We start from the raw sequence: 72089 nt of genomic DNA, 5'->3' as shown, positions 1-72089 counted from the left end.
AATTCATAGCCATACCGCACGGGTGATTACGTAGCCAAAAAACTAGCAAATCAAACTGGCAGAAGATAATTTTGGGAGTTTACAAACTTCCTGCGTCTTTTGTGGAAGACTTTTGTTGAACTTTTTCACCGAAATCCCATGGTCATTCATAATATTTTTCGATTCATCAAGTCAACCACAATGGTCTGCCCTAAGGGACTGTTCATCCTGAGGCTGACCACTTCATAGTGTTACCTGTAAAATGAATTGTAATCTGATGTTGAGAAAACTCAAAACTTAGTGTCCAATCCATTTGGTTATTGATACACTCGGTTAAGGGATATTTGGAGATTGTGTGGTGGTCAACGTTATTTGACAAATTTTTCTCCAGTAGTTGGAACTCTTTCGATGCATGACCTTGGAACAACCAAGCATTCCGAGAAGTTTTTCGATGGGCGTTATTGATTCAGCGGCTGACCATCGCTTTTATCACGTGCTTTGTTTCTCCGGGTCAAACCCAAAGGACAGGTTCATATTTGGTCAGTCTGACAGCCAACTACGCTCAAAGTCAAATCATGTGAAACACCACTTACTGAGATCAGTCTTTAAAAAGCACAGTGACATCCGCATAGTAAAATGGACATTTATCAGCCCAGAATGAAAATCAACGCACAATAATATTTTCACACTCTCCCCCAATCGTTTTGATTCTACATACATCTAGCGTCCATGACAGTACACCTGGACAATCCAAGTAGGCAAAGTAGACCAGAAGTGGACTATAAGTTCCGCTTAATTAGAAACCTCTTCCAATCAGTCTGTGTAGCCACTTGTTATTTGACGAGGCAATTAAGTTCCAACGTTCCCTGAATGCATGAGCTCGAATTGTGTGGACGAATGACAGTTGTCTCAGCTCTTACCAGATAATGCAATCGAACGGACCTCAGCGAGTAGATGACTGATTGATAGAATTACCCGGATAGAGTGAGGTGGGGATATCCCTAGGACACCACACGTATGAACAGGGATGATTTCGTCCTGTAAGTGAAGTCAATCTATGTTGAAAAGCCGAGAAGCACTGTACAGCTGTTTCATCCTTATTGGGAATCATCAGCAGTGCGCATCTCACGAAACTCCGGAGAGTCTCGAACCCGCAACCTCCCGACTTGTAGTTTGAACACTTAACCATTCGTCCAGGAGTGGCTGATCAGCAGTGTGATTAACTCGCACTTAGACAGAATATAGCGCCGCTCATCCTTCAATCACGGGATCCACATCACGCGGTCACGTGTTGACTGGCTCCTCGAGCAACGACTTCTCATATAGAAGTTTCACTCATCGGGGATGATTTTTTTCGAAAGGTATCCTCAATCCTGAATGAATAAATGAAAATTAAAAATCATACAGACAAGCGAAAAGAAGGCAGACAAGGACCATAACTTTGAGTATTCTGAAGTAAATTAATGATGCCAACACGTCTACAGGTTAGATCTTACAACAGTAAACTCTTAGGTCCCGAGAATTGCAGGCAACCTAAAACCCACAAACTAAACTGTCTCGTCGAACTCATTTTTGATAGTTTCAGACCCTTGTATCACAGCAAAGCCAGATAATTTCCGGAATTTCCTGAGACATTCTTTAGTGAGATTTGTCACTATCTTCGCAAACACTAAAAAGAGGAAGTCACTACTGGCGAAAAACACCTTTTTCGTTCGTCAGTGTCAGTGTCGTAGAATTCATTTGTGGTCAAGCACTATCTACATGAGCATCCCAACCAGCTCAGATATAAAACACTCAAGGTGCAGTTTCACTTGAGCGAAAGGTGTCATTCACAGTGTGTTGATGTTGTATCTGGCTATCAACCAGGTATGTTACTTACTGATGACTGTGGTAAACGCCTAGAAACCTAGCAGAACCATTCATATGGAAAAGGGGTTCATTTTTGCAGCGAATTCTAGATAATGCATCGGCCGGGTTGTCTAGTCGGACTGTTTTTAAAGCACACGCTGATTGCACCCTAAATAACCGAGCCAGCCATGATCGAAATTAGATCTTTTTTGTCACTCTTGTTTTTGAGTGAGATCTGGCTGTAAGCCATCTGGCTCAACAGCTGCATCACACATGCGTTAGACCCTTAATGCGCGGTTTATAACTGATCAGCAGATGCACCCACAAGTCAGTTCTGCAAGGTAATAAGGGGAGGTAAACCGTTCGGACCTTGTAAGCCGATCGAGGACATCTATTTCAGGGACAGTAGCCATTCACTGGACCAATACACTTCATGTTGCTACCAGGAGAGTTGCGTTCGGACTACGCTTCCAAGCCCTCAGCTACACAGTGAACCCCATTCTATTCTGGTGAGCGGCTACAGTCGGTGTGACTGTAATTTTCTCATACAAAAAATTCTAAGCACTAAAAAGCTTTCGTAGAGCACTGATACCTTACAATCTGTTTGCGCAACTATTGCAACTTTCAGTCCAAGGAGAGCCGGAAGAAGACGGAGAAAAACCCATGGGTTAAATCCGGTCGCTTATACTAAAACGGTCAGCGAAAAATGATAGTTTTGGTGGGAAAGATCACAAAAATACAGGATATTTCAAAATCAAGGTTCTTTTCAAAATACGCACTTGTCACTTGTAGTCAAATGTAGCCATATCAATCCATTGGAACTTTGGTAACTGGCGGCAGTACAACCTTATTGGCATTGCAGCACATAGTTGGAATACAGAAAGATAAAGTTTAAAGAATGCAGCCCGTTTTGCGCTTATTCCGGATTGTTACCGATTGTTCCTCACATACTACGGGGCTGAAATGCTTTTTAGGATCTCAGTCATAGCATAGTAAGTTCACAGTAATGGAGAGTCACTGGTGTTTTTTCCTTCACCATAAGTATGCCTTGTTTCAAAAATTAAGGTTATTTGAAGATCTGGGGCTGCTCACCTTCAAGTGTAGCAACGGACATCCTGCGAAGTACGGAATTCCACACGAGAACACTTGGAATCTCAAGTCTATTCAGCGAAAGAGGATTTTCCAATCAGCTGGAAAAAGTTTGGAACCGATTGAGAAGTCATCGTTTCAGAAGAGCTTGGAAAACAAAGCAACTCCCGGCTGTTTACCAAGCCCTTCTGAAAAGAGGATTTTTCTCCATTGTTTTGATATTGTTCACCTGCGCGGCATATATTGAGTCAGGCATCGACACATTTCGAGGTGAGCTCGGCGTTCAAATGCAGCCACAGTCGCATGACAGTGAGGGCTTCCTAGAGCTTGTCCTCCACTGGTTTTGGTATCGCACGGCTCACTTTTATCAACGTTCTTGGATTCCGTAGGTTTTAGTTGTGGACGACATCCAAAGTACAGTAAAAACCCTCAAGAAGAGTCCAATTTAGGGATATTTCTGGACAGTTCATGTGCATATGATGAGAATATCCACTAGAATGAATGAATCCCTAGTGATCCTAAGTGCCTACCTCCCAAAAAGGGCACTGTGTTGATAAGTGGTGGGTCTGTTTTGCTTTATATCCCCCGTCATTCATTTCGATACTTAAATATGCCGTTGAATGGCTTCGCGTTGCTAGCGCGCTTGTGCAAGGCGTCTTGACAAAAAATTTGAGAACGCGAGTCACTGGATGAATAACAATCACTCACTAAGCCAATACACTTTCTCTCTGGCATCTGCTGACAAGACGTCATGTCTGGAATTGTTTCTGCTTCCGGTCGTCAGTTGAACTAAAAAAGGACAGCTGTAGTTACGTGTCCGTGTGTCAACAGATTAGAAATGACCTACCGGATCATACCCTGGGATTCGTCTCAATGTGATTTCTGTAAGCGGAGGCATTCGTATAAGGCATAAACTAAACAGATTTCCTAGTTTCAAAGACCTATTGAGTAGAGCATCCACAGGGCGATAACGCTAGTCGAAGCACAACCACTCCTTAAAATCGGGAGCAACGACCGTATTGGTACGAAGGGGCACCATTCTCAGCCCGAAGAATTGTCACCCACGCAGAAATTAAACCTAGAAAAAGCTCTGTACTATCTCACGAGGGCAAGCTAATTGAATGAAAATAAATGTATGATCAACAAGGGATGGTGCGCAACCATTGCGGATTGATAAAATTCAGATTGATTGGGGTTAGGAAGTGTGGAATCAGTCACTTTCCGGGAAATAAACCTCCGTATGATACAAAGATATTTTCAACAAGTGAGTGTAAACTAGGAAACCTGAACACGGAGACCCACAGATGATTCCCCCGTACCTATGCTGGGAACCAGGGTAATTTGTGAGTCACTTTTGCGGATGAAGGCATCGGAGCAAGGACATGAAGGGCCCGATACGTTGATTTCACAGCTATTACTGACTTATTCGTAAAACCAATATTCCTTTATGGCAGTCACCGTCAACTGTCATGTGACAAACCCGGTGAAATGCTCGCCGACAGAATCGGCTACCCAGGATGGAGGCTGTCATCCATTTAACAAGTTGTTTCAACTGGCTGTCCGTACAAAACGAACGAAACCAATGTTTTTGAGGGGCTTTATGCACAGACAAGTCTTCCACTGAAAGAAACAGTGGACGTTCCGAAGAACACCTCTAACACGATTTTGAGCTACCAGGACATGGACAAAGCAACGGATGAGACGCACGTCTGTCTGTTGCTGTGTTACAATCTAATTTTAGTTGGCTGTGCAAGCCAAACTTTTCCTCCCAGTCAACAGCCAACCTAGAGGTCAAAGATTGACATATGTCAGTCGAGATCATTTTCCGACACTTCTTGAATTGTAGCACTCCTCCACACCTTGTTGAAGCGTCCCTGTTCAGCTGCCGGGACGACTTTATAGGATTAGAATTACAGAAACTATGCTTCGAAATTCGGATATTACTGGGTGTATATAGCAAGTCTTTCTTGAACGATGTAATCTTCCAACCTGGCGTCACAAACGCCACTCAGAGACAAAAGCCTGGTACGGATCACTACGTAGACAAATTTGATTATTTCATAGCTGTCTGGGTTGAAAAACTCTCCAACAAGGATCAAGATCATGACGAGTGAACAATGAACTGTGCACAGAAATTCACCAGAAAGTGTTAAAAAGTGAAGGAAACTAACGTCGTCAAACACCGAGCAAGTTTTGAACCCGCCTTATCAGGTTATCAACTATTCAGGCGCATGCATTTTGAATCCATACTGTTAGCAGTCAAATTCATCATACCCATCTTCTAATTGTTCAGTCAATTAGTGGTTGCTTTGCGAATTCCTGAATTAATTAACTTATGCATTCCTGGTCACCCTTCGGTCATGTAGGTTAAAAAGAACCATCAAGTTCGTAACCCCTCCAATCAGGCTAATTAGACTCCATAAGGATACAGAAATGACCGGAATAGACAGATGAAGAGCGTGTATGTAACGCGTGTCCCGACAGACTCTAGATTTGTGGAAATCCATGGCGACATAGACCATTAGTCTCCGGAGTGACATTCCTGTGGCATGTCGATTAGCCAATGGTAAAAGAGAATGCATCAGAAGATACCAACGGCGTTTTCATGCCTCGTTCTCGATGAGAAATTCTTTTATTTACAACAACCCGTCCACGGCTAACCATTTCTTCTTTCGCCAACATTTCCACTTGTATTACTTCCTCCTCTTCCACCCCAGGAGTCTCCTTCAGGGCCCCCGTGACCTACTAACTCCATTGTGTTTTTTTAATCAATATATGCATCATTATTGCCATAACCGCTATTCATGTTAATCGTGGTAGCTCCTTCAATCAAGGAAACGCTCTGTTGTTCTGCATTCGAATCCTATAGTAACATCCCACCCTAAATAAACTGCAAGCTATTTCGGTTGCATTGTCTCACTGCATTTTTCAAGCGTTCTAACAAGTATCTCAAGGGTTTCATTCCCAAATCCTTTCCTAACCCTCAATGTTTTTTCCAGTTTACACTGTCATTTGACCCCGGTCACAAGTTCCGGTCAAACCGCTGTAGGGATGAGAAAACTCATACTTCACCCTGGAAGTCAATTTAAGATCCAAAGCCGATAAACTCGGTGCAACAATCCTGATCCTCTAGTTCCCGATGCGCTTATAGTCGAACCCAAAACCTTCCGGAATGAGGGATTTACTGCACGTGGTTGTGGGGTTTGTAAAATTCACATTCACATCACTCTCATTTGAGAAGTACTCCTTTTGTCGTGGCGCAATTATTCTGTTGAATTCATACCACAAAGAGGGAGAGCATTGAAATCAAGTTGCACTCTAAGTTGAGCTTGTCAGCAGTGCATAGAATTGACCATGACGGGGGTTGAACTCCGGAAATCTGACATGCGGGGCGAACTTGTCACCACTACTCCATCAGCACACACTGGACTTGAGTTACCACGCTTGAACAGGCGATTGTATTCATACTTGAGCGATGACATGCAACAAACGCAGTCAATGGTAACTCGATTCGAACTAAAATGCGAGCTACGACAATAGTTCCGAACCTTTTGCGCAGCAGGTTAGTGAAAGTTATCATTTTGGTTTTCGTAGAGAAGTACTATTTCCCATCTTGGAATGCATCTATATTATTAGTTGCTTGTGCACCATTCAGATTAGATCGTGTCAACCTAAAAATTCAGTTGAAGGCAATCAAGGAGAAAAAAGCGTGGTCAAGTACCTAACACCTTTTACTGAATTGAGCGTGACCCCTTAACAGTGTGAAGATACAAACCAGTGTCCCGTTTTCTCTGGATAGCTACATAGTGACGCTCGGTATCACGTGTTTTTATTTCATGCCTCAGAAATATTGAGATGCCCCTGATGAATAAGCGCAAACGACCGTACATCATGATTGGTTATTTTTATGAACAGGATTGGCTCCACAAGTGGATGAATGCGAGCCAAAACTTTTCAACACAGTGAACACAGTGATATACAGTGTCTTCATACATTGGACAGTATTCTACAATCTTGCCAGGTCTCCTGGAAAAAAACATGGGTTGTACACACCAAACCCCCATCTGTAAAGAACTTCCCCTTCCAGTTAGCAAATGGGGCAAACTAGTCCACTCATTCCTCGAATCTTTGGGAGAAATATGGTTGGCCACCTCGGAGAAGCTAGCGCTTCTGTCTGATCCAAATGCTTACTCAGAAACTTTGGGAATCAAATGGCTCAGCTGATGCAGATGCTGCTGGAACCAGCGTTGATTGTCGACCATCTAACAGAGAGTCACTGCATGTGTTGGAAAGGATAAAGCAATACCGACCGACGTGCTATTTCTTGAGTTCAAGGTAGCTACGTGATTGAGGTGCGGACTTCCAGAGCGGGAAGTCCGTGGTTCGAACCCAAACCCAGCATCTCGACTGCTCCCGTCTAGGCTTGGGCAACCCACCGGTATCTCAGCCATCGTGCTTCATTCGTGCGGTACGGCAACTAGCCATGTGGTAAATGTCAAGCCTGATGAAGGATGTAGGCACTATCTTAATCAAAGTATAAAGTCTTCGATTGATTGGGCAAATTTTTCTCAACTTTTTACCCCAACTTCATCGTTGTATCACAGTCAAGCACTAACTATTACTTCAAGCGCACTATATGCAAACATAACTATGGGGAGTTACTGGTAGTGAAGTTTTGTCTGGTCACTACGGTTTGTGGGAGCCACAAGAAGGAACTGCCAGGTCACCAATGGCAACATAAATTGCAATTATCTGCTTATCTGACGAGTAATCGAAGGTGTCTGACTAGGTACGTCGTAGGTACTATACTCCCTGTCGACTGCAATTTTGAAAGAGAAACGAGTTCGGCCCTACTGGAAAGTTGATCGCATCAGGTAGGAGGAACATCTATATTTTGTGTGGGAAACAAACCCGATGGCTTAATGTCTAGGCTTGACCTAAGCTGAATGAGAAAGGCACCATCTTAACAATTACTTTCTAATACTACTCATTCGCACGTGAGTAGGCGGAAAAACGTCTGCTCTTGCACCTCACTTGTCAATCCGAGCACCGCTTCCATTGAGGCAGGACCCTCAGCGATCCGAAGATATAAAATGGGAAATATATCAACGTACGAATTCGGCCAGAAGATTACCGGCATGTACGCGTTTAGTGGAGTTCGTCTCACCTAATGTATCCAGTTGGAACCAACATCAATCGGAATAAACAAGCGACCGTGGAGGAAAAACGCTTTCGTGTACTGCTTGTTGGAAGACGAAATGGACTGGCTACATTCATACGTCATGTTGACTTGGCTTAGTGCAGCAGTCGACGATATCATGCCTGAAAAGCCCACTCAGTATCCGCCCGTCATTTTACAGCCTTGAATATGGATTGGGGCATCAGCGCGGTCCAAAGTAATCACTAATTTTTTGTCACACAGGAAAGTCACAAGCGGTTATACTGTTTGCCATTTGCTTATTACTCGTCTGCGTACTGAATCGGTGCGAACGGCAAGTACAAACGAGCTCGTGATGACTTTTCCACGGTGTACTCAGTCGACGACTGTCACAAGCGATCCGTTCGGTGCACTTTGAAGCTTTCTGTTCATACAAAGTGGAATTGTGAATCATTTATAAAGTTCAGGGAGGAATACAGTGGAGATCCGGACTGCGTCTTCATCCATCGTTCCGGCCACTCAGAAGGAAAAGTAGGAGTTAACGAAACCTAATTACTCCAGAAGTTAGCACATCCTTCAGGATATTCGGTTGCATCGAGGTAAAGGTTGCATGGATTATTACAAGAGGAAAATCACATCTGTGTTTGTATGTTCAGGGCTGATACAGAAAGTGTTCGTCCCTGTGTGGTTGGAAAACTTACGGTCTTTGTGGTGTTACTCTTATTCATCAGGTTACAATGTTCGCCAAAAGGGGCATTTCGTGGATAATAATGATTGAGGATTGGTACCATCGTTCTTGTCACACTCATTAAGCAATATTGTGCTAGATTCCGCTCACTACTTGAATGACACTCTCCTTTGTGATCGTCTATTCAGTTGTTGCCTTGAGCAACAAAGTTGCAAAAGAAATGTCGCAATTTACATCCTCTGGGCCCACCGACCAAAGTCAGCAGCTGCAAGAAGATGGTCCTGGAAACGCTCTCTTTGACTGGTGCCACCCGATGGGAATCACCAAACTTTGTACGTCGTCAAGATCACGCACGCCTACAACGTCTACAGCTTTGAAGAGATTGTAAACTCAACAATTTCAGCTGCCATGACGATCAAGATTGGAGGCAGCTTAGAGCACCTTCGCATACGGCTTGCAAAAGTTTCGTCACCATTCGAGGAGACATCGTCAGTACGCTGTTGGTACAAGTGCCAAAACCCCACAGAACGGGCTAAAAATTAACGAACCCTTCTGAGCTTCCAATAGTTCGCGATATTGCTTCCGACACCAGCTGATCGAAATCATAGCAGAGTGCATGTGCGTGCACACATCCCAGTAGACGGCTTGCAATTCGTCACCATTCGAGGAGACATCGTCAGTACGCTGTTGGTACAAGTGCCAAAACCCCACAGAACGGGCTAAAAATTAACGAACCCTTCTGAGCTTCCAATAGTTCGCGATATTGCTTCCGACACCAGCTGATCGAAATCATAGCAGAGTGCATGTGCGTGCACACATCCCAGTAGAATGTCAACGGAAGAGCACTTTTCAGCCGGAAATTTCAACCGTACAGGGAACCAAATTCGACATGGCCCTGTTATTAGCTACGAATCGAGGTGACTACACCAGGAAAACGGGATCGGAGTTCTTTCTTGGATGAGGAGTAACCAAATGGTGGCAAGAGATCTGACCGCAAATTACTCCATGAAAACGGTCCGAATAATGTACAGAAGGCCTCTGTCAGTGACTATTCACCAGAAAGCTGTGGCTGTGAGCTGTAGCTACACATTCCGCGTTCGAACGTCTTTCCGAACACTGTTCAGTCAGATACACAAACAGATGGATCAAACAGCTCTGTTGACTACCTCTGTAAAACATTTGATACGCATTGCTGTGAGAATAGCTTAAAAAAAGTACCCACATCAGGCAGTGAAATAGCGAACTGGTGCAAAAACAAAAATAACAGATCACAGTCGTAATCCGTTCAAGCCTAATCAGTTAGAAGAACTTTAATCAAGAGCAACAAAAGAAAAGCACCGAGATACAGCCGATGCTTTATTCTGCATCTGGTGATGGGCAGAAAAAAATAGATCAGAGATTCATTGTAAGTATAAGGGCTTTCGTAGCGAGAACATCTCACAGCAATACCCTTAGTGTAGAAGCACCAAGACTCGAATGCCACCAGGTTGTCATCCTAAATAAGTGAAACAGGGAAGTCACTGATGGATCTTATTCATTAAATCTTTGTTCAGAAGCGCGTGAATACATCTCGGCATATCCTTAAGTATTGGCCACCACTGGTCTCAGCATCCACCGGTTTTGTCAGTGTTTGGAATGATCAGACTTGGCATATGAATGCAACATGGATGAAGTACTACTGTGGAGATTTTTGTAGGCAGCAATCACAAACAATTACCTAGAACATGTGGAGAGTTTGGAACATTTACTTAAAAACCTGGAGGTTTTAGGTAGCGGGACCTCCAATGGAAATGGTAGTATTGGTGGTCGTTCACCTATAACACTGTAATGGTGCATGGCTGCCGCGCCGCCCGAAGGAAGCACGATGGCCGGGGTAGTGCCGAGTTGTTTAAGCCTAGACAGGAGCAGTCGAGACGCAGATATAGGGTTCGTACCGCGGACCTTCTAGTCAGCAAACCCCGGCTCAATTAAAGACCAAGTTGTTAGGTGCTAAATGATTCCTAAGAGATTCCAGGAAGAGATTTGTCACCCGCCATACGATCCATGGACTGCTCTACTTTCATGAAGAATATTCCCTGTGATTAACAATAAGGGCCCATAGTTAGCGAACTACACTCATCTGTATGCCAATTCGGTGGCGGTTGATCAGATGGCCGTTGATTCGTTCGCCTATTTAGGCTTTTCGCTCGCAAACGCTTCGTCCCCAGTCAGAGAGAAATCGACAGTCCTCAACTAGCTGAGTCTGCACACTTTTGAAGACTATCTAATAACCTTTCATGTGACTGGCTTATTAGTTTACACTTTCCCTGTAATATTACTGGCCCGTTTGCTAGGCCTTGTGGTCTGTATATCTCGTATGTTACTGGTTGGTTGGATAACTTCTTTGGGTGTTTTAGGTTCCCTTTCGATTGATCTGTTCTTGTATTGTTTTGCGTTGTGGTTTTTCTCCCCTGCATTTGGTTGGCACTGAGGACAGTTTCTATTTTATATAGTTTCTTTCCTTCAGTCTGATTGGTCCGTTTTTAGTTTGCATTGCGCTCTCATCTTCTTGGGTTTGATTGGCTGGTTGTGATTCCCCGTTTGGTTATTGTGTATCTCCTGTTGGCCGATTTAGTTGCGCTTTGGTGGCCAGTTTGTCACTCTCTCTCTCTCTCTCTCTCTCGCAAAACAATACAAGAACAGATCAATCGAAAGGGAACCTAAAACACCCAAAGAAGTTATCCAACCAACCAGTAACATACGAGATATACAGACCACAAGGCCTAGCAAACGGGCCAGTAATATTACAGGGAAAGTGTAAACTAATAAGCCAGTCACATGAAAGGTTATTAGATAGTCTTCAAAAGTGTGCAGACTCAGCTAGTTGAGGACTGTCGATTTCTCTCTGACTGGGGACGAAGCGTTTGCGAGCGAAAAGCCTAAATAGGCGAACGAATCAACGGCCATCTGATCAACCGCCACCGAATTGGCATACAGATGAGTGTAGTTCGCTAACTATGGGCCCTTATTGTTAATCACAGGGAATATTCTTCATGAAAGTAGAGCAGTCCATGGATAGGTAAGGAGGAAGGGCCCACTCAACTGCACATTGACGATGCCTGCTCGACTGCGGACGAAACATCTGCAAGCAAGCTGCCATTCTCGGCGAAAAAATCAAGGTCTATCTTATCAAATACCAGTAGGCGCCCCTCAGCTAACAATATTTCGACACATTGACAACAATTCGGTCTTAAGGGGACTCAGCTGAATCCCAACCGAATTTCTCGCTTACGGTATTCTTCTGTTGGATGTGCTGCGCAAAGGCCGTTTCATATTTAAGTTGGCACCGTATTTCAAACATCGTAGTGTGTTTTCTTGGACGTGTGCTACTCATAAGGCTGCTATCACCCCACAAGCGGTTTCACCCTACTTGGGGCTCCTCAGGTACGCGCAGTCCCCAATTTTCCGTCGTGGGCTGTCTAAAGGCGTTTAAGCAACCGCACTTGGAAGCCTTCCCCCTTAAGTAACAGAAGCTGCCGGTTTCATAGTTGTGGTTAATGGAGACGGAATTTCAAGCTGTTTGTGCTAGTGTACGTCTGATGAAGCTAGGTTCGGGCTATTGATCAAGTATGGATCCGATTCCTAAAATCATTTTAACTCACTTGACGGAGCTTAAAACCACCAAGAAACGCGTCATTTCGAGTTTAAGTACTTGTGCTCCATAACCGCTCTCGCTAACAGCCACAATATGGGCGTCATACAACACAGCGCCTTCTTGTTGATGGCTACATCTTAGTTTTCCAAGAGGATAGCAAATATTGCTCGATTTTGCCATTATGTAATCGTTAGTGATGATACAGATCGTATGGACAAACGCTACTGGTAACCTGCTTGACCAGGATTACACATTCTCGGAGGCACCAACGTGAGAGGCCGGTGAATTCAAAACAAACCCAATCGCCTCCATTCTTGGAATGCAGTATTGCACAGTCGACAATAAATTTCTTGCTTCAAAAGTTACTCTAAAATTCAGTCCATTTATGGCAAAACGTAAACCCCAAAAAAGCTAGGTAAACAGAGATAAAGTCGTGCAATGCAACTTGCATGAACACAGACGGACAGAGACGAATTCGACCGAAAGAAGTTCCGCAGTTGCTAATGAAGTAACACTGGTAATCTGAGCGATAAGTTTGTTCATTCAAGGCCGCCTCGATAAATAAACAATTCACGGGCGTATAATCACTGGCCACAATTCGCTACCAGTAATGATAAGACGTGCTCGCTGGTCAGTTTCACTGTGGCGCGGTTACCGCCACAAGTTACTTACATCACAGCCAACGATCAAAATTGAATTACCGTATGTTGATATAAGTATTGGTAACCCCGGGTGCAGTTATTGGCTGTTGCTCAGGCGGTAGCCAATGGGGTCGCGGAGCTTGGCAACTAGTTTCCTCGCTATCCAATCGCTCACCAACGAGTTCTAATCAAAACGTTTGCAAGCCCACTACTAAGTTTGGTGAACAGATCAACTGCTACCTGATCAACATTCAATCAATTTCCGTACCAATATAGGTGAATACTTCAGAAGCGCTGAAGTCACTTGCGATGTCTCGGTTGAAGCTAAGGAGATTCCGTGATGGAAGCTGGGCACTAAGTAGCTCTTAAAGGTCAAAATTTTGACGTATGCGTTACGGTTAAAATGGACTTAGTTTTATGATAATAATAATAATAATAGTTTTCTAAATAAGCCAGCTTCACGGGACCTAAAACAAAAGAGCGGCACTGTCAGTCATAGTTATCACGTTCGGTTGCAGATATGTATAATCTCAGCTGATTGGGTGTATCCACCATACCCTTAGCGACAGCCTGCAAGAAAACAATAATCCTCCTAATGCCTAAATCCATTTCTCTGCGAGCAGTCAGTTGCAGACCGCGACTGTCATGCTCTTTCAAAGAGGGAACGGTCTCTAACTCATTCAGTTCATAGCCGAAGTTCACTGGTCTTTCTTTAGATGTAATTCCGATACCAAGAGCTTTGAAGTGTGCATTCCATGATGATACCGATGGCAAAGTTGAACAGAAATGAAAAGTGGGCAGTTTTGTTAAAACCCAATCACTAGAGGAAAAATTCCGGAGGGCTTTTTGCAAACTGTTAAACGACCACAAGTGTGGAGTATATTTACAAGCTTCAGGAGGCACTTTTCTTCAGTCAACTATTCATACAAGAACTGGCCTAGCTACATAGAGGTAAGATTATTGATTCGTCCCAGTTGCCTGGAACTCGCTTACGTTTTCAAATAAGTTGGTCAGAACACAAGTAGACACCACCGTCCTTAAGTGGTGCTGGTGGAAACTCACTGGGCCCGGCAACCCGATACCACTTCGAAGCAAAACAACTTCTTAGTACTTCAACTGAGAGAGGATTTAAACGCATAGAGCACGGCTCGCAATGATGATCAACCAATGTTGTTTACACATTGTGACCAGCGATCTATACACTAACTCTTATTATATACTAAATTTCCAAAATTGTCTTTGACTAGCTCACCAACAAACGGTGCCCTGGATCCTGTTTGTGGACTAACTGGAGTAGCTTCTGCGCATCCTCGGTGCCCTAGTCTCCCCCATTTTTTGAGCTTGCTGGTCCCGCCACGCCTTCCTATCCATCAGCGAACTTCCTTTGAGCTTACGTAAAACAGACCGTCTAGACGAAGAGACTCAGTGTCTTGCATCAAATGACGACAACTGTTCTGGAGTCCAATCGTTACCATGTGTGCACTCGGAAGAATCACCTTCCAAGTCTCCAGCGACACGTATGGCAGCTGTTACGTCTACTCAGTTGGAATTTTGAAGGGGATGATTTCAAAGCATCACCAAGAAGTTTCAGCAACATTAAGCGTATTATTCCATCAAGCAACTGTAATAGAATATCTAGAATGTCATACCAACTGAAACAAGAAGCAAACCTACTCAAGAACATCTAGCTGACGAATATCACAGACGAAAGATTTCGATGGCATTCGATCTCCTATTAAAGCACAAGAGATTGCAAATGAGTGTATATCGCAAACCGCATCTGACCTGGGTTTAATTAGAACATAATGACGGTAGAAACTCGGGGACCGCTTCTATCTGATGAACACCTAAGGGCGAAACCGGCCGTGCGCTGTCGAGCAGCTGTGTTCCATCACGATATGGTCGATTTTGGAACGTTTGCTTAATTTTTGGCTCAAAAACATTTCAAACACTAAACTGGAAGTTTGCTTTTCAGGTTTACTTGGAATATTCAGTGAAATTCAACGTTCTCATTTCAACCAACGTGGGCGGCTCAGCAAGGAAATGTCACCTATCAGAAAGTAGAAGAATCTGGTAGATCGCCGGGTACAAGGTCTAAATACACACACGGCACAAATGAGGCAAGCCCGGGGGTAGACTCGAACCATCAGCCCTTTAATCACAAGATTTACATTTTCACAACAGAGATTCAAAGAGGGCTTAACCACCGGTGAATAATTATGTAAGGATGTTTATTTGGAAGGACAATCGAACAGTCAGGTGAACAAGGGAATTTAATTTTAAAAAAAGGAAATATGAAGATCTGGATTGGATTAAAGTTCAGTTTTTTGCTCACTGCGCATCTCGCTGGGTTCCATGAATTGGATAATAATGTTCAGTCGTTCCTTTAACTTTGCTTTCTGTTCATCGGACACTTCATTGTCAACCAGTCTCTTTAACCGGGCTGCCTCCGTTGAAAGATATGCCGTTCCCCGTGTTGCGAGATGTGTGGCCGCCTGAATATAGAACTGAGCTGACGAAGATGAGAGGTGAGGTTCCATTGAAAGTAACCGTCGTATTTCTGGTAGGATATGTTCGTTTAATTCACGGGTGTCTGCTTTTCTGGCACGATGTGCCAAAATATCCAAGGATCCAATGCAGCCAGGTAACGGAAGACGCAAACCGGTGACGCTGGCTACCCAACGAACAATATCTTCCGACTTCCAGCTGCCACGATAGACTATTGGATTGGGCTGTTCACGACAGAACAACAAGTAGTAGGGCAGATCGACGAAAGTTAAATTGAACTTGTGAAAAACATTCTCTACGGATGGAACGTTAAGATCTGCAACGGCGGTAAAGTGAGTAAAGGAGGACGAAAGCGGTCTTCAACTTACTATGTATCATATGATATACGCTGAGTTCGTTCACACTGTTTGTACGCTTCGCAAATTCCTGATATTCCAAAAACTTATCCCCGGGAAACAAACTATCAAATACTGCAACAAAGGTAAATGCGGAATCATTCAAATGCTGAATCAGTCACAAAAAACGAAATAATCGAGTCACTCACCAGAATAAGATTCGATAAATTGGTATGGATAGAGAAGTACGACGGTTCGTTGGATCCAAGAATCTTCGAAATTGATGACAAGAAAGCAACAGTCAAGATAAATGGGATACAAATAAACTTCATCCGTGCGTCTGCTTCAACCAGGAGCCTGAAGAGTAAAGAAAGACAATAGGATAAGATTGTGTTGCAGCCTAACCAGAACAAGCCCACAACAGCAAATGAGTTGCGAAATAAAGGAACCTCACAAAATCAACGAGTCAGATTTTCAGATGGCTGTCGGAAAGTGCGTAATGACTTCCAAACTCCGTTTATTACCTGTGGTGGTTCAAATGCAGCATCTGAATTCCGAACAAGTATCATTGAATCCTCATGAGCCACGTCAGTTTCCTGTCCTCATCGTCGTGCATGGGGAGGGGTGAGATGGCTCAAGTGGTTGGAGCGCGAATTTACTAACCGGAAAGTACGTGGTTGAAACCCGACTTCTGCATCTCCACTTCCCCTGTGTATGCTTGGGCAACCTGGCAGTATCTCAGACCTCGTGCTTCCTTCGGGTGGAATGGCAACAAGGCACCGAAAGGGTGTTACAGCTGAACTATTGTCGTGCATGACCTTACCTATCATAACAACTAGAACTGCGAGCGGTTGAATTACAGGGTATCTATCACACTTGTTCTTATGACTAATTAACTCGATGGACCTTGACTTAATTTATTGCTCCAGGTAAATACGATTACAGGAGCTACCGAACTTCTTGAATTCAAGTCCAAACACACCAGTACTAGACCAAGAAATGGCTACATAACAGTCCCAATCATGATAAAACAGCCGATTTCAAAGTTGCCGACTGTCACACGTCTGGGCTCAAGACAGCCCGAATATACGGGCCCAAGAGGTCCGCAGTTCAAACCCACACATAAATTTCCAAATTTGCCTGTTCAAGCTTACGGGGCTTGACGTGACAGCCATGCCATCGTAATTCAGATTCCCCAGAAGCTGATCTTTAACTTTCATTCGACAGCTGCCACGGTGAATCCAATATGCCCGAAGCCCACCAGTGATGTAGTTAGCGTTTGTGAGATTGGGGCGCTTTAGATATATGTGTTGGGATGGACAGACTGCCTTAGGAGGATGTCTGCGGCCTCCTCCAAAAAGTCAATGGTGCCGCCACAGGTAAAGAAATCGAAATCGTTCAGCTGTAGCACCCTTCCGATGCCTAGCTGCCATGCCACCCGAAGGAAGCACGAGGACTGGGATACCGCCCGGTTGCCCGAGCCTAGACAGGGGAAGTCGAGTGGCGGAGGTCGGATTCGAACCACGGACTTTCCGGTCAGTAAATTCGCGCTCTAACCACTTGGGCCATCTCTCCCACAGGTAGATGAACACCATTTCTGACTTCTCGCACCTAGTTACCATGTGTGTACATGCTTAGGGTCCATCATAAACTTTGTGGCCAGAGTAGCCCGTTGTCTCGAACAAGAGAAGTGCACTCGTTCCGCAGTACTGCGCGAGTTCCAGGGTGACTCGTAAGGAATGAAATTGCATGATTGCTAAGCTAGGTCCCTTTTCCCACCCACCTCTTGGCTGGACTTTGAAATTGACTTCTCGAGCTGGTCTAAGTACGAAATTCAGTGGTCTGAGAGGAGGCGTCGGTAAGGGCTGTAAGCCGCCGAATGAAGGCCCAACATGCTTCCTCTGGTGCCTGCATTTCCATGGACTTCTAGCTGTTTGCATGTACTAGACGCTTGAAAGTACGAAGACTGATACAAATTTTGGCGCGGGAATACGGCCCCCGTTTTCGGTTGAGAGAGTAAAGCAGCTATAAGTAGCACATGGTTGTCAAGGCCAGGTATTTTTTTGCTTGAAAGAAAATCGATCATCGACTCCTCTTCTGTAAACAAAAGGTTCAGTAACCATTGCTCGTTTGAACTGTTTTACTGCATGACGTCCTTAATGTTGTTAAACAGGCAAAGGAAGAGATTAGTTGTAGACGTTGCTTTTTCGAGCCAAGGACCATTAGGTTGATCACAAAAAGAAAGATTACTGGAGCCACCTACTGTTTTTGGGTGGAAGTGCTTAAGTGGGTGCGGAACGCATCTTCAGCTTGCAGTGGCCAGGTGTCTGACCCGCATAACAATGTAAAGCACATCGCAGCGTTGTAAACCCGGTAAATAAACACGCACAACCAAAAGGTTTATTTGTTACTACTACTACGTTTAGCTGTATCAACCTTTTGGTTCCTAACCGCCATCCACCCGAAAAAAGCACTGGGGATGGGATAGTCCCAGGTTGCCCAAGCCTAGACAGAGAAAGGCGAAATGCAAAGGTCGGGTTCGAACCACAGACCCTCCAGCCAGTAAATTTGCGCTCTAACCACTGAGCCATCCTGCCAAAAGTTCATTTAGTTACGCTTAGTCTTAAAGTGAGAACAAGATAAAAGAGCGGCGGAGGGAGAGACCTGATGCTGGTCTGGGATGCCTATACCTCCGAGTGCTCAATTAGAAAGTCTGGAAACAAACTGACAGTATGACATTCATTAATCACTATTAGTTCAGATCATTCACAGTTTCTCAACTCGCAAACAGGGCATCGAAATACAGTGGCTCCAGCTGCTACAGATTTGTTCACCGATAAAAAGGAGAACGAGGGAATGAGAGTCACTCATTGGATGTAATGGCCCACGCAGTTCACTGACATTAAACGGTTCTGTTCGTCCGGTGTGGCAGAGGTTGAGGGCTACACAGAGAAGGCGATACTTTTGATGAAAGAGCACCACCGCCTGTGACACAACCATATCTACCAGGGTCACAAACTATTCTTTGGTCTCGCCCCGCAGTCCCATCCGGGAAGACGGCAGTTACCAACGCGATTCAGAGGATTGGTAAGGGTTTTCATGCTTCTTAGCCAGATCATGGAGTGCCCACCCGTGGGTTGCCTCTGTTCGACTCAAGACTGGGCGAAAATGGCTCCAAGAGGCAAATGGTCCGGTGGTATACGAAGTACATGGCCTACCGGCGTAAATTGTGGAGTGTGACCAGCTGACCGGTCGAGGGAGGATGAATCATCCAGTAAACCACCTGACGTACTTCAGCACTACTTATCTAGTGTTCCTACCAGACTCACACAATGCTTTGGAGACACCTGTGGTGACACATACAGAATCCCCGAAGATCTTCGCGTGAAGTGACCACATTTCTGACCCATAAAGTAGGACAGATCGGACGCATCATTGTACACTCTGTTGTTGACAGTCCAGCTGATGTCACTTCAGTGCAACAAATGTCCGAGGTTATCAAACGCTGTCCGCGACTTACCGATTCGGGAAGTGCATTCAACTTTCGTCAATCTACCAGGACTTATGCAGCTGCCCAGGTTGACAAACCTATCCAACACATGGATCACCTGCAGTTATGAGGTTTGGGTTTGATCCCACCTAATCTTGCAGCAGCACTTTACACTTTACAGGTGCGAAGTGCGTACCGAACTATGAGGCAGAATTATTTAGCTTATTCAAAATCGTTTGAATTTATGAAGTGTCTGTTCCAAGAACAGCGATACCGTCGGCGCACTCAATGTCCGTGAGCAAACGTCCCAGAAATATTTCCATCACCAAGGTGTCAGAGGCAGGTGAACAAAATACAAGCAGCATGACGATTACGAATTCAAGACAAGTGGAGACAGAAGACACCCTTGCCTGACGCCAGTGGGTGTGGTGAGCTCAGGAGATGATTTGCAAGAGACATGTACGCGGAGGAGGTATATACAACATTTATAAGGCAGGGATTCAGAATGGACCCCCAGAAACTGCCAGTTTCTGACGATCAGGGAATTCAAAAGAAAATTTGAGATCGTTAAATACAACCAATGTTGGTCGTCGGAAGGAGTGCGCAGTGCCGCAAGGTGAAAATATGATCGACGCGACCTCACCATACCGAAACAAAGCTTGATTCTTGCGAACCCAAGTCCCCATGACGGACCAACCTGTGCAGGATAATGCCAAACACCTTGAGAGCTATGGTTACAAAGCGGATTCCTCGGTTTTTCATGACGTTTGAGAGACGTGAGCGCGCCATCATAATCCATATTACTATACGGATCAGAAACCTGGCCGCTGCGCGCCGAGGACGTCAAAATACTCAGTGTCTGGCCATCGATGCTTTCGGAGCATTGCCCAAGTCTGGTGGCAACACCGGATAAACAATACTGAAGTACGTCGAATGATATTAGGAATAAATAACTCACCCTCGACAGATGACTTAATCACACTGCATGGGTTGCACTGGCTTGGCCATGTGCTGCGTAAGCCAGTCGACCGACTTCCTGGAAGGTCTTTTCGAACAACCATGTGAAGGGTGGAAACGAGCCAGGTGAGGTCAACCAATGACTTAGCAGGGAAGTGTGAAAGCCACTACCAGCAAATTCAGTTGCGCTGGTCATTACCGTCCCCGTGCATGTGGGCTCCGAGACGTGATACATCAATTGTTGCAGACATTGTCAGACATGTCCCAGTTACGCCCTCAATGGCGCTATTGCATTCAAGCTGTTGCTTTCTATCCTAATAATAGTTCACCGACAACCCTGCATTTACCATGAATTATATCAGCTATCGCCTCCAACGCGCAGCTATCTACCCGATCAACCCAAACCATAAGTGGACGAAACTGTGACAGCTGGAAACACTGTACAGCAAGTACAACGTTCTAGCATCTAGTGATAATAATAATAATGGTGGCCTTACTACCTTCACACCCCTAAAGCAGAGGGCAATACGCTCTAACTCCCAACCACCCCGTAATGACTTCTCGCAGTACAATGACTCCGTTCCCCCATTGATCTTCCCGGCATGACTGAGTCTTCAGGAACTGTTAGAGTCAGCCCAGCCCACGGGATCATTGCAGCACAGAAGGCCAAAAACCATAAGGAGGCAGCTTCATGTTTGGATTTCTTGTAATATCTCCAACCAAGCGCGTGGGTTAGGAGACCCCATTCTGGGAGGACCGAATCAACAGCAGCCAAGCTCCTGGTAGTCTTTTTTACACCCTTCTTGCGAATTATGCATTGTTTACATCGCAGGTTATGCTCTTCTGAAGAAATAAAGAACAAAACCCGTCTTGATAAACGATGTTTTGGTACGCATAACACACAGCCACCACCGCAGTTGAAAACTGTCTACCGAGAAGAGTGTTGTTCTCCGTGCCTCCTTCAGAATGGTGCGAACCACAATATGGAAAACGTATGACTTCGGAGAAGGATGTGAAAGGGATCACGAAGAGTTTGGGTGTTGTTGGCGTTGTATGTCCTCTAGAATGGAGACCCTGTGACCCCGCATTTGCTTGGCTGGAGACATTGGAAGAAATGGCGGCTAATCGATATCAGTGGCACCCGTGCTGTGAGTATCCTTCCATATTGTCTGATTGAGTGCTTGGAGATGTAGGCTTGACATATGCCAGCACTAGGTCTCCTCCCTCAACCACTCTTTCTCCTCTTTTCACTCTAGGTCTTTAAATATAATTAGACGAACCTTATGGTTGTACGGCAGTGAGGCATCAGTATCAGCAGTGATGGTGCTGTGTGTAGTGATGATGCCTACCGCGCAACTAAATATCCGATTCCTAACTAGTTACGAATTCGTTGACACCAGCAATGCTTCTTAGGCATTAGTGGTCAAGAACCTGAAGACGCCTTGAATGATCCGTCCGCAGAGGCCAGACCTTAACCATGCAACAACACGGCCCTTGCAGTGGCCTGGTACACGCGACCCCTGAGACCCTGTGGGGGCGAGATGGACCAAGTGGTTAGAGCGCAAATTTACTGATCCGAATGTCCGTGGTTCGAACCTGACCTCTGCCTCTCGACTTCTTCTGTCTAGGCTTTGGCGACCTGGCAGTATCCCAGCCCTCGTGCCTCCTTCGTGTGGCATGGCAGCTAGGCACCGAAAGGGTGCTACAGCTGAACGATTTATACGATTTATGAGGCCCTGTGCTATGCCGTTTTGATGCGATAAGTGATGCAAAACAGCAAACGTGATTCTGGCCTTCCAGATTCATGCGCCGACTTTAACAATCACTTCCATCAAAGCTAACATAACTACGGAGGTATAAGTTTCCACAAACCAGTGATTCTCGCTGAATAGCAATCGGCATTTACATAAACTGCATGTCATGAGGCACGATTCTGGACTTTTTTCGTGTAAAGCGTCCATTTAGAACTACGGTATGCGATGGCTTGGAAGGGCGTCAGGTTCGATTGGACGAAGGTACGCCAACAGGTGTTTCAAGCTTTGAAAACAGCCTTTATAAGCAGCAGATCGTCCAATGATCCCATTACAAAAGGGTTGAGTCTCACCAGTAAGGGGCATATCAGCAAGTGTCGTGGAAGAGATACTGTGCAAACGTGATTCCACTACAACAGGTCAGTGCACAGATATTTAAGATGCAAGCAACGTTCACCATTTCACGTTATCTTTGGGACCAGAAAACCGTCTGCAGAAACTACACGGTCACATATACAAAACGAGTACAACAGCAGGGCGTGGCTACAAAAACCTGACACTTCAATCCGATGGAGGAAAAAATTTCTGGACGTGTGGAGACTAGCGTCCCCGTAGTATTGTCTGGGGTGTAGTATGCACGCTATGGAAGCATCAGGGGAGTGATTCTCCGAGGGAAATTTTCGTGGATGGAAAACAGAGACAACGCTAATGAGCCGAAGCCCAGTAAGCAAGGTTGTACATCACTAATGCTTACATATAAATCAATTAAACTGACAGACACCGTATACTACAGGGGTGATACCTATTTTCAACTGGACGGACGGATGGACGGATGGACGGACGGATGGATGGACGGATGGACGGATGGACGGATGGACGGATGGACGGATGGACGGATGGACGGATGGACGGATGGACGGATGGACGGATGGACGGATGGACGGATGGACGGATGGACGGATGGACGGATGGACGGATGGACGGATGGACGGATGGACGGATGGACGGATGGACGGATGGACGGATGGACGGATGGACGGATGGACGGATGGACGGATGGACGGATGGACGGATGGACGGATGGACGGATGGACGGATGGACGGATGGACGGATGGACGGATGGACGGATGGACGGATGGACGGATGGACGGATGGACGGATGGACGGATGGACGGATGGACGGATGGACGGATGGACGGATGGACGGATGGACGGATGGACGGATGGACGGATGGACGGATGGACGGATGGACGGATGGACGGATGGACGGATGGACGGATGGACGGATGGACGGATGGACGGATGGACGGATGGACGGATGGACGGATGGACGGATGGACGGATGGACGGATGGACGGATGGACGGATGGACGGATGGACGGATGGACGGATGGACGGATGGACGGATGGACGGATGGACGGATGGACGGATGGACGGATGGACGGATGGACGGATGGACGGATGGACGGATGGACGGATGGACGGATGGACGGATGGACGGATGGACGGATGGACGGATGGACGGATGGACGGATGGACGGATGGACGGATGGACGGATGGACGGATGGACGGATGGACGGATGGACGGATGGATGGCAAACTGCCAACGGCCCGGAAAACCGCATGCCCTGATTGGCCAGAATATTCAACTTGCATGAAAGAAAGGACCAATCACATGGATCCAGGGATTCACAGACTTATACACAGAATCGAAGTTTCCGGGATCGGGTTTGCTCTTGTCGTTCCGCGACATCCGGTCACCCGAAAAGAAGAGGGGCGTAGCACTGTCCTTTAAGTTCTCAATGCGGGGCAGTAATCTTGCCAGCGCAAAGATTTAACTAAGAAAGCATCTAAAAGTGTTTTGAACTGGGCACTAGATACATCTTGAACAACCGTCGGAGGAAGGTTGTTCCACGACAGGCTACCAGAAAACAGAACAACTGTTGCCCAATAGAGGTGTACACTCTGGGCTTGAAAACATACTTCCCATGTCCCCACCGAGTGTTAATTGTCTGAACAGACCAAACATTGATCAAACAAAGCATAAGGAAGAACTAGGTCTCCTCGGAGGCGTTGACACTCCAGAGGAAAGAGTTCAAGCGCCACTAGACGCGTTTCAGCATTTAAGGCCGTCGGCCATTCTCGTGGCAGCTTGTTGGTCAACTCCCAACTTGCAAGACAAAGACGGACGATCCTAACGACTAGACAGGGGTTCCTTGGAAGGACATCTGTGAAAGGTGTGCTGATACCCACAAAAACTGTGGCCGCGTTTTTCCTTACAATATGGTGCCGAAAAACCGAATCACATATGGGAAGTTTCGGGCTTTGTTCACATACAGGGAAGAGTAATTTTTCTTAGTTTGTTGCATCACATTTCGGTATCTGACAGCAGGTATTTTATTCGCTCCAAACTAAGTTTCCAGCTGACTTTGTTGGGGAAAAGTGTTTTTTCCGCCTTCCGTTGAAACCTATCATCTATGGAGAGCTTCTGGTTTTATTCAGAGGCTGAGATTTATCGTGACTTTGGTTCAGATGGAGCAGCCAGGGACTAATCCTGGCATTTGACCTTCTGGTGAATGTAGCTCGCATGTCGCTAACAGTTTATATATAGACAACTTCTAATGTCAGTACGACGCAGCCAAGACCTGCAGAAAGCATATCATTGGACTTTGTTGAAAAGCCTGTTGCACTGGCGTGTGTTCCCTACTAATCAGTTATCTACACAAGTAAATGGTGAGCATTCCAGTCCGCCTTTTTGTTGGCCGCCGCCAATATTCGCATCCGCTCTTATTCCCTCATAGCCCACTGATCCTAAACTACCTAGGCATATACCACTCTTAAATAACTCAGGGAGCTCTCCGCCTGCTCAAAAGACGTCGCCAAGTGAGAGACCATTTATGGCCTTTTTCTGTAAAGCACCCTGAGTGCCCTTAACCTTCGCGATATCTACCAGTAAAATTGTTCCAAATAGTCTTCACACAGGCATCTGAAATAAATATGGCCGAGTAATGGAACAAAACCGAACCTATCGTTTTGACTCTTAAGCAACATGGGGTGTTATGCGTCTCTTCGCTACCGACCCTCTACCTTCCCCACTATTCATGCAGTTGCCTGTCGCCCTGGCTTTGTGGAGGCTTCCCGAGCCTAAGCTGAAGATCTCGGTTACGTGCCAGCCCTGGTTACCGTCCATTAACTCCGTGACAATGTGAAAGATGCCCCCTTCTCCTATTTCTTTCAATACGTACCCAAATCAAACCACTCTCACCTCTTTAAATTATGGGATTTTCACCGTCCGCAAATTAACCGAGGCAGGCCACTGTATCCAATCTCCGACTTTACCCTCATCCTCCCACCTACGCCCACACCTTCGGGGTGGGATCAGAACTCTCTTAACTCCGTGAAACACCTGGCAAGCAAACAACGTTCAAAGTTAGTCTTTTCCTTCATCAAGTAACACGACATCGTAAGCAAGGTTAATCTCTGCTTCTCCCTAAACGACAGCAACCACACTGTTCTACATATAAAAAGTCCGTAGTGATTTTACTGGCTTTTAGTAACCGCTGACAGGCTGTTTGCACGCCACCGTGAAGACTGCAGCTCAATAAGGGATACATTCAGTTAGCTGGTCAGCCCTGCAGCATCTCTCATATAACAACCTGGAGGACTCTGTCTCCCGCCGTATTCCCAAGGCCCGAGAACAATCCCATGTAATCTAGATTTCCGAGGTTGTCCACCATAGCGCCTGGTGGGTTTCAATCGCTCCAACTAGTTCCCCTTTAGAATGGCTCTCCATACTTCCAAGATGGTTGCCAGTTTATTCAAATTTATCCGAGGAAATTTTATCGACGATGCTCACTGGCCCCTTGAATTGATTTGTTCGCCCACCACCTGATATTTATGTGACTCCCCTTGGCGTATAGGTGCCCACTGCTGCACTGTTTAAGACTGTGGTAATTTTGGTGGCTTGAAAATTTCGCATGTACTGAACTATGTTCTTTTTGGAATGCAGTTGATTTCAAGGTCTGTGTGCACTTACAACCTCTTTTACAGCAAACAACTACCAGGTTTGCATGATCTCTGAACACGTCCACCTTTGTGGTCAGAGAAGGAAACAATATCAGTGCAAAAGCTCATACCGATTCCTGTTCCATATCTGGTTCGGTATGGAGCACTTACAACTCTTTTACAGCAAACAACTACCAGGTTTGCATGATCTCTGAACACGTCCACCTTTGTGGTCAGAGAAGGAAACAATATCAGTGCAAAAGCTCATACCGATTCCTGTTCCATATCTGGTTCGGTATGGAAATAATTACCATAGACGACTAAGGCCGAGTGCCTTTCAACGCGAAAACCCCAAATCCATATTTTATTTCGTTTGCTGCCGACCACCGCCCACTTTCTGTCATGATTTTTGCCAGGTTTATCGGAAGCGGAAGACTTATAGTGGATCACTGCTCCGCCAGTTTTCGAAGAATACAATGTGGTATGAAAATAGCTGCTTCTCACTTATCCGCCTTGTCAGTATGTGCGCTAATCATTTGTTATGGTGCAATCCTCACATATGCAGCTGTCACGATGTTCTGATTGATCGATAGTTTTCAGCTCATTATGGCTTGAATCGGCGCAAAGAGCATCAAAATAATTAGGCAGCACTCTCACAATTGAAGGGGAAATGGCATGTTGACATAAGTTACCGGTTCCATCTTTCTATTTAGCATAGAATCTGCACATCTATGGCTAAAACAGTCACTTCTGGCATTCTTTCTAACTGCAGCATGTGGCAAATACTAGTTTTCCGAAATTTACTTCAGTTCCTAAACAGGCTCAAACAATCTAGTCTGGACAGAAAGCAGATATCAACTACCTTAGTTGAATAATGTTGACGGACGCACATCTAGTCCGGGAACTCGATGGCGTTCGACCGGGACTATTAATATTTCCTAAATGGTAGCGGTCTAACCAGGCAAGCCATATTTCATTTGGGCAAAAGGGACACGGATATAGGTAGACTGTTTTTGTGAATATTTAGCCAAGCGACCCATAAACGGGCTCTTATTATCTTTGGTTTTTTGCCGGGCGACCTGTCGGATCCGATTTACGGACTACCGAGGCAGTTTCCGTGCACCCTCAAATGCATTATTTCTTCGAATTTCTGGACCCAGAACATCTCTCTGTCCACGCAAAGGCCTTGGTTTAGCTAATATTACAATAACCTTCACACATAATTGGGCTCTGCCTACTAGTTAACACAGCATCTTGCAACAAGAAGTAGCGGTGACCATTCTGAAATTCCGTAGTCGCCGTGCGCTCGCATGAGAAGAATAAATCCGGCTTCCAGCGTCTTTCATAATCGTGCTAAGTTCTTCAATATCTCTTCCTAAGATAACATATAGCGAGCTTCAATCTGTGGGTTACAAACTACCTCTGCTACTAGGCAGTATGCTTCATCCCTAGATTTTCTTAGGGAAGTTTATGAAAGTTTACCCTGGAGAAGAGCACGTGCTTAGCTCACACATCTATTGAGAATGAACAATGGTTAGGGATATAACTCGACATCTCCAACTGACCATTATATAAGAGCTTTAATTCCACTGTTGCGAATTAAAAAAGGGATGAAGGATAGCAAGGAACTGACAAGCGTGTCCGAACCCAGCAATACTGATAACCACTTGGTAGTGTGTACAAGGTTGCCAGAGGTGCTCAGTTTATCATTGTCCTTTGCGTACAAGCTAACTATTCCGCCAAGATATTCATCTGATTGACCACTGGGCTGTCCTTATTCGTTGAAGCACCTGGCCGCCATCAGCTGGGTGGTCATCGGCTGTCAGCTGATCAGCTTGTAGTATACAACGGGATCACCAGATATGGATACGAAGTGGATTTTGTTGGATAGGAGCCAAAACAGATTGCTCGAGAGGAAATGAGCTTGAGTGAGCTGAATGATCGAACGCTGCAAAGACTATTCACTGGGATCCATTTTGGTGAAGTGCATTTAGCTCTGATGCTGAGTGTAACTCCCATGCCATACATCCCTCGAGCCCTCACCTAAGGATCACCAGACACACAAAGGGAGTGAGGTGAAAGAGCTGAGTCCGTCCTTGGCGTTGCGAGATGGATAAGCGCAATTGGGTATCCTTTACGTGTTTCGGAGACGTATCATACGCAGAATACTTTAAGGGGGTGTGAGGTTTCAAGCGTGTATTCCTTGTTTGTCAATTTGACATAGCGTACGGACGTTAAAAGCTCTTAAGTAGAAAACATCCAGTGCATTTAGTAAGGTGTCGTTTTGTTTATTGTTAATAGGTAGCGGGAAGTATAGGGCACATCGGTCAGATAACCGACTGTCAAGTAACTCAGCAAATTTTGCTCGTTTGGTGGAAATGGGTTGGGGAGGGTCATTGTTAGACACAAAACTATGCGGTAAAATGATAGCTACCGGTTGCCCAGGCCTATAAAGGTGTTTTTTTGAAGTAATTCAACATGAGCTTTTGACTCGAAAGCCTTGCTTATAAGGCAATGAGAGAGGACCCTTGTTGGAGCCGAGGGCTTGATAGTCCTACCTGCATGGCTCTCGACATCTCCAACTGACCATTATATAAGAGCTTTAATTCCACTGTTGCGAATTAAAAAAGGGATGAAGGATAGCAAGGAACTGACAAGCGTGTCCGAACCCAGCAATACTGATAACCACTTGGTAGTGTGTACAAGGTTGCCAGAGGTGCTCAGTTTATCATTGTCCTTTGCGTACAAGCTAACTATTCCGCCAAGATATTCATCTGATTGACCACTGGGCTGTCCTTATTCGTTGAAGCACCTGGCCGCCATCAGCTGGGTGGTCATCGGCTGTCAGCTGATCAGCTTGTAGTATACAACGGGATCACCAGATATGGATACGAAGTGGATTTTGTTGGATAGGAGCCAAAACAGATTGCTCGAGAGGAAATGAGCTTGAGTGAGCTGAATGATCGAACGCTGCAAAGACTATTCACTGGGATCCATTTTGGTGAAGTGCATTTAGCTCTGATGCTGAGTGTAACTCCCGTGCCATACATCCCTCGAGCCCTCACCTAAGGATCACCAGACACACAAAGGGAGTGAGGTGAAAGAGCTGAGTCCGTCCTTGGCGTTGCGAGATGGATAAGCGCAATTGGGTATCCTTTACGTGTTTCGGAGACGTATCATACGCAGAATACTTTAAGGGGGTGTGAGGTTTCAAGCGTGTATTCCTTGTTTGTCAATTTGACATAGCGTACGGACGTTAAAAGCTCTTAAGTAGAAAACATCCAGTGCATTTAGTAAGGTGTCGTTTTGTTTATTGTTAATAGGTAGCGGGAAGTATAGGGCACATCGGTCAGATAACCGACTGTCAAGTAACTCAGCAAATTTTGCTCGTTTGGTGGAAATGGGTTGGGGAGGGTCATTGTTAGACACAAAACTATGCGGTAAAATGATAGCTACCGGTTGCCCAGGCCTATAAAGGTGTTTTTTTGAAGTAATTCAACATGAGCTTTTGACTCGAAAGCCTTGCTTATAAGGCAATGAGAGAGGACCCTTGTTGGAGCCGAGGGCTTGATAGTCCTACCTGCATGGCTGCAGGGCTGCATATAAGTCAAAGAAGACAACAATTGTTTTCACGGAAAGAGCGTCACTGATCCTCAGTCTGTCGATGGTTTGAAATGTGATGGATACATCCTGTTGCAGGACAAAACCCGGCTTGGTTTTCGCAAATCTGCCTCTCCCTGTGTTCAGTCAACTGTCGAAAGGTTGAGTCATATTGGTCCTTCGATGCCACAGCTATCGGAGTGATGCTATGTTGGTTTTCACACAGCGTCTGCGTACCCTTTTTGATGATAGAAATCAGTGTCAACCGTCCCATTCTGCAGGCCCTTTTTTCGTTCCACATAGAACCAACAAGATGGTCACCAGGAGTTCTCCGCTTTGTTTGAAAATGATTGGATGCAGACCATTTGATCCCAGTGCCTTCCCACGCTTCATCATCAATATTTCGTACTTAGTTTGTTTTTCCGACGGAGAATTATGGTGTACACGTAGGAACATATATTATGGTATAATGTCACGTTTAGTTCGTTTGAGGAGTGTAGGGCAAGTCTAGTCATGTGATCATCTTGTAACGACCGACGTCTGGAACAACCGTTGAGTTGGTCTTATTGGCAAGACTTTGGGGGAGGGTGGGATATGAATAAACCGAAAAACATTTCACTGCTTTTTAAGACAAAATACCCATGTACTTTTGCCTCTGTTATATTGTCAGTAATTGGTGGACTCGATTGAAAAGAGAAGCGCAAGCTTTACGAGCCTGTATCTGAGAGGATCGACTATAAAACTTACGGAAAAGTTGAGTACAATAACCTTGTGAAACAATCACGGGATATCATCTCATCAACAGCGTATATAACCTTGAAATCCGAGTGAATTAATGTTAAAACTTTTACGAAACCCTGCAGATGCGCTTGGCAAATTTCCATGTCACACTCTACAGAAGCTGTCTGCTCAGTTTTTGAAGGAAACTTTTACAGTCTTGTTCGTTCGATATACGAGCGTCTACAATCGGCTAAGATTAGAGCTGCAATTTCAATGGTTTAATTGTTTCATACCTCAGAAAAGAAGTTAACACCCAGTTAAGTGAGGATTCTGAACGTGCTCAACTTTTTGAAAAATTTTCCCGTTGTCCCACCCATTCACGGGTATGGATGGTAGTAGTAGCTCTCCTAATAGTACAGCGGCACTAGCCGCTGCACTATATATCCAAACATCACCAAATTGTTCAGTCCCCACTGCTGAGAATTCCTCTGCTAAACCTTCCGAAGAAGACAGAAGCAAGGAAGCTAGCAAAAATAGAAGCTCCTACCACAACCAACCGGATTCAAGAACGAAGGCTACAAAGAATCACAGACCTGGAACGGACCGACTGCAAACAGACCCGAAGCATCCCGAAGCAACCATCCAACAAACCAATGGAATAAGAGTCATAAAGGCAATAATGCAGCAAGGATCACGGTCGATCCTATTATAAAGCCAATCACATGACAGGATATTAGATACTCTTCAAGAACTACATAAAGGCAGCTAGGCACGGAGGAAGCATCCACCCAATTGCGCACTGACGATGTCTCCTCGACTGGGGACGAAACGTTTGAAAGCCAACTGCCAAGGTCGGCGAACAGATCAGCTGCCATCTGATAAACTACCAGAAGACAGATCTCTCGGTATGAGGATTACCCTAATTCTGCTACTGTACGTCTGCTCCATCAACACAGATATTCTTTCCATTATCAGTGATTAAGTAGATCTGTTTCTGTCCCTAACACACGTTTCGAGTTATGTGGTACCGAATTTGCACACAATTGGTGCTGCTAAATCTTTTAACGGCATGCAATACTGGGTTGGTTTGACTTTTTGGTTCCCTACAAGTGTCGAGTTGCCTCAGCCACACCAAACGCTATTATCCAAGGAAAAATCTCAGAAGCCCATATTGGTAGATCATATTTCACACTGCCACGTGAAGCCATTGTGCTGGTCTCAATCGAGTTCGATGAAGATTATGTGGGCCGTACTAGCACACCAACGTTATAAATTTTCCTAAGCCCATGGACTTGAAATCTGAGCAAGCATAGCACCATATTGGCCAGTGTTTGGGATCAACAGCAAGGTAAAATTACTGATTGGTGTAGCGGACATTTCCATGTCCCCTCAACCAACTTCACTTAATTTGTCCAGTACATGGGTGTTTACTAGATCCCACGACTTACCTGCTACACAAGCACACAAGTCACGTGACAAACGCTGTTCCACCCGCAACCTTGACCGACTACAAGTCAGTTCCTGTCTTGTACGCATCGGAACGATTCATATTTTATACACACATCAAACTTTCCTATATATAGGAAGCGACAACACAGTCAACACGCACAGACTCGCGCGCGCGCAGGGAGCAGGACGTCAACCTATCCACAAGTCCACGGACAATCATGGAACACGTGTAGCAACCAAACTGCGGAGAAAACACGTTCCCACCGTCCGGACTTTCACCAAGGGACTCTCACATACGATAAGTTCCTTTATTGACTTGCTCCCATTCCGCATTGTATTCATTTTTATACGTGTCGCAACCACACTAACTATCTCTATTAGTGCACACACGCCTTCTGAATTGAATTACTCTCATCATCAGCTGAGCACTAATATTGGTACACGATTTGTGTACATGAAGTGATGCATGAATACAGGTGGTCTTGTTGTAGCGTTTCTGTGGCGTTTCTTAATACAAGATGACGTTTCATCGTTGGATTGCCTGTAAGTCTGGTGAGTCAATGTAACAACATGTGAGGATTTGTCCAACAGAATTTCGTCGCACCACTTAAGGTCTATTGGTTCATTTAAATCCAGTTGTTGTTTTTTTGTATGGACAATCTGCCACGCTGCTCAGACATTGGTATGTTCAACCCCTCACCATACATTTGTGTCTCACTTGGGCCCTTCAACAAAACCCCGAAGATTCGACTACAATAAACCGACAGACCTACAAAATACTTACACGAATCAACATAGAAGTGCAGCAAACTTGCGTTTGTGAAACTGGTTAATCTTTTCAAGTGATGAGCGCTATTGAAAAAAAGCTATGCTGCTTTCGATGTAATCGTAACAAAGCCCATTTCTACGCGGATACATGTACGGGATGTCTTATTGACCGAAACATATGATTCTTCACCGTTACCGTTTGTTATGTCTGTTATCAGCATTGAGTAAAACCCAATAGTACACTTTTACACTGCTTGGGTAAACCTTGCTCCAACCCATCTTATACCTGGATTCGGTGCATTAAATGAAGATTGCTTTTCACTTTTTCTGAAATATTTCGATATCTTTTACATTCCTTGTCCCCCCAAACAATGCAGGCTACTTTTACAAAGAGTAATCATGAACCCTAGGAATTCGATTCCTTGTATAGGGCTTCAGAACGTGTTTTTACTATTTTGGGCTATGGGTTAATTTTTTCAAACATGCTAATATTCTTGGACAGACTACACACACCTACTGATCAACCTGTTTCCCAATTCTCCCGCTCTCTTGTGTACACAGCCCAGGTTCAAAAAATATTTTCACGCTGACACCGTATACTCTAAATGGCATTGAGAACTTGTCAAGCTGAAGAGCAACCCACTGATTTCAGCAACACTGTCAACACTGAAAGGCTGGACTGTCACTGGCAATCAGGACCAGTAGCTGACTTGTAGAGCCCAAAGCTTTTACATCATTTGAGTCAATAGAACACGCGGCATGGAAGGAAGACTATTGGCAGACGAGTTTTTCCGGGGGATCAAATGATACTGGTCAAATCTGCAAACTCCCCGAGTTATCATTTTCATCAAAAGTTTGATGACAATCAAAACTGCCCTCTCTGACCTCAGGAAAGTGATTGATATCTTGCGGTTTCTCGTGTTAAGAAGGAGAACTTTCTTTGTGATGTTGTTTTCAATGGAGGTGCTTATGATGCAACCACTTTAAATCGCCAACTGCCCGGTAAAACAGATTATAAAAAAGCCTTATATTAGATGAAAAGGAGAGATAAATTGTCTGCGCATTGTTAGAACTCAGTCAATAGGGTGGGGGTCAAATGGATTCCGGTCTGTCAGACTCTTCAGTTGATCGTGCCAACAGATAGGCAAAGAGCTTCTTTCCTTCTCTTTCCAACACATGTGTGGCCACAGTTCGGTAACCTTTGGAGAGTAACATATTCCAAAGCTGAAGTAACTGCTGACGTCGCAGGTAATGCCATCGGATGCAGTTTTCATTTTCGGAGTCTATATGCTTGTCTGAGTTGCCTTCTCTGCACTGACATGAATTTGAGATAAACTGCTGCAGCTGTCTAAGAATTCTCAAAGCATTTTGAGGGTCCTCCAAATTTGAAAGCTGAAGGAAACCACTGAATGGAGGACATTGGTCCGTCTCTAACCAAAGACATCCACCAGGTTTTTTCAACCCATTGGAATCGACTAAATTCTTCTGGAGAGTGCCAAAAACTAGCCCGTTCTTTAAAGAGCACTGCGGAGTGGACCGATCGACGTATTCTTTACTTAGTCTTCTATCTTCCAAAACTTGTCGCCGCTTCTCAAGGGGACCATTATTTTTTACATTCGCCTCAAGAAGCATTGTCCGCTTCCGATTCTGGCTGACAGTCCGTCTTTCTGAAATTTTCTGTAGGGCAACCAACATTTCTTGTAGTTCGTAATGCTTAGCCTCTTCAACCAACTGGTCAAACTCCACGAATCCATCGTCGAGGTTAAGTAGGCCGGTCCTCAGGAAGTTCAGAACATGACGAAATAATGCTCCATCGCGATCAATAAAATAGTGCTGTTTCATCGTATCCAATACTATTGGAATAGAACCATTGAACATGCGACCCAAACGCGAGTGAGGATATCTGTTGGGTAAAATAAAACAGAGAAACAACATAGTTGGCTTTTCTACGGGTGATGTTTGGGGCGAGATTTAATAAATACATCAGATAAAAATGCAGTCTGGTTCATTACGAACTAATAATTGTTATCCAATGATGAGCTGTTCCAAAGGAGATCCTTGGTTAATTTCCACTGGTAGATGACCTTTTTCAATTAGACACACAACTGTTAAGTAAAGTAGAGGAGACCAAACAAAAGTAACAAAAAGTAACTCTCGAAGAATGGTCTCTCACTTGGGAAATCCCGCTAGCGGGGCAGTCAGCCCGTTCCACAAGAACACCAATGAAAGCGAATTCTCAAGCAAATGGACAAACTGGACTGGACAACTGTTTGCTGTAATATGAAAAACGATAAGCGCATGGATAACTACTCATCAGAGAGGTGAAGCATCTGTTCATCGAAAGGCTTTCTACTATTTTGCACAGAAAAAATCTTTTTTTGGGAAAGTGTGTTGTTGTTCATAGTCGATTTTTATTTTTCTTGTTTCCCAATCCAAACTGTATGAAGTGGCTGAATCATAGTTCACTCACAACAGGGAGTGCCGTCCTCTACAGCAGTAACCCCAAGGGTTGAGACTTTGGCAACTACTCATGTGGTCTGGGCAGAAATGAAAAAAATACATCACCTTCAGTCTTTTTGTTCATCGCCAATTCATTGATTTCCACTTCACTAAACTGTCAAACCACTGAACTTCCGCCCTTCCACTTTTAGTTAATCAACCATCAAATTTTTGATTAACAATCTAATCCCGTACACTTTGTTGATCCATAACTTAATCAGGTCTATGAATCCAGTTACTAGTGAGTAGTCGAAATACCCTTGATTTTGGTGACAATCGAGATGGAACCGTCAATCAGTAAGCCATGGGTTTGATAGCTGCCCGCCCACAGACTTGCTAAACCATACGCATCTTGTGCACACGTTGGTTGACGACTGCTCGGTGTCGAGGTTGGAGGCGTGAACTTTGAACTTGAATATTGGGCTATCGGGTCAAGCCGAATCCAACTGACAAGTCTCAATCAAAACGAAGCTCCTGGTGACTTGTTCCTGAGGGGCGAAGGACTTCCACTCCATAGTTTGATGTGTTGGTGATCCTTTTGGAACAATACATAAAATACTGCAATTCTGATATCCCTCGGTGAACTTAGAAGTTCAGGCTGATACAGTATAAATGCACGGATATCCCAGTCTCAAATGACGGTAATCAGTTCTTATTCCACGTGAAAAGTGCAGGATCGATCAATGCTCCGGACATCAACATAACAATAACCACAGTTGGATGACGGAGGTCATCTCACTGCTATTCAGTACGGTCATCATGTGATCTCGTGTAAGCATGTTACGCAAGACCAGGCAAGCAAATAACTTTCACGTCCCCTGGTTAGCTAAATTCGGACACATTCAAAATGGTGGAAATGCATGGCCACTAAGAGGCCCGTATTCGTTTGTGCTCGAATATGCACTGGGGTAACAAGTCACTCAGAACACGTCAAGGTGAAGAGACATTCTGAATCAAGACTTTTTGGTCAATCCACGAAACTTTGGCCAAAGGTATTCTCATTCCTCAAGGGATAGTTACAGATGAAGTGCGGTTGAAAAAACCCCTACCAGTTGATAGTTACTCAGAGTCCCTTTTGCGTAGAGAGTACGCTAAACCAAAGATTGATCCTGTTTATAGTAATCAGAAAGTACACTGCTTGGCTATCACCTTTCAAAGGTGATCCACTATCTGCCAGAATTTGACGCGAATTCGGAAAGCCCTCCAATTTCGCTTCTGTTGCGTATGTCTCAGCTCACTCGGCTGATCACACCGAAATCAGTCCCAAAAGGCAAGACCGTCTATGTCGGTGACGATTAAGTAACTGGTCGGCCTCTCTTTGAAGCAACGGCTGAGGACAATTCGAAATGCCCAACACGCACAAGATGACAACAGCCAATAAATCATAAGTGAATTGCACGGAATCCACATTTGCTGATTGGGGGTGCCACCTAACTAAATGTGATTCACTCGGGCGTCGGCTGTTATCCTCTATCCTTTAACCACGTAAATTCTGATATTCATATTGAGTGAGGTGGAACAATTTGGACTGCTTGGCCGAGACACTAACCTTCAGATTAGGGACATTCCGTTCAGAGCGGTCCTCCCTAGCTGGACTTCCATGTCAGAGAATCAGCTATTTCTGAAAGTAACTTGTTCTACAGTATCCTTTACAGTATCCATTTTTTCCATATAAGACTGGTAGAAGCATATTTTCAGTCCGTCCTGCAGCTAACCTATCCTACCTTGAGACAGTGATCATGCACAGATATTTTGGTGCTTGTGGACTATTGTTTCTAGGCCCCTGGCTGCATTTTTTTGCGTTTTCGGTGGAAAAAATCAGAGGAAGTGCTTGCACTTCGAGATTAATGTCTTCATCCTGCTCCATTCGATGAAAAAGATCCAAGTACCAAGCCTGAGTGTAGGTACCTCAAGTTTTAACTGTCCATGATCCTACGTCAGAAATGTTTTATCTCTGAAGGAGGTGGTGTAAAGGGGTGCAGACAGATAGCAGTTAGTTCAGCGATCCCAGTTGTTGACTGGCAGTGTTCGTTAACTCCGCCCACGCATGTTGACAAGCCAACAGTCTCAAGTACATGGTTGTTTGGTTTAACAGGTACGTTCAGATGTGCAGGGAAGCTAACTACTAGCGAGTAATCAGAATTACATCTAACTTTCCATAATCCTCATGGCGTATGCGCCAAATAAGAAAACCTGAAATACTAAATTTTAAAAAAACGCATCTGCAGTCTTGTAAATATTAGGTCTTCCTAAAGGTGATGAAAAGTGACGAAAACATTCTAAAAATTCATTTCGACTCAATTGCAGAAGTCAATCGAAAACCAACTGAAAATCATCTATGCTTTGCGGAACACTGAGGTCGAGGACCGCTTGGTGTTGAATCTTAAAAAGGTAGATTTTGAGCCTGAACACCAAAACAATCTGGTCTCATTTCATCCGCCTGATCAGCCTCAAACAGGACAAAACTCTGGATGGATTAGCTTTCCGGAACTGACGATTTCTGTGGCCCACACATCACTATTTTTGTTGTCAAAAACACGCTACTCACAAAGTTACTGAAAACTCTTCGATATCCGGCTTTCCTAAGGCTCCTCGGATAGGCGTAGTCTCCGAATGTCCATCACCCTTTATTCTCAACAAACTGTGCGCAACTGGCAGAGTGTGAGCACTTTCAAACGAGAGATTCGAAGAAATCTCTCATTTACGAGAGTCTCCAACTGACACGCTACTACAAAGTTACTGAAAACTCTTCGATATCCGGCTTTCCTAAGGCTCCTCGGATAGGCGTAGTCTCCGAATGTCCATCACCCTTTATTCTCAACAAACTGTGCGCAACTGGCAGAGTGTGAGCACTTTCAAACGAGAGATTCGAAGAAATCTCTCATTTACGAGAGTCTCCAACTGATATGCCCCAAGAAGGGCGCAGCTGGTAAAGAGATCCAGAGAAGTTTCGAACAACCTTATGAGCAAATAGTTATGTTTATAAAATATGCTGTGGTGTTTCTAATACTCTGTCAACTGAAACATGATTCTGCCTTTGTGAAGCACATTCTGTTGAAGAACGTCATAAGTGGGGGATTCAGTTGAGCCTCCCCCATTTACCTATAGGTTGCTTTCTATTCACTTCATCCGTTGACAGCTTTGGTAACAGTACAGTACCACGAAGGTTAGTCACTTACAGCCCAACCGAAAGTTGATCTTTCTACAACAAAAGAGACCATATTACCTTATTTGTAAGTCATTATGGGATCTGTGGAATTCGTGTTCACGTCGCTGTCCTTTGGATAGTACTCCTTACGTCCTGGCACAATTACTCAAGTAACTTCAGACCACAAGGAGAAAGCACCGAAGTCGGGGTTTTCTGTCATTAAAGCTTACCAGCGGTCCATGTCCTTGACCGTGCAAGGGTTCGAACACAGGACTCATTTTTATCCCATCAGAAAGAAAATTAAACTTTGGTACTTTCATTTCCACTGTTATTTATCTGACAGACCACACAGTTTCGTAACTCCAAGGATCAAACAACAATAAGGTAAAGACTCCGGCTTTCACTGTAAATTTCAACAATAAACCAAGGTAAGTTAGGTCGTATCCAGTTTCAACTTCACCAATATTTTTTTGTATTTCTGTGGTTATTATAAATTTGCCTTTTACTTCTTGGTATAAACTTGGCGAAGTCCTCCGTTATGTTCATCCACCATACAGCTCATTCATTTATTCATTCACTCAGTCATTCATTTATCCGGGTGGTCGGATGCAGGAACCGCTAGGGGCCATAACCCAAAGCCACCTGCCCCGCTACCACCCAAATTGTCAGTTGCCCGAAGGTATGCATAGAAGAGGGACAATTAGCTAGTCTAATGAAAATCGGGGCTTGTGTGAAGTAAGCCAAACAACTCCCCTCCAACCCAATCACCCCCATATTCACCCCACTTCTACCACCCCCCTCTCCCATCGATTCTTCTTCAATAGCCTCTAGGATGTTCTGCTTGTTTTCGTGGACAGGATACCGTGTGTGTGTGTGTGTGTGTGTGTGTGTGTGTGTCAATTGAGGACTCGAATGTGTGTATGCAGCACATCCGGTATTGAGCGTAGCCGCTGTGTGCATCCATGCCTATCCCTCCGAATACACCTTCTGACGTACGGGCGCATAAGTAGCTAGACACTGGAAGCCAAGCGCCAAGGTTTAAGTCAGCGTGTCTGATTGCCTGAGGCCAGACATTTGATTAAGCAACCCTCGAGGCAAGTTTGCCCCCACGCGAATTTCAGCACACGCATTTCTTTCGCTGATATTTCACGAAAATAGCACTAGAGAAACAAACAAAACTTCGGTGATTTTTGATGATACCGCTCGTCCAGATGCTGAACAACTCACTTCGAAAAATGTGTGGAGGTAAATCGTACTTGCCGAAATGCACAAATTGCAAACAAATTTGTTTTTTTGCGAGAATCTCTCGCTTATGATGTTCAAAAACAACTGAATGTGCTGCACCAGGCCACCTCATGTTCCAGTTGGTACGATATTCGAGATATCGCGACCTTATGAGTAGTATATTACGATAATACATGCATCGTGAGATCTCGAATGTCATACCAACTGAAACATGAGGCGGCCTGGTGCGGCACATTTAGTTGCTTGGATACACCATAAACGAGTGATTCAGCTAGGTTCCAGGTGAGTCGCTCGTAAAAACCAAATTTGTTTGCAACTGAGTGTACTTCGCTAAGTTCGTGCAATTTGGTTTCAAGTAGAACATAAGGTTAACGAAGACTCGGGGACTGCGCCTACCTGATGAGCCCCAAGAAGGGCGAGACTGGTTCGTGGGCTGTCGAAGACTTTTCAGCAACCTTATGAGTAGTGTATTACGTATAAATCGTACTTGTTTCAAATCTGTTTTTGGGAGTGCACAAGCCTCATCATAGCAGTTCACACATAAACTTACTGCTTCGAAAGAAATTTTTTGATGAGAATTCGACTTGTTTTATAACTTGTAGCAGTAGCCTCCGACCCCCCCCCCCCGGTAGATTGTCAACGGCCAACGGTTATTTCTCATCTAGAGGACTATTCATAAGAACACTACAAGTTTCTATCACTGTATGGCAAAACACAAAAAGTTCGTTGTCGTCCTAATTTTTCACGTGAATTTGTACTGCGATTGTGTCATTTTTCGTAGCTTACTTGGGTAAGACATTTGCATGCCTGAATTTTATTCCCATCTTCACGCCTGGTTGACGCCTCTCAGATACGGTCATTTCCGTCTGTTCACAACTTCACTCACGCGCACTCAATGGCGAGTCTCACCCTTCTGCTCATATCTCTCGTCAGCGAGATCAGACATCCAAACTGGGAATTTTTAAATCACTTGCATGGCTACCATTTCCGGTACAAAGGTTTGCTTATTCCTCTTTAGACCTTTATCTAACTGATCCCGAAGCTGTCCAAACCCAGTTACAGACAGTCCTTTCCACTTAACTGCCTTTCTAGTGGTCTCCGCGAGCAGCAACACTGTGAAGTCTTCAGATATTCGACAACCGTTGTCTCAGCATCATTTTTCGTGTAGGCTGGCGCCGGTGAATACGCTACGAGTTAGTTGAAAAACAGGTGTTTGGTTGTGTAACAGACCTCAGTTGAAGAATGTGCCGAGCGCCAAAAGCTGCGATGGTGTGACCGTGTATTGCGTATTCCGAACCCTCGTTCACCGAAGAGAATGCTGCCCTCGTGCTCATTTCAGAGTGGAGCAAGCAGATAGGTGAACAACCTTTCACCCGGCAGAGGGGTATGATACAAGCTACGGAAATTCTAGAAAGTGTCGGTGCGACTCGCCTTCCAGGATGGAGTCCATGTGGTCCCCACTATGCACGGTTGGAGACGTTGCAAGATTTGGTTGGCAGTCGATAACAATCGCGCCCTTGCAACTTTCTTCCAGTGTCTGTAAGTGTCTAGAGGTGACGGTAATTCGGAGTGATTGTAGAAGGCCAATTCTAAGAACTTTCCCCATATACTTTTAGTCTTTACTTCACAATAAGACTGAATACGTTTTACGGCAGTGGAGCGTCAGTGTTTGAACACTGATGTGCATCGACGACGATGATGATGAAGATGACGATAAACTACCTTCCTTTGCTTTCTGCTCTGAAGTTTTTGTTAATCGTCAGCGGCATTTGCGATAGGAATTTATTGACATCCTGTCGCTCGCAAAGACATAGTGAAATCCATCTGGCAGAGGCAGGTAGACAAACACTGATTTGAAAACTGAGTGGGTTTCAACAAGAGAAGTAAGCTAATCCCAGTCGAATCCCTCATTAATGGCATCCTTCAAATAAATATGCTGTGCAAATAGTTCAGTTGAAACGCAACCCAAGATGCCAAAATATTTTGTTTTACCTGACATACATCAGCTTCATAAGTCACGTCAGGAACACAGGTGTATTTGTAGTTCTATAAGATCCACATAGAGGGTAGTTTTTCTCACAGCGTTACATATTAGATCCGCCTTGACATTTATGTTCCTGTTAAGTAAGCAAATTAATTATCAAACCACCTAACTGCCAAACCCTATTTCAGCATATTCTGTGTTAGACGGATCTCACTGCAACGTGGTATAAAGCCCTGAGATGTTGTCCCATTGTTCATAGGCATGAACCAATTTTCACCCACTGGGTGATGTGGTTGGGTTATTAAACACCGAAAATACGGGAAAAAACTACACCAGCTATTCCTGTCCGGTTATTCCAACCAGACTTGGCACATTTTCTGAAGGCAGTAAGTTGTCCAGACAAAACACATGAACAGAGTGACGTTTTCGAGAAATACACGCATTTGCAAATCGATTTCGTTTTCACACGAGACTTAACTGAATCTCTCGTTTATGATATTCTAGAATTGAATGTGCTGCACACAGGTCGCCTCATGATTCAGTTGGCATGATATACGAGATATCGCAGTATATTTTCACAAAGGAAACTACTCACTAGGTTGCTGAAAACTCTTCGACAGCTCATGACCGACCATAAACGAGAGATTCAGTTGAGTCTCCCGTGAAAACCATATCGATTTGTAAATGAGTGTATTTCTCGAAAACAGTCCAATTTGGGTCCAAGTAGAACATAAGGAGGTTGACGGAAACTCGGGAAGTGCGCCTACCTGATGAGCCCCAAGAAGGGCGAAACCGGTCGTGGGCTGTCGAAGAGTTTTCAGCAACCTTGTGAGTAGTTTCCTTTATGAAAAGTGACGTTTCCTTCAAGGTTGGATTGCATATCGTCATCCGATGAAGGCCATTAATTCATATACAGGCAGTGTTGGGGCTTCCGTTACAGTTCACCGCAACACTGCGTGGATAAGCAGTTGGACTTCTCAGAAAGAGGTGCCCGTTCCAGTAGNCTCAGTACAGGCTGGAGTTCCCTGAAGTTATTGCCCAGCAGGACGACACCATCAGCGTATTCTAAGTAAAAATCGTTCAGATCTAGCACCCTATCGATACCTAACTACCATGTCACCCGAAGGCTGCACGAGGGCTGAGATACTGCAAGGTTGCCCAGGCAGGAGACGTCGAGATGTAGAGGTTGGGTTTGGACCACGGACCTTCTTGTTAGTTAATTCGCGCTCTAACCAGCAAGCCACCTAGCCCACTTGGGTTAAATTTCCACCATTCAGATGCAGCAAGGCAATTATCCTGTATTTTGGAGTTTCCCACCTGCTTCACGTTGAAATTCACTCACATCAAACGCATCGGTCATGAGTAGTCAAGCAATGCCGGTTTCGATGACTCACCGCAGTAGACCAAGCCTCCAGGTAAGCGAACAGCCGCCTCTTTTCGCTCGCCCCTGCAAGACGGGAGTAAGACAAGGCTGTTCGCACAACGGTCTCAGTGAACACGTTTACCCAGACTTTGGCGTATCAGCCTGCCATCATATTTCGGGTCTGGTGGCTTCAGATCTTCCCCCCCCCCTCAGGGTCCAGTTAGAAATTTTATTGTATGAAAATGAAGCACTTCAGGCAATACACAAACCGTTTGACTGATTGAGATGAAGGTTTGGCTGCTTTTGTAAAACTAGGTCTTGTGCGCATTAATGAAAACACAAGCACCCAGGTTCAGGCAGGGAGAAGTTACGAAAGTTTAACCGGACCACAATACCCCAGACAACAGTTTAGGAGTTCTAGTGTTGACCATGAACTGTCACATCTCAAGCTCGCTTCTCGCTAACTGTACATTAACTAATACATTGTGAAGTAAACGCCACACAAGAGACTATCGAACCACGATAAACGAATTTATTCGACTAGACAAACAACTGCAGTGGCACAACTTCGCTTGTTTACTCGGTTGGGTCGTTGTCTCGTAGGCCTACTTTGCCTGCACTCATCGACCAGCTAATACGTCAATCAGACATGACACGTCTCTTGTGATTGGTCGGTTCAATTGTTGCTGCACATCGTTGATTTTGGCCCGGTGTGTCATGCCGATGTAAGGCTGCCGGACATTCGGCCTTCTCCCTTTCTTACATAATCCGGGTTATAACACCATTTCTACAGAAAACGCAAAGGCGCACGAGGACAATCCGTCTACTACGAAAGAATGGACGAAAACGATGAAAAATTCACCTGATATCGAACGGGTTTAGGGGATAGCTCAGGTCTAAAAAGGTTCGCTATACATCCCACTGAAAACACTTGGACCCTAGTAGAACCCTTCAGTATAACCGAGAAAAATACTCAAAATCCTTTGCCGCAATACGTGCGCGAGGGGAAAAACGTTGCATTTGATTAATTATTTTCACATAAAGAATCCCATTGTGAAGACACATCCCTTATTCTAGTGTCCATTATCTAAGTCCTTTCCAGAAAAATGGCAGTGCTTGTTTACTAGACACACACACACACACCTTCAGATGCGTTGAAAAGACCTGTTAGGAGAAGGACCTCATTTTGAAATGAAGACAAAGAACAAAATGACACTAATTCTTACCCCCAAGTTGTCGCTACTGGGTGGTATATATCATAGACTGTTCCTATGAAAAAAAGACCAGTAACCTCACCCAGAGACTCATGAAACTGACCGAACAAAAGCATATAGATTGCCCTATGGTCCATTAAGCTTAGCGGGGGGTTCCTTTTGTCTGGATACACTCACTGTGTCAAATGAGACAGAAAATACAAACTACATGGCATGACTTCTTCTGGAGGTTCTCTCTTTCTATAACGTAACACCAGAGCTTGGTTGACAAGGAAGGCTCATCAGGCCTGTCAATGGAAGTGGCTTATCTCCCAGGAGGAGCCTCTTAGAGGGATTGTCGTGCTTCGCGTCTGCTTCAGCAGTACTGAAAATCTTCAGCTCTGCATACCTCAGGAACCAGCGTTGTCTTGGCTAGCATTAGAAGACTAAATTGTTCGTCCAATAGCGGGGCATATCTGACGAATCTCCCGGCGAAATACAACGATAGTATAGTTTAACATAGGAGTGGAGTGAGACAGTTTGGGGGTCGATGGGATGTGCCATGAGTAACGTAGTTACATGCACCGTTTGTGCACTAAATAGATTGAAGTCAAAAAACTTCGCCTGGCTGGCATCCGCGACCCCCATTCGAATGCATGAATCAGATGGAAGGTGCAATTTTTTACTTGCAAAGTTTGTACTCATTTTCTCAAGCGTTTCATCACCGATCTAGTCTGTGTGGGGTTGAGTGACTGACGATGTCACTGACAATGTTACCTCCGTTGGTGATGAAATGTTTGCAATCTAACTGCCAAGCTTGCCGAACAGACCAGCAAACAAGCAGCGCACTCGAGCTATCTATATTCGGCATTGTCACCAAAGCCTATACTCAGCTCGAAAAACTGTCCATAAACTCACTGAACTCCTTAGTCTCACCAACATAAAAGAACAACGACGCATTCAGCCAACTTACTTAGTCAATCACCATACCCCTAGTTAGACAACCGTGCTATGAATTGAATTAGTCAACCTCAACAGATCTTCGTTGTTTGTGCAATGCAAATCCATTTTGTAACAGACGGCTACAGAATCAGATGGGACACTTCTTCCACCAGCAGCATATTTCAGTTTTGTTCTGTTGTTACCTTAGGCTTTGATTTGTCGGTTGTAAAGAAGATATCACAATCCAAACTTTCAAAAGACAGACTCTTCATGATGATGATGATGATGATGATGATGATGATGATGATGATGATGATGATGATGATGATGATGATGATGATGATGATGATGATGAGGAGGAGGCTGACCAACTCAATGACATTTCAGTTGTGTAGCTGTTAGTTCTGCTTTTTAATTCGTGAATAACCAGCTACGTCTATACCTTAAAAACGCTTCACTGGACGTTACTCAACTCAGCTGAAGCTGCTATATATAAATACCGAAAAGTTCAGTGTAGTGTCGGAAATAATAGAGGCACAGTACTTTGTTGATATTGTTGTTTTCTGCAATCGCAGCTTACATTTTCGGGTCACTCAGTAACCACAGAATGCTGAGCTTTGTTGCCTGGATTCCTCTGAATAGAAGGCTCATGTTGCTGCGATGTCTTCAAATAGCGTTCCAAACAGCATTCAGTCTGGACTGCCGACTAGATAGTCAGTCAGCACACATGACTATGACGTGGAAGTTAATCCAGACTCTGAGGAATTATGCTCGACTACAGGGAGTATGACAGTTCACGATATGTCCTGTCCAGATGCGACTAAATCACAATACAGTCAGTCTCTCCTGGTCATACGGTCGAGCCTTGAAACACTAGCCCGGAGGTTGTGAGTTCGAATCTCCCCGGAGGTTTGTGAGATACGCACTGCAAATTATTCGGCCTAGGTTGGCTCCATTTACAGGACAAAATGTGGGGTAGCATTGACCAATAATAACAATAATGAGTATTAACTAACATTAATCGTTCAGCCGTAGCACCCTAGTTGCCAAGTCACTTGAATCACGAATGATGACCAAACTCTTGCCGGTTTGCCCATGCCTAGACAGAAGCAGTCGCGACGCCGGAGTGGGGTTTGAACCACGGACTTTCCGGTCAGTAAGTTTGCACCTTAACCACTGAACTGGCCCATGTGGCAAATCTGGTATATCAACTGATCTATACCTAAGTTCCTTGTGCAATAGATAGATGCAGTTGTAGGTGACCAGTCAAACAGCTTAGAAGAGTGAAGCAGCGAATGACAAAGGAATAGTGGACCCATTCCAACACCGCGAAAAAGGCATATAATGCCTGATTTGACAACTGGGCGTCTACATAAGTGATTATTTTGGCTTCAGATAGCATTTTGTATCCGTTTTCATTTTCAGCTAGGCTACAGTAAAGAGATACTTCCTTCATACACAGATATATGTATCAGACCTATTCAATTTTCGCAGTTGGTTTCTCCTATATACAATTTCAAGTTGATCGCAATTTCCTGTGGGAGTTAAGCATGTATCCCGTCAGTTCCTTCATTCACTGATGACAGTCTGCGACCCTTTCAAGTCGGGGTCGAAGGCTTCCCCGTAACGAGGTAATGTGGTTGACTGACTCTAATTGGAATAACTGATCACCCAGTTATGTTCCACTTCGAAATGTCTGAAATATCATTTGTGCACAAGTTACAAGGTAAAGCGGCTAAGATCCGTTAATTTTTGAATAGCGTGCCTATCACCAAACAGGTGCGTAATTCGGAACGTGCTCACTGAAGACATTTTTTGTTGGTTTCAACTGGTTTCAACTGTAAGCAATTTGTTATATTGATTGTGTCCTTTTCTACAATCAGCCGGGAAAGAAACAATACCTAAAACCCTCACTCTGACGTCTTTCTGTTCAACTTACTTTGTGAGAGTTTCTAGCGAAGAAGTGTACAATGTTCCTCCCACGTCCACGTGCACGGGTGCTGTGTAGCGTGTAGGAGTAGCTGGTTGTGGAACGCCAAGACTAGTCCAGAGTCGAGGAGATCTTTCTAAGCCTTGAGCTGCCTTCGTTCCGCTAGCCAGCTGCGTCTCTTTCCCAGGGTTTTGGTCCGGTATGCTTGACCAGTGACCATGGGCTTTGTTTTCCGTTGAAACCTTCGGCGCATGAGATGGGCTAATGGGTGTCTTCATTCCCGTTATCGCAGCTTCAATAGTCAAATGTGACGTTGAGGCCTTTCGGATTCTATTAACTTGCGGATACTCATCACTTGTTGGGTGCTGCCTGCTTTCCGCACAGCCAAACTGAGTTTGACACTTCGAATCCTGATTTTGATTTGATACTGTCGAACCATGGAACTTTTGTGAATCATCTTTATATGATATTGATAGGGTGTCGCTATGCTCCGGCGCATTTGACTCAGTGCTTTCCAAGCGCGATTTCTCCGATAAAATATAGAGCTGCGAAAGACACTGGGCGAACTCAGTCAGTGCATCTGAGGGTGATTTTCCACTTTCGCCGAATTCAGTAGTATGCGTGGTTTCAGGAAATGAGGTAAGACAAGTGCCAAGCAAAAGCGGATCGAAGAGTTTTGGGAGAAAGTGGCTGAGAGTTGGGGAACCGAGAAGAGGATACATGTGCAAAAGTGAGTGGGAAGCTGTGGCTGAGGGGACTGGTTGTTGTTCACTTGTGGGGTAGATCTGCTGGCTGGAGTTAGATGAGAAAGTATCCATATTGTCGCCCATGTCATCCGTCATTGATGTTGTAAATAGCTGCAAAGGTAAGAAATTCTGTGAAGTTGCAATATCCAACGGAAGCGCTGTGAATGCAGCTTAGCCGGATTTAGGGTTGAAAGATGACCAGTACACAGTACATAATATGGAGGGAGAAGGTAATACAAGGTTATTCCACCAACTTAACTAGGCTTAACCTATACGCTCATTTGCAAATCAATTTGGTTTTCACGAGATACTCAACTGCGTCTTTCGTTTATGATGTTCTACAAATGAATGTGCTGCACACAGGCCGCCTCATGTTTCAGTTGGCACGATATTCGAGATATCGCAGTATATTTTCATAAAGGAAACTACTCTCTGCTGCGGAAAACTCTTCGACGGCCCACGACCGGTTTCGCCCTTCTTGGGACTCATCAGGTAGGTGCAGTCCCCGAGTTCCCGTCAACCCTATGTTCCGCTTGAACCCAAATTGGACTATTTTTGAGGAATACACTCATTCGCAAGTCAATTTGCATTAGCGCTCAACCTGACACTTGAATACCCAGAGTTTCACTATGCAAACGAATTCATAGAGTTTTTTCTGTTTGGATCATTTTTCGGGCTTTAGAAGATCTCTCGAGACTTTTTGTTGCCGTGGTAACTAACTTAAATGACCCAGATTTCAAGCGCACTTCCCTATAAATAGCCCAGCTGCTACCTCTCTGCTTAAATTTTGAACTTGCCTGTAGCTCGTCCGAGCTCCAGCAACCAATAGTGACCAGAAGAATGTCGTTTTCAGTCCACCGTTTTCGTTCTTTTTAGTGCACCAAATGTTTGATATCAGAGTCTGCTCTTTTTTCAAAATTCATTCTGGTCAACAAGGCTTAGTTACTTCCCTTACCCCATCTGCTCTTTTAAAATTATCAGTTTTCATTTGAGATTTCCTTCTGTAAGTAAAGCCGACCTATGCTGACAAACCGGGAAGCACAAGTATACCTGTCTCATCCTTATTGCGAATCACCATCGGCAGTACGCATCTCACAATTCTGCAGAGTCTCGATCCCGGCTAGTAGTTTGAACACTAAGCAGTTCGGCCACGAGCGACTGAGCAGCAGAGTGTGTAGCAGGAATCAAGCCGTACTTCCTCATAGGAGCCCATCTCTGAATATCTGTCACTCTACGATATCTGGCGTCTTGCCCATACTAGTCGCGTCAGTGCCCAACTCTACTCGTTACACCGCGCTGACTCATATGGTGTTTCGTTTGGGTAACGCTTGTTGATCGCACGATGACGCTTTCTGCTCGAGCCTTCTGGAGAGCTCAGCAGCCCATCAGAACTTAAAACAGTGATGAGCCACGAATTTCCCTAGTTCCAATTTGGTGAGCGCTCATAAGAAGAACATCAGAAGGATATATTACAGTCATTGTGGCCCATCAGGTTTACTCCCTCTCTTTTATGCTCACTTCTGCCAAAATCGCATCGTGTGCACTTTTGGATCCAGTTGGCGAGCAACAGTTTGTTCAATAAACGTACGTGTTTTGTTTTAGCACGTACTTTTCACCTCCAAAGTGCAGCATCAGATAACAGGGATTATAACCCCCCTCGTACTCGAAGTGAAATAGGGTTCGAAGAACGTGGACTCGTGGATCATTTTGCGCGTCGGGCTGATTGCATCATTAGCAAAAGTAACACGACAGTCATTGAGTAGTTTGTGAAGACCAGAGCTGCTTTTGTGGATGCATCCTTTGCAGTGCCGAAGGTGACTTTCCAACAAATCTATTTCTCATATACATGGACCTACTCTACGTAAACAATACCTGACTTCCTCCTGACGACATGAATCTTCAAAATAAGTTTGGCAGGAGCAAAGTTACAAAGATTCAATACTCATTCATGTATGGAGAATGGGCCAGCTTAGGCAAAACAATAAACTGACCCGGCTGAGTTGGAACTATTCTGGCTCCAACCTTGTGTTCTTGTATACTGTCCTTCAAAGAGGATACCGGTTTCTACTCCTAGGACGACAGCTGGTGAAGACGAGGACATTCCAAAAAGTGGAAACATGAAATTTAAGCGACCACTGTCGAACTGAACACTGTGAGACCCATGTACTTTCTTGGTTGTGCAACACACCGTCTTCCATACAAGTGTCCGAAATAAGCTTGAAGATGTCACCGGTTCCGGTGGATTGTCACAAGTCAACCTGACTGCCAAAGGAAAGTTGATGGTCGTTGTGAGCCGAACATCATAACTAACTCCTTCATAATCATCGTCATGAATTGTGCGTGACAGCTAAAACAGAACCGCAGGGAACACCACTTCTGAACACCGAAGGCTCAGTTCCATCTTGGCTCAACACGACGTGCGGAAATGCTTATGTGGCTTTTGTTCAGGCATGCAGTTGCACTGTCCCCCACAATTTTCGCAAGGAATTTCTGGATTTTAGGAAACAAACTTCACTATGTTCCTCCTCTCTCGTTGTCCAGTGCGTTGCTACCCATTTATTGTATCGTTTTCTAGTATTGGTGTATCAGTACCAACGATGACAAGATGTTATATTCTTGATAAAAGTGCCACCCAACGACTCGTCTTCAAACACCAGAAGTTGTATCACCTTTCTTTAAGAGGATGATGACAGTCATTGCTCCATGTGTCGAGTCTGTCGTGAACTAACAGCACTGGTCTCCATTTTCCGGATGCTAAAACTATGGGACAGACATTTATTAGCGCATTCACGAATCTACCATTGGCGACAGATTTTCTCCTGGAAACATCACAAACGAGAGATTCAGTTGGGTTCCAAGTGAGTCTCTCGCAAAACCAAATTTGTTTGCAAATGAGTGTATTTCGCTAATTTCGTTCAATTTGGTTTCAAGTAGAACAAAAGTTGACGAAAATTCGGGAACTGCGCCAACCCCGAGAATGGTGAAACCGGTCGTTGGCTGTCAAAGAATTTTCAGCAAACTTATGAGTAAGGCATCACGTCTGTATATGTGTCGCGATATCTCAAATATCGTAGCAACTGAAATATGAGGCGACCTGGTGCAGCACATTCAGTTACCTGAAAACATCACAAACGAGAGATTTAGCTGGGTTCTAGGTGAGTCTCTGGCAAGACCAAATTTGTTTGCAAATGAATGCATTTTGTCAAATTTTCTTCTTGTTCATCCACAGTTACGTAAAAGGTGATACTCCAGGTACGAATTAGACACAGCTGATCGGGCATACTTCTACATGGTGTGAGTCATGACCACCCATGACGGTAATCTTCCGCATCATTAATGAAGGTGCAAAGATTAAATCCGTATTAGTTGTTGTGGGCTTGTAGCTCAAACTGGATCAAACTCCTCCTAACCACACACAGAAAGCAGACTGGCATTATTGATGAACGCTCGGGACTAGAACTTCCTGGCAGGTGAAATCAATTATCAAATTATATCCAAATATCCACATGTAACACTGCTGTCTGCAACAAGAAATCCCACTTGATGTAAACATCATTTTGGCCTCGTAAACAAATAAAAACTGCAAAAGCTGAATGTAAGTGTGTCCATTCTCACAAGGCGGAAAAACACTTGTGAACAGTGACAGGCTAATTGATCTGGAGGTCCCGATTTCAAGTGGAACCGAACGACTCTGAATTCATGTTTGTGAAAGCCTAAAAACAGTACGGTGCGCTTTCCAACCAAAGGAACAAAGCACGAGGGATTTACTGTGATTTGTGCGAAAGTTGACAGGTGAGCGGTCCCCACGAGGCTGGGTACACTTCCCTTCGAACAGGCGAAATAGATAAAATGACAAAATCGCTTGCTTCCGTCGGTAGCGACAGACAAAAGCCAACCAGGTTATTAAATGCACAATTAGTGCAAGCTGCACGTGGAATTCAAAGACGAATTCAAATTTAATAGACAGGCTTACTGATGAAGGATAGTCCATGGTTCCAATTGGGTACATGGCCTAAATGCCATTGTCAGTCACAAGCTCACCACTGATGTGTAAACCGTCTTAGCAACACGCAAACCGAAACTGTTGCCCCCCCCCCCGTAAACTGAAATCTGATTTTCAGGTCGTATTTGCTTGGACCATAAATGATCCCTTGTTCATGATGTTCCTTCACTTCATTTTCTATGCAAACAAAAGCTGTCTGAGAATTCACTTGAAACAACGTTCAAGCCATCAATGTGTTATTAATTGTAATCAGAAAGGTGGAATTACTCAACGTTCACCCGGATTCCACCATCGGCTTCGTCCTGTTTTTGGTACTTTATGTTTCATTTGTGGGTGGTTGCAGGATTTGTAGAATGCAAGCTCACATCACTCTCGTTTGAACACTCATTCTCCTGTCCTGACTCAGTCATTCTCGTGAGTCCACACCGAAAGAAACACTAGACTCAGGTTTTGCTCTTATTAGAGCTCTTGGCCATGCTGGGGTTTGAATCTCGCGAGTGTTTCTGGAGTTCGGTCATCCTTGTGATAATGTGCAACTCCAGTTCCTTCACCCATAGCTCATCTATTTACATTTCAGATTGACACGCGTTCAGCTAAAGGATCTCACAGGATCTACTTGAATGAACTTCCAGCTTATTTCATTTCGGTTTACAGGTGTACAGGTTGCTTTAAAGTCATATAAAAAGATCAAGCGCAACCTGGGAATTACCTAAGGAACGTAGCAGTGGACTGTCGGCTGAATTCGATCAGCCACACGCACGAGGGAACTATCTTCATGCTTTGCTAAATTAGTCTGCTGAGCTTAAAACGTGATACAATCTAGCTGGGATTAGTAGTGATAACATACTTTCTTCTGAATGACTGATTTGCTAATCAAGGTTCCATTTAACGCACAGTCATCTTTCCGTACCCACTTACAAAGCATTCACCTTAGTTCCATGCTTCGTTAAATTAGTCTGCTGAGGTTAAAACGTGATACAATCTAGCTAGAATTAGTAGTGATAACACATTTTCTTCTGAATGACTAATTTGCTAATCAAGGTCCCATTTGACGCACAGTCATCTTTCTGTACCCACTTACAAAGCATTCACCTTAGTTTATAGTGTGTCGTAATCGGGTATTTACTAGAACTCAATTATGTACTGCTAACGAAATTGGGACAACTTTCATAACAGTGGGATGGTTAAGCATTATCACTGAATTACGAAGAAACGGCGGTTCCCGACGAAATCCTTACCTGTTAAGATTGTTTCCTTTGAGTAGAGTCCGGTAAATTGCAAATTCCAAATGTAATATGACAGGAGTAGTCAGCTTTTGTTCAATGACACTTGGTGAGTTTATTCATTCTTGCCATCCTGGAGGCTATATAAATCCACTGGCGCACATATTGGTGGGAGTTATCCAACCAATCATAGATGCAGGAAACCTATCCGGGCTGGTTAACGTCCGATACGTTTGACCGCCGCGAGCAAATTACCGCCTGAAGTATTCGGTTATGTCGGTGCATGGCCCCAGGGTGTCTGTGGAACACGATTTTACAAGGAAAGATGGTTGCTTTTGTAATGAAGGAAAGGGTGTCGTTTCTCACATGAGCTGTTAGCCTGGAGGGGACAAGAAACACAACTGCTAGGGGCTATGAATGACTGATTAGGGTGAACGGTGCCTTCAAATTTTATCGAACATCAATGTTGACGTTCCTTCCTTCATAAATATAGGAAGGTATACATGAACAGCAAATTTCTCCCTTTAGCTTAGACCAAAGTCCGAAATAAATATTGCGTGACTCCGTAGGTAGATCACCTGACTTTCGATGCACATTAGTTTGATTATAGTTCACTCAATAGCCAACCGCACCAACCGCATTGCTAAGCATGAGAAACCTTCTTAGCTTATCTTCACTAGCTGTCTCTGTTTTGCGACGTTCAAAACTGCTTGCTACTTACAAACAAAAAGTACTATGCTGAGCAGGGAAAGATTAAACAGGCCCCCTTGTGAGAAGCTACCAATGTACCAACAACAGGTCACCCAGGTGAACTTTCTGAGGAGTGAGTAATGTTAAATCTTAATTGCAGGTAAGTCGAACTATTAATCAAACCCTCAGACCTGGGCGGTATGACTGCCATCAGATAGATTTCGACTCGAGTTCCCTGAAAGTGGACACTTCCATGGACATTCAATGAGACAGAGAAGTTAAAAGATGCTTTTCAATGAACAGTCAACCCACCCTACGTGACTTTACAACACATACTTCAGAATCACCCTGCTAATTATGAACTAGAGAAATTCTTCCGGTTTCCGGAAGTTCCAACCCCGAGATCTTCATAACTTCTCTTGGGTCTTATTACGTCAGGGTAAGACTATCGCCCAGGTTACGCTTTGGCTACCACTTGTTCGGCGTTAGCCTGAGGTACCCGTGCCTACCTGCATAGTTCATTTAATCATAAGGATCAGCTGCCTTTTGCCCACCGTAAAACGTTTGCTGTGTTTTCAACCTTAACGTGGCAAAAAGGCAAGACGTCTGTATCGTCTGTATCATCCTTCTTCACGTCCTGGATCAAATCTGTCTATTCAACAAGCACTGGGACCGGTTCTCCCGTTGGGGCACGAATCATCAAAGCCAAGGATTTAGAACATTTCACGTAAATTTATTCCGAATAGTCCTAGCTTTAGCTCTCTTGGAGGATGATATTTCTTAGTCCGTTGGTGTAGGCTGACAACAAGTCTATTAAACAAGATGGTTCCAAAAAGCACATTGTGGGAAATGGGTGATGAAGAACGAGCCGTCTGCGTGCAGGCTCAGATGTATGTGAAAAAGCCGATAGTCCCCACATAAACCATTATTAATTTTTCTTTTTCGTCAATTTGACATCGGTCAAAAGAAACCAGGTTCAGCATGTGCACTACATTGGTAGAAAGGTTAGGAGAATGATAAATCTCAGCTGAAAATTTCGAACATGACGTTTTTTTCAGCTGGATGTGCTGCAACATACCGCCTCATATTTCATTCAGTACGATCAGCCTGTATTGCAGTACATTATGTAGGCTTGATAAACTACTCATAACGTTGCTGAAAACTCTTCGACAGCCGATGGTCGGTGTGCCATGATACAGGCATGTCATAATAACTGGAGCAGGAAGTTGCCTGGTGCAGCAAACCTGTTTGAAGAACATCGTAATCGAGAGATTCATCTGGGATTCATTTGGGTCTCTCGTGAAAGCCAAACTGACATGCAAATGAGGGTGTTTAATTAATTTTGTGCAATTTGGGTTCAAGTTGGACATAGAGTCGAGGAGGGATGTTCCGTGCATGCCTATAAGGCGTTATCAGAACAACCGGTGTTACGCAGCCGGTCATTAGACGAAGGCCAAATACTTCGACAGATAAACAGTCCGGCTAGAAAGTGATATCGTTATTAACCTTGGGATTGGTTTGATGCCACATACTGTAGACATTTCAACTAAATACAGGGTAAACCATATGGACTGCAAACAGAAAGGCGAGAAGGTCTCATACTCCTTTGCAAAATTTTCTCAACCAAGATATTTACTTCGGAAGGAAAGCTCCTTTCGTTGAACGGTGGTTAGGCTTGTGTAGTAAAATTTGCAGTCATCACAAACTGTTAAGCTTTGCAGTCATGTCTTGGTGATTCTGATTCGCCACCAAGTAAGCGCTTATGTGCTACTTCGTTGTGGAAAGTTGCGACCAAAGGACTGTTCTCGTGCTACAGGACAGTGATGGTCAAGAGTTCGGAACCAAAACATGAGTAAGTAATCGGTCAACATCAGCTTTTAGCTGGGCATCTTTTCATATCACTTTGCGATCAACGTTTCATCAGGATACAATTCTTGTAGAGGTTCCATAAAACTCGTGTTGTGAAACATCAGTAATGTGACCTCCAAATGATCTAAAACTAAGACGAAAGGTTTTGCCCGAATGGAGACTCTGGATGATCTTTCAGGAAATTTCGGGTTCTCGTCACCAGTAGGTAAGGGGTTTGACCCGCGTCATCACTCGTGCTTATAAGCAGCTGGATACAACCGAAAATTCGGGCGGGACTGTTCCAAAAAACGATGACAAGACTAATCGAGGAAATACCGAGGTACTGCAAGACGCCAAGCAAATTTATTTTGAAGCAACCGCCAAGAGTTACGTTTAAAATTAGAAAACTTAGTAAGAGGTGCACTAGATTCATACCCAAAACAAAGAAAGAAAACAAATGCCCGGAAGCCCACAGACTCTGCGCACTTTCTCCACAATCTGGTTGAGTCGTACTCTATCCTAGACGTTACCCTCAAAGACGATCCACAACCTAGGGAAAGCCAAACAGACGCTTGACTCTTTAGCAAAATCTCCTTCGAAGGTTTGCTGCAGTTTGTGGTTAGGATTCCAATATGGAGAGGTTGAACGAAGGTATTTGAATGAACGTTAACTGTCAAGCTGGAAGAAGTCAATTAAATTTGTCATCTTTGTACAGGTGTTATCTGGTTGCTCAGATGCGAACCGAAAGCTAGCCACTTTGCTAAACAAGCTTATCATGACCAGGAAACCTGCAGAACTGAATACCACACTCTGGTTATCTTTATGTAACCGCCTAGTAACTTAGAAGGTTGATATTAATGACCAGATCATTCTGATTGCCCGGATGCGAATGAGGCCTAATGCGATACCGATTGTGGCCAAGCCCAACTCTTGGTAAATAAAAGTGGGAGTTTGATCGTAACCTACCAATAGAAAACGACCGCCGGTCTTCTAACAAGTTCTTATGCAGAAAGTTAAGATTACTTTAAACGGACAGCATTCATCTGTGTGGTTCCCATAGCTAAAACCTTGTTTCTGCATCAACTCCACCGCACCATAAGCCGTGTGCCAACAGTTTTGAATTCTCTTCTAGTCATTCGTGAAGGCATTGTCCTGGAATGCGGTTTGTCGATGATCTAGGCGACACTGAATTAACAGCTGAGTAGGAAATCACATCAGGTCACTAATTCTGTCAATGATTGTTCCACTGAGCTAGGAGACATGCAAGGGGTTCTCCTTGGTATCGTTGTCGAAGCAGCGAAGGGCTCCTTATAAAGTAGTGTGGCCGGAACAACGCAAGTGATACGTGTCGTTCGTCATTGGAGATAAAAATGGTTGACTGTGACGTTATTCTCAAGATAGGAAAAGCAACTGATCCGTGTGTGGGACAGAGAATGTAAGACTGAGTGACTATAAAGAGAATACGTGACAAACGCACGACTTGTAGGGTCTAACTTGGCGCTGCTTTCAGCGCTGCTAACGTCAGCCTGAAGTGAGTTATGATTTCATTGATCACCATGGCAATGGGGTGACAACTGGTTGACCTATCCGGTCAATTAGTGACCAGCAGATCGTGTGCAAATGGCTGTTTGGGAAATATGTAGCCTACTGTGATACTGCAAATCCAGAACATTTCTCAGGAGGGAAAAAGATTTTGAACAATCTAAACGAAATGGAGAAACCAGTGGGTGTCGTAGCATCCCAGTTTTGTGTTTAAAAGACACGAATTTATTCCCTATTGCCCTAAAATACCCACCCCGAACAGAAATTGAAAGAAAGTTTTAGGGACTCGTTTACACGAACCTAATACAACCAGCTGATTCACTTTACTTGGTTAATGTCATTACAGCAAAAAGCGCCAGTAACCAATGTCCCCCCTAGAAAAAGAAAGCTAAATTGCCCACTGATAAGGCTGATGTACAAAGTTACGAATGTGTCACATCATCAGTTAAAACCCTTTGGCAGTGAGTATGCAGAGGCCCTCACGATGAAGGTCGCCAGCTGGCTCAGTCGTGTTCTAGTCGCCTGTGAACCAGCAAACGTTTTCAGCCACCACGAGGCTGGCTTGCTGTTTCGTCCAAGCATCAAAAGATATATTCTACGGGAGTGCGAGAACTGTGAAGAGAAAAAGAGACCGAACGAGCTTAGTGCTGTGCTGATGTGCCATTGAGAGTGGCACACTCCACAGTAAGTCAGAAGAACACATAAGTACGGACACTGGTGTATTGTGTACACGCGGCCAACTGGTCCGCTTTCGTGGCGGGTAAGCAATCAACTGAGTCACATGTCCCGCCGACAGCGCTCACGCGAGCCAATCAATCCGACACGCAACCGACCAGCCACCCAAGTCACACACCAGATCGATGGTGGAACGATGAACGGACACTCACACGCGCAAACTCTGACACACCGAAGCAGCTACTACACTAGGTAAATGAGATTAAGGTGTTTCAAAGGTGCAAGTACGATCAAGTAGAGCGTAAAATATGGAGCAATCGAGGCAGCATATTTATTTGAGAAGTGTCTTCGTCAGCTCACTAAACAAATGAGCCCAGAAAAGAGAACTTCCTTAAGGAAGCTGATTAGCTCTCATGTACATCCAACTGCTTAACTTCACAAAACTACGCTGACATTTCTACTTCAGACCACAACTTCCAGTCTGACACCAATAAATGTAGGAATAGTTTAGTTCACAAAACTGGACTATTGAAGACAGTTTCCGTTTTTTAAGTAAAATACCAACTTATGGGAGAGTCACCGCAATAAAAATTAGCATATGATTTAGCTAGAATTATTAGTCTTCTGTCGTGTCCAATGGCTGATTTTACAAGTAATTCGGATACCCTGTCCCAAACCACTAGCTGGAACTTCTTAAATCGTATTTTGCTTGCATAACTTATTTAGGCTACGTACACCGCATCATTAGCCGGAGCAACGCAGACGGGCCATACAGATTTCGGGTAACAAATTTGAAACATCGAACGAAGGAGCGATCGTTTCCAAAGTCTTAGGGACCACAGCGCCTTTCATCTTGCCGTCAGAATACATTCTTATGGTAAATCATTTTGTTTCGGCGCGCTTATTTAGGCTCATCTTAGTAGCTCGGGAATTATCCGTTTCTAGCGAACAAAGTAACGCCGCATGATGAGAGTTACACGCATCTTCCATGTCCACGGATATGCCATTTTACCTAACATCTAGGATATTCACTCCAGATGAGACAGAATATGCCCCTAACGCACTGGAATGTTCCGATTCACTGTTAATGTATGGAATGTATGTATTTGGTTATAACTTTCACGGCAGAACATCGTCGAGTGGAAACTTCAGTTTTTCCCCGAGTACTTCACTTGCATGTCAAAAGCCCAAACTATCTGTGCTACTTGCAGATGATCAAGTAGCTGAAATGTGTAAACGTGTTGGTTCGGATCTCCAGCCTCCAAGGGTTGCGAAAGCCGTCAAGTTTGAACTTGAATCTCAAGCCGAATGTGCGGTCAAAAGGATAAAGGGAATGATATTCTGTTGAGTTTTGACCCATGGCGAACTTTCCACTCCCGGCTATTTTGCATTTTTTAATTTGACACACTGCATCCTGTTGGTCATTTCAAGTTGTGGGATGTCAACAGTCTAACCCGCTATTACGCATCGCATGGAATAGCACCTTCAGCGTTTTCAGATAAAGGATGAACTGTTCTTGACGAGCGGGTGTGTGTTCCAGTTAAGAAGCATTGTACAGCTCTTTCACCCTTATTAGGAATCATCAGCAGTGTGCATCTCACGAAACTTCGAACAGTCTCTAACCTGCGACCTCCGGGCTTATAGTTGGAACACTAAACCGTTCCGCCACGAGCGGCCGCTGATGATTCCTAATAAGGATGAAACAGCTGCACAATGTTTCTCGGCTTTTCAGCATAGATTGGCTTCACTTACAGAATGAAATCTCCACACAGAAAAACCCAAATCTCCTAACACTACCAACGATCATGATAACATGACTGACTGATGCTCCAGCTAAACTGGCAGACGAAGTTAGAATACTGTACTTGATTAGGCCTGGTTGACGGTACGGTCCACCCTCGATAGGCCGCCTCACCCCAATATATCACATTCATCTTTAGTCATTGTTAGGCTTGCTTCAGTCACTTTCCCAATGTCTCTCTCTCTTATACCTTCATTTCCACTATGTTCATACTTTGTCTCTCGATTCAAATCAGTTCCTTATGTTAGACGGCGTCATTTAACGCGAGTTATACCGACAATATCGGCGTCATCTATACACATTTCACCACTGTTGTGCTTCCATCTGCCAATTAAATCCGTCTTCTGGCAGTCTCATCTAACCCAGTAACTGGGTAAGATAAGCAAGTAACCACGTGATTGAGGCCACAAGTGTGAACCACCCGATCGATCACTGTAAAGTGAACAACAAGGAGACTGGATCAAGGTTCTTAAGAAAGTCTTAAGAAAGGCTTCAATGAATGCATACCTCCTAGATATCAAGAACGACACAGACTGGCAGTGTAGCAAGTGCACTTGCCTGAACACCTACTTGAGTCAGTGTAGTGTGGTGCTGGACGGGTAACTACAAGCACACCGTAGTCTCGTTATTGCCTACCCCCTCCGTTTACTTGTTCTAAGAAGTTTCCATGGTTTTTTAAAGGGAACAAAGGGATTAAGGTTGGTGCTGCATTGTACCGGTCCAACAGTTGCAGGATATCAAGAACAGCCCTTTGGAAATATGCGGGTTGTAATTTGACGTTCCGATGAACGAAGGTATTCAGATATATATATCACGCCCCTTCGGAGAGAAGCATACGCAACACTAAGTGATATTAAGTGCCGGGTAGCTTTTTCGCTTCCTTGGCTCATCTTATTCGACGGCTACTTCATCAGACAGGCATTTCAAAAAAACATGACTCAGCAACTAATCAAATGCTAGTTATGATGGGGGTAGACGACAAGAAACTACTGAGACGCTTCCTTCACGGCTGCCAACAGTCCTTCCAAATTTTCACAGTGACCATTACGGAACAAGTCCCCTTCTTCTTAGGAGCTACAGCTTGATGAAAATTGTTCTCCCGTAACCAACCTCAATTTTCCTTGCCTAAAATTGAAGGAAATCCACTGCTCCGATCCACGATACCGACCACAGCATCCATCTCTCGAATGTGAGAATCTCCAAACTACGGTATGCCAGCCATAGCCCACTATCGCCTGATATCAAAACTGAAAGCTTTTTTTTATTTTCTGTACAAAACAACACTTGAAATGTGGAACCTGCTTACAGAGACGAAGCAGACGAAGCTTGCAAAATCGAATAAAGTTAATGCGTAGGAGTCATTATCTTACAGTTGAGTTAGAAAGTGAAGTGACCGGACACCGGATTCTGTTTATTGGCTTTCAGTGCGTGCATCAAATAGTTAAAGTCACAAGACCAAACTAGAAAAATGACAAACAAACCTTGCCACATACCCACGGTATCTTCATTTCACTTAACTACTCGTATAACGGTGATACTACTGATGGGGAGGCATGCGAGTAGTGTGTTTTCTTCTTGTAAATTCGCTTTACGCCTCTTAAAAAAGGGAGATCTATTGCGGAATTTGTGGAGTCGCTTTGTCGCCTTTGCTTGGATTTGAGCAACAGTCAATGAATATCCAGAAAAGTTCAGGTAGACGCGTTCAAAGTGAGGATGGATATTCAGTTTTTGTAAACAAGATGCATACGAGATTTTTGCTTCCCTGTCCAATAGTCTGTAATTGTTCAGTTGGCACTTTCCAATAAATAACTCCGCAGCGAAGGCCTTCTTCCTTTCACCTGGACCAGTAATGCTGTTCATGCACAAGCCTGCAGTCGTCCGAACGTAGTCGTTATCCCTACTTAGGTCTCGGTCAAATATGAACTACGAGGGGCACCACCTTCCTCAACCAAAATGATCCGGAGACTAAACCAATCACACGAGCGGCACGCATGTGTTTACCTTACACAGATCCAGTGCAGATTTGTTGTCAAAGTACAATTGGCATTTGATGGATCGAATGGTACGGAATGGCTCTCAACTATTCATGGCATACGTGGAACAACCGAAATGCATAATGAAGGTGGGTAGCAAGTTTGGAGTGTAGCCCTTGATGGAGAAATAAATATGCTACGTTAGGGGGCAGGGAATTGGTCTGTTGAGTCTCGCGCTTGCACACACGTCCTCTGTCAACAAGAGGAAAATGGTTGTTTCAGTGATATACTTCATTTGGTACCTCCAGTTTGAAAGTTTTACCGAAGAAAATGTTACACATTTCGGACATCTGTATTATCAAACATGAGTTCAGTGGCACGGTGGACATTTAGCAATTTAAGTGCGTCACTATGCTTATGCATACAACTAATGATGTGTACGCAATCCCGGGAGTTGAATTCACCAAGACCTCTCCAGTGCTTGTTAACAAACTTAAATGTGTCTCAGTATGATTTGGACTCATTCTTTACTTGTGGTAAAATGACAGTAGGAGACCTCGTCAACCTTGCTATGGTTGCCAGGAAGATGGAAGCTGGTTCCATAAAGCTGCTTGTAGGAATTAGAGAGGGTCGATGAGAAATGGTGACCATCAATTAATTGTCATCCGCAGAGCCAAAATAGTATGAATCAGTCTCATTCTTCATTCAATCAGCATGGGTTTAGAAAAATGTTAACCCAATTGTTAACATGAAAATTCAGTGTCCCTTGCTCCAGAGCGGTCGTTTTGACAGCACTGCTCGGTGCTGGCGGTAGAGAGGTTTTACTAAATATCCAGTGCCAACATGATAGCAGACCTGACGATTTAGGAATGGTGAAACAAAAAGCCAACCCTTGGATGTGAAGGATGAGAAGATGATAGCCATAGAAGACACCCAAGTCCACTATGCATGTTAAATCAGGTGCATATGGAGGCATTTGTTTAGAGCAGTATAGACCAGCTGATTAAACTCAGAAATGCTCTTCATTAGTTGGGTCGTACCGTTCCGTGGATACTTACTGGATAATAGGTCCGCGCTCTACAACAAACTGTTGAAACTTTCGTTTTGCTGCGATGTCTAAATGTGTCCGTTTGGATGAATAGATGCTAGCCAATGAGTGAAGATCCTCAATACTTGGAGAGCAATCTCTGGTGGTGTAACAGAAATTCTATATATCACTTGGAGAGGTATTACAACCACACACTAACATGAGACTTCATGTTTCCCTCGAAAGTTTGACTTGTTACCTACTTAGAAGACCGAAGACAAAAACATCCAAGCGACTGTTCTCAGATCAGTAGTCACTGACGCGTACAGAGAAACACGTTGTTCTAAAAGATTGCACATTATAAAAGCTTATGTATTGTGGATTTTCGCTCTTCCAGAAAATCTGTCATAGGTTTTAGCAACGATTCTTCAGATAGGGAATTCTTTCCTGACATTCCTTGTTATCATCCCCCCTTCTTCCTTGACTCTGTTTAGTGCTACTCCAATGGGCATTCCAGTGCACCCGCTTCACTGACAGTCGAAATCTCTTGTGAAACGACCAAATCTCCTCATATTACCATGAACTAATAAATAGCTCAGAGGAAGGATAGTTTCACCGAATGTGAGAAGCTTACATCTGAGAAATCATCACTCGAAGAACCAGTCAATACGTGACCACGTGATGTGGTTTTCTATACGGCATTAACAGTCGATCTGAGAAATATCACTCGAAGAACCAGTCAATACGTGACCACGTGATGTGGTTTTCTATACGGCATTAACAGTCGATTCTTGGGTAGGCAAGAAACAGATCAATCCTCTGTGAGTATAACCGCACCCTGTTTGCTCATCTATATTCAGGTCTGCACTTTAGACGGTTCTAAGTGATTCGCGAGGACCCAGGGTGATTTTTCCACTCGGCTTTCGGCACGCTTGTTGAGACCGATTGGGTTGAGTGAATCTCATAGCAGTGAATGCGATCGACCTAACTCTGAGTAGCTTTTAAGTGTTTATGGTATGTTCAAAAAAACTGAACCAAGTTTTAAAAGGAATAGGACAAAAGCTAGACATACAGAAAGATACTGAGATAAAAAGAGCGTTTTCTAAATACACCTGGACCACTAGCACCCTGGAAAGCAGATAAATGAAGGATGAGGTACTATATGTTATATTGAATGTCTTCTCAGGGAAGAACACTCACGTGGGAGAACAGGTTTCTCGCCTTTAGGATTAACGTGCCTCATTGGGGAAAGCCAGAACCAAAATCAGCTCGTGAATATGGTATCTACTATGAATTGTTTTGTGCGTACAAACTGCGTGGTCAACTGACTGGGCATAATGACAGCTACAGGGTGTCATACCAATGTCGATCAACGGTGAGTTTCACCAAGCATTGAGCTCCGTTTTCCGACTGTATGGTGAAGCTGAGTGGTAGCTCACCGAGGTCCTTCCATGAATCAGCACCTTTGCTGCTGCCTATTGTTACCAGTGGTTTCTACTCCTTTGTATATATCTGCATGTGCCCATAGTCATTATTTACCCCTGTAACATACTCGAGTCTTGGAGAAGCTAATTGCTTCCATTTCATATCATCCGGATATCAGCATGGAGTGAAAGCCCGCTGCTTCGCACTTGTTCCTTGTGTTGAATTCTCTTCTAAACCCTCAAACGTAAACAGGTGATGGATTACTTGAATATATTTGGAGTTGGTAGAATTAGTATTCGTTTCGAATCAGTTTCCACATCAGTCCAGTTTGGGTCGTACTTGTTTTGGTGTACTGAACTTGATTAAAACTCTTATTAGGTCTCAGCAGTAGTGTGTACTGTTGGTCTTGTCGAAAGTCCGAAAGTTTGACACACGAGATAATTATGTTTTCACCGTCCCATCAGGATACATTGGATTAGCCCGAAGTATCATCTGGAAGTAGGCGAACTTGTTTCTCACTTTGAGATATTTGATTGGTTGAACCCTGGGAGAGTGATGTTGATACAAAGTGTATAAAGATGGCAACTATTCATCGGTGATCAAACAAGTAACAGCCGGTTCCAAGAGTCCGTGTCACTACCTTACTTCAAAGTCCTAACGGGCGGGTCGAACGATCTCCACAGGCGGTAAAACTACCGGGTATATGAGCAAGGAACATGTCATTCACTTGTTCAAATTGCAAACTTTTTTGTCCGTTCAGAACGTTCTTCCGCTGAATGAGTACCGGTAACAACACTGTCGCGTCGAATATGAGGTTCGGAGTTCATATACCACTAAAAGCAAAAACTGAGTTAAGTGCTTTCCATCCCCTTGATGCATGTTAAGTAGAATTATCATACCAGGACAGAACAACTGTTTGGACCAGAATGATATGAACAAGACTGAAAGACATGATACAGATTGGATATTGTGTATGGGAACTGGTCCTTAAAGATACTCCAATTTCCAGAAAAAAGTGGATTTGTATTCTTGATGGAACACACTCTCACAAGACTTCTGAAATATCTCCAAAAGCTCAAGGCCGGTTTCGTCTTTTTTGTGACTCGTCGAGTAGGCGCAAGTGAGCAGTGTGCTCTCCCAATTGAGTACGAATCGGTACCCAAGTGTAACATAAAATTGACGAAAACTTGGGAGAACTTGATGAACCCCAAGAAGTTTAAAACCGGTCGTGATCTGTCGAAGGATTTTCAGCGGACTTAAGAGAAGTTTCCTTCAATAAAATATGCTACGATATCTCGAAGCATACCTGAAGCATGGATGGTCTCTGTAAAGCCTATTCAGTTTGGGAGAATCATTAACGGGAGATTCAGCTATGGTTCAGTTGGGTCTTCCCTGATACCAGATTGGCGTGAGTGAGTACAGTTCGCGAATTTCGTGCAATTCGGGTTCAAGGAGAATATAAGTTTGACAGAAACTCAATGACTGTGCCTAGTTGATGAGACCCAAGAAGTGCAAAACCGTTTTTGAGCTGTCAAGGATTTTTCAGCGAATCTGTGAGTAGTTTCCTTCTCGAACATCGCACCAACTGAAACATGGGGGGGGGGGTTGAGCAGGGCATTCTCATAGAGATTCTCACAGTTGACTGTTTTGTTTGGGATTCAATGAGTCTCCCGTTAATACCAGTCTGATTTGTACCTCTCTAGCAGTGATTTTGCAGGATGGGTTGAAAAAGTCAGTGAGTTTTTTGGTGAAGACTGATTAGCCCGTTTAAAGGACCGCTCAAACGGTACTAGCGAACACTGCGGCCATCTAAGAAGCACTAAAATATCTGTCTCAAGAATGGCCGTACGAGAGTCCATGTTCTATCCAGGCTGAAGAAAATAAACTGTATTTTAGTATGGTTGCCATGGCATCAGTCTTGTTCTTTTCACAGACGTTTTCACGGATGTCATGACTGCAGGATCATTTGGCAGACAGTTGCGACGTCGATTCCCATCAAGCCTCGCCGAAACAGCATGTGAACTCTGGTTTCACAGGTGGACTGTTTTGACAGTGAAACAGTCTTCAAATCTGACAGGCTAGCAACCGTTGGTTTTCCCCCTGGCAAACAAAAAGTACCTCCACCTGATGTCGGGGTACGGACAATCGCCTTAAGCCGATATTGGAGTTGCCAGGCTGCAGATTTCTCGGCTAACAGTCAATGATGCCTTATCTAAAGCAGGTGGTCGCTGGGTTGCCAACGCTGTGGCTGCTCGGACTGTCATAAATCAGGTAGTGTAAACAAACCGCACAGGTTGGATGTTGTGCACCACTGCGGTTGCCAACGTGTCTCGGAATCTGGCCATGTGTGAGAGGTGGTGTCTACACTGGTCTGTTTGTGCGTCTGCCTGCAACGCGAATGCGAAAAAAATCAGTGGCAAAACATACCGCAGCAATGGTCGTCAGGCTTTCTGACGAACCGTGATGTTTTTGTTGAGCTAGTGGTAATCACAAGAACGGGCATGGGCACTGCTATAGTTAGAACTCACCCTACTTCAGTTCTCCACTCAGGAGTTGAACACCTCGATCACCATTAACCGTCGCCTTGGCAACCTCACATATGCAACCCCTCAAATATGTGCACTTAATGTGTTTACTGCACAGCACGTCCATCCGAGTGTGCCCAAACTGTCTATCACCCGCCATCTAGTAAACATTCCTCCAGCCTCATGACCGAATGTCCAAGTCCGCCACCGTATGGTAGAACTGATTACTCTGTTAATCAATCTGTGCAATCTAAGCAGACCTTATCACCACATTAGCTGGACGAAAATCAATAAGACCTGGCGGGGGTTCACCCAAATGAATGCATGCGTCGAAGTTCTCAGACATCTAAAAGGGTTAAAACTTTGGCATTAGAACGACTGATAATGGGTAAGTTTAGTCATCTCGATACACCATGAAAGCTGATTGGTGGAATCTATTGTGGTTGCGAAACCGACGAAGTTGGTTGGAATGGTGGTTGCGAAACCGACGAAGTTGGTTGGACGCGGTGTTTTTACTACACCTCCCAAGAAAGATATCTTCTAGAGGTTTCCTGCCACCACAGCCTCTCTCTAGAAGGAGCACTAAAATTTCCAGCCATGGTCTGTTTTGGGATGAATAACCGTTACTCCTTCTGTCCAATAAGTCACTAAAATGTGTTCGCCATTGACATGCGTTGTATGTTTTAGTCTGGGAAAGTAGCTTCCTTTAAGTTCCAAATCACTGAAGTGAACTCGAAGGTTACCGAAAATTTGCTTCATTGTAAGGACGAATAGCACTGAGTCTAAATGTATAAAACTTATTTCCGAATACCCAGAAATTATTGAACCATTATGTTTAGTTGTTTTCTGATAGCATATTGATGATTTTTTTCAGGAACCGATCGAATATACGAATAATACACAAGTTGTGAAAAAAAGCCAGGAAAGGTTTATTCATACATGATGTAACAATTGTAACGCTTTCTGTTTGTCAACAAAGTTTGAACAATGGGTTTGAAAACCGTAGTATCTAGAGTCTTGAAGTTTACTTCTGGGTGGATGTGTCTCTTCCATAGTTAGACACTTCTAACCAAACTGCTGTTGGTGATAAACTTCATGAGGTATTAACAACAGGGTGTTCAACAGGCGAACCGACGTGCCAATCGAAACCCGCCTCCATGTCAAAATCTTTTTACCCTGTCTGGAAAGTCACTGCTTCTTCGTAAATGTGTCATTATTCCAATAGAGCCTCCTATAGGGGTATGAGATAGGATGAAATAAAATTTTCACAGATCCAACAACCGCTGGAGAAGAGTTAGCCGGACATTGACAATCATCCGTTGTCTACACCGTGGTAGAGGGCAAGTTAGCTCCCGCGGTAATCGTTTCGAAGAATAATCTCAATCCATGCAGTAACGTGGGTCAAACAAGCTGGTGATTGATTCATTGGGCTAACCTCCTCACGACGAATAGGTCAAACGGTAGGACCCCAGCAACTAAATCTCATTGGGGTAACCTCCTCACGACGAATAGGTCAAACGGTACATCCACTCAATATGCACTATTACTTCCTACCCTTTTTAATACTACCAGATAGTATAGTATCAACTTCATAGTGCGGTCCACCGGGTAGTAACTTAAAACCTCACTAGACAATAACCAGAAGCAAGTGGTGCTGTGGTTTTAAGTGAAATGGTGCAAAATTTTATTACCGTCTTGGACACAGATCAAGCATTGTCTACTTTACCCGGATTGTGGAAATCTAAAACACTTAAATGTGGATTAACAAAGCGCTGATAGTGGTCTGGAGACAACAACAGACTGAGTTGATTTAACAGCAGGCCAGTGTAACGGAAGAACCTAACCGATAGACTCTTTGACGAATAATACAGAGAAACCTGAAGTCTCGCAAATCAACTGCCTGTTCGATGCAGATGTGTTTCAGCTCTGTTTAGGGTCTTTCACAGACCATCATACTCCGTTTTCCTATGTTCTACCTGGTCTGCTTTAACCCATCAGTGAATTTCTTTGTGAGCCCTAGATCCATATTGGGCTTCAACAATCCAGAGTCTGACATTCAAGATTTGTTGGTGGTGGTGTGAGGAGATTTGGGTTTTTGTGGGGATTTCGTCCTGTAAGTGAAGCCAAACTGTGCTGAAAAGCCGAGAAGCACTGTACAGCTGTTTCATCCTTATTGGGAATCATCGTCAGCGCGCATCCGACGAAACTCCGGACAGCCTCGAACCCGCGACCTCCCGGCCAGTAGTTTGAACACTTAACCTTTCGGCCACGAGCGGCTGTGATTGACCCGCATTTGGGATGTAGCGCCGCTCATCCTTCAATTATGGGATTCACATCACGCGGTCACACGTGTTGACTGGCTCCTCGAGCAACGACTTTTCAGATGGAAGTTTCACTCATCAGGTGAAGTTTACTCTTCCACCGAGGTACCCATGAATTGTTGGTAGTGTGAGGATATTTGGGTTTTTGTGGAAATTTCGTCCTGTAAGTGAAGGCAATCTATGGTGAAAAGCCGAGAAGCACTGTACAGCTGTTTCATTCTTATTGGAAATCATCAGCAGTGCTCATCTCACAAAACTTCAGCAGGGTTTTTCAAACCCGCAACCCCCAGGCTAGTGGTTTGGACGGCTACGAGTGCCCGCTTGTGGGAGTTTCGTGAGAAGCGGACTGCTGATGCATCCCAATAAGGATGAAACAGCTGTGCAGAGCTTCTCAGCTTTTCAGCATAGATTGGCTTCACCTACGGGCCGAAATCGCCACAAACATCCTCGATGTGTGCTTTCATTATACTACCGAGTACATTACAGCCAATCAAATGGGTGAGATGCAATACATTCGGGCGATAAAATCAATCATACACTCAGTGCTGAATGCTAAATGACCTCCATAATCAATTGGTAGGGTCTAAGTTACCACGCTGCGGTCCTCACGAGTCACGGGACTGGTCTCAATGTTGTATGGAACAGGTACGAGGCTAAGTGATACCCGAAGAAAAACCGAGAAACGGAATACTGATAGGTCAGTGCCTCCATTCGACCCATTTAAGATTTTCCGCTGTATGTATTGATGGACATGTATTTCTGGGGCTAGAATGAAACCTTCCGCTAAGGATGCTATACGCATGAGCATTGTTCTTTCCCTGGAAGGCTCATTTGTCAGTGCGGACAGGCATTATACCTGGCGGCTGAAAGAGGGTGATTGTCTAACTCATCGATAAATGGATCGAGCGCAATAATGACCACGTCTGACCACATAAAAGTCAAGAGTTTTCTCATCGATGCTCCGCATGATTTCGGTAAATATCGGTTCATTTCAACCAATCTTGTGATGTTGACCAAAACTAGTAAACGGAGGTCGTCATGACCACTTTCACCCGGTCGAATCAAACACTCCTGATTCAGTAATGCAACTTATCATCAACCCTGGTGGTTTACATTACCGCCTTGGTGGCCGCTACTTCACCGTCACAGTAGATGGAGCCCAGTCACCACCATTGTTCTCGGGTAACCCACCTACCGCGCGCCTCAAGCGACTGCTCTCCGACCAGTGTACGCTGTGTTTGACTCGGAAAGGATTTTAAGACTATATAAAGAGTGACGACTCCATAGCCGACCAGAAGGAATGCCTGCACATTCACTCTGGCAACTGTGAGAGTTAGTATACTTGCACCGTTAACGGTCTCATAGAGGTGACGGGATGGGATCTGGATGAATTAACTCATGGTAAGTCCAAAACCTCTGATCACAACACAGCACTGACCACGGTAGAACACCGTGTGTTATGGGCTCCAACAGCTAAACTACTGTATCGCGGACAGTGGTATTAACCTTTTCAAGGCTGCTTCTGGGATATGATGCTCACTCATCCAAACGAAGAAGATTCTGCTGGAATTCATACAGGACAGTACCATAGCTACGCAAACTCTGACAAAAGAAGATGTTTGAGATTGGATTTTCATACGCTCGAATACTATCAGAGGATTGAAGACATGATTCTCATCTATGAAAAATTTAGCTCAATCTTCGTCTTGAAATGGAGTCCTCCTTTTGGGGCGCCTCAACCGGAGGTACCCTAAACCTTTGAACCAATGTCCATGACAAGGTCATCGGTTTCGTCATTCAAAATCACTCTGTTTTGGTGTCTGCGGTAAAGGCGATATGCAAAGACACAAGTTCACACCTGAAAATCTATATCCTCGATTTCTCAAGCCGATTCGCCTTAAGCTGTAGCTCAGCTGCGGCGGACTCAAAAAAGATTCATGGGATGGATTCACAGAAAAGGCCAATTTGCCTCCTGAGACAGAATATCCGCTCAATCACATTGTTACTAAAATGAAACTCTTATACTCTTTGTCGCCAGTGCTCGTCAGCAGTCGTCCATTGTCACTAATCATCTTAGAATTCCATTCTTAGGTTTTTGTGTTTAATAACTGTTCCAACGTGAATTTTACTCACCAAATTGAATCGGATCAGGATATAGCCTCAGTCATCCTCATGACTGGATTTACGGGTAGTATTTCCGTCTTTACAGAACATGCTTCATTCCGATATCCTCTATGGCTTTTGCCCCGCGGAAATTCCTCCGAAAATTTGTATTCCCTCTCCCATTTTTACCCATCCGAAGCTTTGGGGATGGGTGCAGAAAACTCAATAAATTGGTGCAGTCCACATCCCCAACCACGGCACCATTCAGTGCGTGACCCCTTTAAAAGGGCACAAGGATAAAATTCTGTACCATACATTGCGTTCATCTAACAACATGTCTTCTAGGCAGGGGACTTCTCTTTAGGGTTCTTGGTAGAACACGACTTGTACTCATCCCAAATTTCAAACAAATATTCAAACCAAAAACTACGACAGGAAGCCAAAGGGCAACATGTATTGGCATAAAATGCAAAAATCGTTGCTTAGTGGAACGCAATAAATACCTGACCGTCACTTTTATCTAATCATGTAGATAATCCACTGTAACGATGCCAAAGAATCAGCTAGGTAGTCCAAGCGCTCAAGATTCATTGCATTGTCAAGCTGACCATCCTGATTGGTTAGTACGTAGTCAGACTGATAATCACCTGTTCAGTCATGTGCTGATGCTTGTCAGAAGATGCGCTTAGGCATCATTGGTATACACACCCAAGGGTTTCTAAGGGTCGTGAACTGATTACATGTGCGATCTGGCCACGCCAGTCATCCGGTACTTTTAACGCACAGGCCCTGAAACACACGTAAAGTACGACTTTAAATCTATCGGTCCGCCGCACTGCACCTAACCAGTTAAGATCCCATTGCAGTCAAATAGTAAAGCAATCCGGTGTATGACAAAATGCAATCCCCCGCACCGTTTTCCCATACTGCAACATTTTGCGTGCTGTTGAATTGAGCCGGTGAGAGATGTACCCTATCATAGATAGGTGGGTCAATGGCCACACATTTTTCAGGTAGCGAATATGTGCGAGAGGAAGTCTTGCAGTCTGAGACCTCGGGAGAGCTCAAGATGAGAAATACTACAAAAATTTATCATTACAACTAAGAGGCTAGTTGAGATAGATATTGGAGCTGAGCTCGTACCATTCCTCGAAGGATCAATGAGTGTATTCTTCTGGCTCAGCAGCGCAAGTGAAACACATGTTGCTTTATCTGCTTTGTCCCACCAAAATATGACCGCAAATGGAATAGCTCAGGTG

At 44.3% G+C, this 72089-nt stretch overlaps 2 protein-coding genes across 2 annotated transcripts; both read right to left on the bottom strand.

Moving 5' to 3' along the window:
- Positions 1-15192: 15192 nt before the first annotated feature.
- Positions 15193-16212, bottom strand: T265_02164 (hypothetical protein; the record flags this gene model as incomplete). Its single annotated transcript, XM_009166338.1, has 3 exons — positions 15193-15861; positions 15914-16049; positions 16090-16212. The coding sequence occupies 3 exons, from the start codon at positions 16210-16212 to the stop codon at positions 15350-15352; spliced, it is 771 nt and encodes a 256-aa protein (XP_009164602.1).
- A 17504-nt stretch (positions 16213-33716) lies between these two features.
- On the bottom strand, positions 33717-47770 carry T265_02163 (hypothetical protein; the record flags this gene model as incomplete). Its single annotated transcript, XM_009166337.1, has 2 exons — positions 33717-34527; positions 46938-47770. 2 exons carry the CDS (start codon positions 47768-47770, stop codon positions 33717-33719), a joined length of 1644 nt encoding a protein of 547 aa, XP_009164601.1.
- Between the last annotated feature and the right edge of the window lie 24319 nt (positions 47771-72089).

The sequence above is a fragment of the Opisthorchis viverrini genome (genome assembly GCF_000715545.1).
Source record: "Opisthorchis viverrini unplaced genomic scaffold opera_v5_25, whole genome shotgun sequence".
Lineage (NCBI taxonomy): Eukaryota > Metazoa > Platyhelminthes > Trematoda > Opisthorchiida > Opisthorchiidae > Opisthorchis > Opisthorchis viverrini.
The sequence above is the reverse complement of the archived record's forward strand: the minus strand, read 5'-3'. Positions and strand labels throughout refer to the sequence as shown.